Source organism: Podarcis liolepis (assembly GCF_965112155.1).
Source record: "Podarcis liolepis genome assembly, chromosome: 10".
In the NCBI taxonomy this organism is placed as follows: domain Eukaryota; kingdom Metazoa; phylum Chordata; class Lepidosauria; order Squamata; family Lacertidae; genus Podarcis; species Podarcis liolepis.
This window is the reverse complement of record NC_139562.1, coordinates 36,391,530-36,450,460: the sequence shown is the minus strand read 5'-3', so window position 1 is coordinate 36,450,460 and position 58,931 is coordinate 36,391,530. Positions and strand designations below refer to the sequence as shown.

Genomic DNA, 58,931 nt, shown 5'->3' with positions numbered 1-58,931 from the left:
TGCCTGTCTTGTCAGTCTACACGTTAGCCTGCACTTTGAACGTTGGTTTTATGAACAAAGGGGGAAATGTTTCTATCTGCTTATTTTATACTATGCATATTAGCTGCATACGACATTGTACCGTAAAATCCTATGCAAGTTTACTCAGAAGTTCAGTGGTACCCAACATTGCTTTAGGACTGAAGTTGGGGGCTCCTTGTATCTGTATTCTGCTTTCCCCCCTTTCTAGCTGAAGTTTAAATATGTCATGATGAGAAGAAGCAACAAAAACTCTGATCGCCTGAAGATTTCTCAGCCCTGCAACAGATAGTAAGACAAACTTTATTTTTATTTTTTTACCACTGCCCTCCAAAGCTTTGGTTAATCTGCAAGAGTTAGAGTAAGACCACACATTTACTGACTTCACAAGCAGTCTTGGTCTTCCTTGGGTATATATTTGTGGGGATAAATGTAGGTGATCCACAGAGATAATGAACATGGCTGGCAGCAGTTTATGTGATTTGGCCAAATCTGTGCTCACTTGGTTTAAACAATCCTTTGTTTTGGGCAACTTTGTCAAGCAGAACCTTCTGTCCCTTGAATCAAGTAATGAGGGACTTGCTATGTGAGATCATCCCAGAGTCCTCAGGAACAAATTACATGTTAACATGGTGACCTGCCACATCAAGGGACTAATGTGCTTCCTCCAATCCAGCTGCTATCTGAACTATATCCCTGTATCCACTACATGGTTCAAAAGGACTGGGGGAGGGGGACCACTCACTTTCCACAGGGTGCTGAATATACAAGAGAGCAAGATGTTTTGTGTCTATTCTGGCTGAACCTAAGGAAAGTGTAAAGGTCCTGTCTCTTGGTGGGGGGCCTCAATGGAGCTGGCAAATGTTAAAGCCTGATGATTGATGGTGCCGACACAAATGCATGCGTAGAGAGTGCCAGTACCATTTGTTAGTGCAAGAAGTTTTGCTAATGTAACCTGGTTCTTGGATATGTGAAAAGGAGTAAATAACAAGGATCTAGATGGGGAACCTTTAGCCCTGTAGCTGTTATTGGACACTCATCAGCCTGCATAGCCAATAGTGAGGGATGATGGGAATTATAGTACAACAGCACCTAGTGGTTAACTACCCCTAATCTAGACAAAGAATTATCAGTTTAAGAAGAAGAAGAAGAAGTGCAGCCACTAAAATTGGAAGAGGTTGAGCATGTAATTTTTGTTTCAACCTTTAAAAAACCCAAAAAACTTGACTTTTGAGTTGGAGAGTTTTCTTTAAAAAAAAAGTTTGTGTCTTTAGGGCTATGCAGATACATCTGTCAATCTAGAATCACAGCCTGATTTGCATATTTTGGGGAAACGCTTCTGTCATAAACAAGTGTGATGATGTGTAAGCACTCAGTTCATTGGAAACATTGGCTATAAGTCATTTTTTCCCGTTCTTTTACACACACACATTGCCCCTGTGCTGCCTTGTGTGTTCAGAATAAGTGCACTGGTTGGTGCTCATTGACTTCACTGTCCTAAGCAGAGTGGGGATCCTGTGGCTCTCCAGATGCTTCTTGGAGTCCCAACATCTGGATCCCTTCTCATCTCTGCCTTGAAGCTAGCAGCAATGGAAGCAGCACCTTACAGCCACAGGCCCCACATCAACCCTGCTCCTACTCCCAAGCAGATTAAAGGAACCTAGAAGAGGAGAAGCGGAAGGACCATGCTACGATTCACAACAAAACGTCTCTCTCACTGTTCCTTCTCACAAACTGGGATAGGAGGTCTTCCATTCTTTTGGCATTGGTAACTCCAAACCATATCTACGTATGTGGTTTTTTGTTGCTGCTGGTTCAGCTTAGCAAAGGGAAGGGAAGAAACTAGCTTTCACCTTACCCATAAGAGGCACAAGAGACTGCTATAAGAGACTAGGCAAGTTAGATATGTTTCTAATGAACAAATTCAGAGACATTTCACATTTTTTGCCTCCAAACTGCTGCTGCTCAATAGTCAACTGAAAACCAACTTAGCCCTAACAGATTAAATTTGGTGGCACAAGTTTATTTGGTTTTGTTTTCTTAAAAGAAGGGCAGCAACACATTACATGCATGCTTCCTTATTTTATAAAATTAAACACTTTACTGTTTCTTAAACCAGGGATGGGGAAGCGGGTGCCCAGGGACCAAATGTGGCGCTGCAGGCCTCTATGTCTGGACCTCAAGGCCACAGCTCTCCCTGGCCCAATTTGCATCAAGTGTTTTTGCCTGCTTGGAATGTGTCCTTAAGTTCTGATAATGTCTTTTGCTTGACTGTGTGGAAGGTCGAGAGAGGTGTGTGAAAGCATATTGTTGCACCACCCCAATTTCTGAGCGGTGTAAGATTCTAGGGATTCCAGGCACTTACCCTGGGTTTCGTGTTTCCTTTTGGAAATGAAAGACTGTGGTGTCTTTAGGATAGATGGCTTATTTACACATATATACACCCTGAGCCTACGATGAAGGGGTTCACAGTATCAACAGCCCAAAGAGGTCTTGCTTCTCCCAAAGCCACAGCCGTGGATTCAAACAGAAATAAACCATTGTGCTCTGACTACAGCTTTATGCCATTAACCACCTTGCTGAATCCAGGGATTCGATGTCTGGCTTGATTAAATTCTAGCACTTACTGGGTCCAGGAATTTAAGGGAACCTGGCACCCCGAAACTCATAACTATATATAGGAAGTAGCCTGCTGTACAAAGAGAAATTTGGCATTTCTTTTTGCTCCATTCACTTTTTACTCTCTGCCTGCCCACTATTGGCATGTGGTCCCAGATGGTTGCCCAGAAAGTAATGCAGCCGTCAGGCTGAAAAAAGATTCCACATTCCCGTCTTAAATTAACCATGCAATTTATTTATTTATTTGATGCGTCGAACCTCTTGCTATTTTTAGTGGAATTTGAAGACATCGGCGTTCATTCTCTGGCATTAGTCATCTGTGTTCAAAAGATAACAGCATTTTGAGAATACGTTCTTACTTTGTCTCCAGTTTTGGCTGGCAAATCCTGTGCTCCGATCCCAAATATGCAATATACAATTATAAAATTTATTCCAACACAATGTGTTTGGAATCAAAAGTTTATTTTCCCATGGTCATAAGACTTATCCAATAGATATCCTATTTTGTTACCTGCTATATAAAAACAGCACTGATCAGCTTGTTCATGTACATATATTGAAGTAATACAGGTGGTACTTAAAGCATGTTTAATGAACTTTTTAAAAATGGATAATTATTTTAACATGTATACACTTTTTGTGTACGATTTTCTTTATCAAAACTACCATATCATACACACTGATCTGAAGCTTAGGGATTCACTGAGTCCTAAACTGCTTAGGAAGTCAATGGCTAAATCAGAATTTGATGTGATGTCTAATTTTGTTCCTTTCTCCACCAGTTTATGAAAATCCTGTACTGTCAGTTGGTCACCCCATTTCTGAACAGCTGTGGTGAACATTATGTACTTCCTTCTTGGCAGGCTATCAAGCTCTGGGTCATTCAGATGTTAAGAAGTACAATGTATTTGGTTTGGAATCAAAGCTGTTTGTGCTGACATCTACCTACCCTGTTCACAATATTCACCCAAGCCTGGTCAAATGAGAACATGGTAACTACTTTTGGCTAAAAACCTCAGGGGACTCTGCTCCCAATTAAGTTTTTTTGGAAACAATAAATGGATTTCCATGAGGAGTCTTGGGAGCCATTATTTAACTCACCAGATCCTTTTGTTTCCCAGTAATTACTACATATTTGTTTTAAATCATATTTCAGGATACAACTTGAGAGTTTTTAAGAATGATAGGTGGCCAACAAACACTGAGTCCTTAAACGGGGCTTGGCATGAAAGGCAAATCTCAGGTTTAAATGAGGTGGCTTGGCACCAAACGGTGTTGAAGAAAACAGTGTGACTCGATCCACACCAATACATCCAACACACATTTAAAGCACATGACTTCTCCTCAAAGAAGCCTGGGAAAACTGCAGCTCTGAGGGGGGAAACTACAGTTCCCATGATTCTTTGGGGGGAAATCACATGCTCTAAATGCACTTTAAATGTATTGTGTGGATTTGCTATTTGATAATACAAAATTAGGAATTCTATAGCATGAAAACATTTTTGATCATTTCTGCAGTGTTCAAAATGCATGGGAAGCACTGTGGGTTTAAGGGGTTGCAACCTTTGCAAACCAGAACAACTGTCACAGGCACCACACACCACCAATAATTGGGCTTGAAAGAAGTGGTTTTGGGGGGTTCTTTTAGAAGAGGGCAAAACATATGCAGGAAGGTGGACATATTTAGTGATCTACGTATAATGGAAAGACAGTAGTTTTGTTCCAAGCCTTGATACAGTTCCTAGATACCCTAGTTCAAACTAAGCAAGTAAGCATGATCAGGTAGAGCAAGTAATACTGTACCTGCTATGACTCACACACAGGCAACATTTGACATTTTTGACATTTGGTACATTAAGCACGGAAGCAAACACTGACATCCATTATGAAAAGAAATTGCCTTTAATAGCGTTCAACGTACTGTGAGTCACAGATCTGTCATTTATTAAATACAACAATTTCAAATAGAAGGGTGAAGTAAATGGTGAGGGAGAGATGTTAATAATTTTTTTGACCTATTTTTGAGAACCAGAAACTGGCAAGTTAGAGATTGCTGGTATGGTGATGCACATGGTATGTAAGCTGGACAGATTCTGGTTCATCCCCTCATTAGGACCACTGTGTTCAGTTGACTAAGTGGTTAGATGAGTCAGTTTTGACTGATTAAAAATGTATTCCCAATGAAAAAAGACAATATTTAAAAAAGAAAGATATAAATGCTTACAAAAACCACACCATACTCAAAAAGGCACTTTCCCTTTCTAAAGCCTCTACAGAGTTACTGGAGATGGTGAAAGGTTAGAAGATATTTGCAGCAGGAGCTTCATAATAACTTCTTTTGTAAAGAGCTTGAAAGCAAAGCTAGAAGGGTGGAGAATGGCCAAACTGCATGCCTAATTAGGTCCGCCAGGCCTCCCCATTTTGGCCACGCCATGCCCCACAGCCCTAAACCTGACATCGTTTATGACACCAGGTGTAGATTAAGTAGAAAGCTGGTAGAAGCCAAAAAAGCATTTATGCCTGCAAAGCATAGTGCCTAGGGTTTTGAAAGACCCAACAATCAGATCACACCTTCAGGCAGGGACAGGATAAGGTCCCAGTAAGGTGTGGCTTCCGATTGGCTGCAGGAGCTTCCTGCACTCAATTGGAAGCCGTGTCGGATGTTCAGCTTCCAAAAAACGTTCGCAAACTGGAACACTGCGGTGTTCGGGAGCTGATTTGTTCGGGAGCCAAGCTGTTTGACAACCAACGTACCACTGTACAAGCTTTCTTCTGAAATATTATTATTATTATTATTCTTACTCCACCCATCTGGCTGGATTGCCCCAGCCACTCCAGGTGGCTTCCAACACATCTAAAAACATAATAATGGAAAGAAGTACATTTACTGCTACTCCCAGTCTTTTGAACAAGTATCCATACTGTGATGTTGATTGTGACATTGCATTTCACCAATATAACCCTAAGAAGTTGACAGAATTGCTGTGACTTGTCTGTTCCAGGCCTGCATCTGATAATACCAGGTGGATTATGAGGACGCCTTGCCTCCAGACACAACGAGGCAATAACATCACTACATTACAGCCTATGCTATTTTCAGCCTCAGTTTCAGCACCAGACCACAATGGTGATAAAACCATTGGTCCACATTGCAGGAGTGTTGCAAACCACAAAGGCTGCGTTTCACCAGCTAATTTTGAGAAGCTGACAGCTGTGACTACTAGTCTCAGTCCGCATCTGCTCTGTGGAGATTCAAGATCCAGGGTGGGTTTCTTTCACTCACAAACATGAAGTGTGTTGATAACAACACGACTGTGTGCTCAGCCTTAGACGCGCTTCCACCTCAAACGTGCCATATGAACAGCAGGCTGAGCGAGCTTGGAATCTTTCTGCAAATCTTGTGTTTGTGTGTTTTTAAATAAAACCACTGAAATGACTCTCCACTGGACCCCACGCTCACACGAAATAAAAACCCAGGTGGAAGAACCGCGAACTCCTGTCTGCGCTTCCACCTCCTTCTTCCCCTCAGCTGGGCGAGGACGGGGAGAGAACACGCTTCTGCTGCTCCTCAGTAACAGTTTATGCAAAAAGCCTTGACATGAGCCATTATTTCCTACTGGAAACTGTCACGTTTAGGGAAATGGCGTCAAAACTAACCAGGAACTTCCGTCTCCAGACGATGCATTTTATCCTCCGTTTTATGTTTTGCCCTTAAGAAACATGGGCGGACAGCACTTCCTGTTTGGATATTTTGCTCTCAAGAAAGTTAGGGCTTGGAGACCGAGCTGGGAATGCCTGAGCTTGATGATCAATAATCCCTGCGCTTAAATTTGTAAGTATTTTCACCGAAAACATACACCGCTTCCTCTCTCAGGTGGTCCGTCTATACAATTTTTCTCGGCTTTTTCTGCAAAGCTTCTCCTGCGAGCTTCTGCCCTCGTTTCGTTTCGTTTCGTCTTTACGTATTCCTTTACACGCTTCCGGACATTTCTTCGCTTTTTTCTTTTTTTTCTTTTTTGAGGAGTTTAATTAAAAACCCATTATAGACATGTAGGTATGGCTCTCCACTGTGCATAGATCTTTATTTTTGGTTCTACAATTTGTGTTGCAGTTGTGGTGTATCTATTTTGTATCTAGAAAATATGGTGAATCCTGAAACCTTAAGAGCAATGAACAATCTATTGTCGCCTGCCCTGCTCTTATTTAGTTAAAGGGGGTATGATAAAGATTGCTGCCTCCAAGAGCTTTACTACAACGATTCTGCTACAGTCTGGCAGGTATCTAAGAAAAAAAAAACAGATTATTCGTTTCTAGATGGGGCCCCAGGGCATGGTGTGAATGTACTTGGCTGAAATTAAGGAAATCAAGGTTTGCAGGTTCCTGTCAGAGAACCCCATACATACTTTCTTAACAGGAAGAAATGTAGAATATAAACAGAAGATGAGACACATGTAATTTCCCTCGGCTCTTTTATACTTTTCCCTCTGTTTTAATGTTGCTGCTGTGTCTTCCTGGATTTCAGCTTTGAACAGTTGTTGTTTTTTAAATATTGTTTTACTGGTTGATTTTAGTTGTTGTTTGAAAGCTGCCCTGGGAGATGCTGATTCAAATGCTTTTCTCTGACATCTCCCGACTCAAACTGGACATACCTCCAAGGCTGTTAACGCCACACAATGCAGCAGGCAATAGTATATATGCTAATATAAATAAAGCATAACAAAAATGATAATATAAGTGAAAGCAGGGATAAAAATCAGCTTTGTTGACCAGAAGCATGTTAAATTAGAACAGTTTTCACAGTGTGTCAAAGCATCATTACTGATGGAGCTGACCTACAGCAGAGAATTCCAAAGTTTTGATGCCACAGTGGAAAGGGCTGTGGCCAACTGAGCCTTTGCTACTGATAGGATATGTAGCAAGCATTTGCTGAAGATTTTGGATGAATCAAATGGGGAGAAAGTGTTCCAAGTACCCTAGTCCCAAATCATAAGGGTTATAAAGGTGATCACTTGTGCGCTGAATTTTCCTTTGAGACAAACCAGAAACTGGCGAGGCTGGGCCAGCTGTAAAGTCACATGGTCTAAAACCAAACAAACCCCAACCCCTGTCAAAACGCTTGCTGACACCTTTTGCACCACTTTTTGAAGGCAGCCCCATGTTACAATGTGGATGCGATTCTCTTTTCTTGGAGATAGGTTACTGTACCAAAGGGAGTGTCCACCCTATGTTAAAGTGTCGGTGATCTTTGGGTGGGATCCAGTCCTAAATGTAAGAACATCTGATTGTCTGCTTCGTGCAAGATGCCCTGATAACTTAAATCAACAAAAGATGCAGCCTTTCATCAATTTGATGCTCACATACTTGTACTCTTCATTTACTGAAACTGATCCAGCTAAAGTACTCTCAGGCTTTTAAAAAAGGTTCCGACCTTGTCTGGGCATAAAAGGTGCATTTGGAAATCAAAGAACCTGTGGTGGAGTCCACTTCACGAAATAAAAACTTGCAATGCTCAGAAGGCACCCTCCCTAAATAAAACCCCTACACAATCCCTGTAAGTATAGCACAGGCAAATAATAGTAATAATCTAGCACCCAAAAACCTGCCCCTACCTTGGAAAGCATTTCTGGAAAAAAAGAAAAAATTGGAAGGACAAAGAACATTGGTTGGTGCTGCAGTCCCCACAGGTGCAACATATATAGCATTTAAGTTCTCTTTGTTTATTTTCCTGCAGGATGGATGCCAGGGACAAGCAGGTTCTGCGCTCGTTACGCCTGGAGCTTTGTGCAGAACTGCTGGTGGAGGGCCTTGTCATTCAGTACCTTTACCAAGAGGGCATCCTGACAGAAAGCCACGTGCAAGAAATAAGGTCCCAAGTCACCAACCACAGGAAAACCATGATGCTCCTTGACATCTTACCTACAAGAGGGCCCAAGGCTTTTGAGACTTTTCTAGATTCCTTACAGGAGTTTCCATGGGTGAGAGACAAGCTTGAGGCAAAGCGCAATGAAGTTATGCTAGTGGCACTTGATGGTAAGATTTCAAAACTATTACTGTATTGGGTTCATTCTTCCTTTGATCAAAGAGCTGCAACGGTAGAATTTACAGTTGGGAGGAGTGGACTCGGCTTCTGCACCTCTAATAGAGGTGCAGAAGAGGGATTTTTAGAAAGTGCAGCTTGCCACGCAAAGAACACAGGAGCTCTGCCTTCTCTTTCCATTTGGCACTTCAATCCTACATGTCTCTACTTGGAAGTAAATCCGCTTGAGTTCAACAGGACTTGCTCCCAGATAAATGCATATAGGACTGCAACCTTAGTCTGTTAGCTGGTTATTTTCTACATTGTTGTTTTGTTGTCATCTTCTAATTTTTAAAATCTTAACTGGACTTTTTATTGTGTTGCAGTGTGTTTTTGCTTTTCTGACTTTTCATTTTATTTTATGAGCTACAGTTGAAAGACTGGGCAAGAAGTCATCTTATAAAAATAAATATTCAGCCATGTGAGCGCTTCATCCCCTTGGTGAGATCTAGGCTCTTGTCAGCCTAAGTAATTTGTTTGTGATGTGGAGTTAGCTGTTGCAAAATGTGATCCAAAGTTTAGAGTTTTGAGTAGTCAACTTGCTTCAAAACAGATGTCCAGACTGGTGTGTGTGTGTGTGTGTAAAATCCATAATCTACCGTATTTTTCGCTCTATAAGATGCACCAGACCACAAGATGCTCCTAGTTTTCGAGGAGGAAAACAAGAAAAAAAATATTCTGAATCTCAGAAGCCAGAACAGCAAGAGGGATCGCTGCGCAGTGAAAGCAGCAATCCCTCTTGCTGTTCTGGCTTCTGGGATAGCTGCACAGCCTGCATTCGCTCCATAAGACGCACACACATTTCCCCTTACTTTTTAAGTGGGAAAAAGTGAGTCTTATAGAGCAAAAAAATACGGTATTTAAAGGGTTCATTTTTACCTTATAGGAAATTGTATGTGCTTGACTAACTCTCTAAGTAACTTGAGTAACTCTCGTAAGTAACTGCCACCCCAGTTAGGCAACCCAGGGCATAGAGGATAATCTTGCCTTCAGTCTAGTCTATGCAATTTTCTTATGTTGCAAGAGTTGTGGGGGGATGCTTTGAGGAAGTGGCAGCCAAGCAGCTCCAGTAATGCAAATGGGCCTAGAAGCTATTGGTAGTACAGTGGTAACTTCTGAAGATAGCAAGACAAATGTATGTTTAAAAATATTGAGGTAGGGGAGTAGATACTATACCCTTTAGATCAGTATTTCCCAAAGTGTGGTACATATACCCCCGGGATTGCACAAAAGGATTTCGAAGGGTGTATGGTATCTGCTAGATAAAATAGTATCATAATCATGTACCCCTATTGAAAGTTTATTCTTACTGGTGTACACCGACCAACAGATTATCTTCATCTGAGCCCTTCTCAGAAGATAATTTGGTGGTCGGGGCACACCAGTAAGAATAAACACTCAAAAAGTGTACATGATTATTGTAAGTTTGGGAAACATTGCTCTAGACAAATAAGGCTAAAAAGAGATTTAAGGCAGACTTGTGTACATTGTCATTCTAGATTATGTATTACATTTCTATTACACCTTTCCTAAAAGGAACTCAAGATGGTCCTGTCCAATCCCATTTTATCTTCACAACAACCCCATGAGACAGAGACAGGGATTGGCCCCGTGAACTTCATGGCTGAGTGGGGATTTGAACCTTGGTCTTAGTCTAGCCAGGGGTGTAGCTAGTTGCTCCAGCAACCGGAATGGCGGGGGCAAGGCGAGCTACCCACAGGGGCGCCATGGCAATCCACGCACCAGGGGGCGCCGCAGTGATCCGCCCAGGGGAGCTGCCCATGGAGTCCACCTGCCCACTGAGTCCTCCTGAAACGGCAGCGTGGGGCCCCGAGCCACTCCCAGGAGAGACGTGTGGCTCGGGCATGCTGCAAGCCAGGCCCCGCGGTAAGTGCTGCTCCCCCCCCCGCAATGTGCCATTTTGTCACCCCCCTCATGGATGACACCCAGGGCGGACTGCATGCCCCACCCCTTCCTGCACCCCTGAGTCTAGCCCTCTCACAGCTACACCAAACTACAGTGGAACTGATTTTACAGTTGAATTATTGTCTCTATTTGCTTGCAAACTAAAAGGCATCTGTATGAATGAGAGTCATTATAAACTTTTCCTCCTGAAAGATGACTAATTCTCATACAGTAAAATAAAGGGAGAATGGAAAGGGACAACAGTAGGGTAGCACTGTATAATAGAGATGAGACTGTGCAGTGATGGGTTGCTAAACTTGGAATATGTGGGTTTACATCAGATATGTTGCATTCCTTTTTGCAGAGGAAGAATGAGACATGGGGAAGGGGTTCTGAAGTTTTGCTTACAAAACTGGTAATTTTCAGACAACTGCTCATTTCTTATTATCTGATTTATATACACACATCCTTGAAGATGCCCTTGGCTTAGAGTCTTGGGATCTCTCAACTTTAGGTTTTATCTTGGGCTAAGTGATCCAATGGCCTCAGACTCATCACGCTAGTACTATTACTGTGGATTGATGAGCTTGGATGTTCATGGTTACTATGTTTTTGATTCCTGTTGAAGAAGAAAGGGCAACTTATATGTGGATAAATGTTTATGTTGTTTTAAGGAGGATAGTTACCGTACATTTCAGTAAGAGTTCAGGAAGGCCTTTTGTGATAGAGGACAGTGTCCCGTCAACAGCACTGAAATAAGATTTAGGGGCCAGTCCATTTGTCTTGTTTCGGTGCAATTGGGGTGGCCGAAGGGGCAAGCAGCAAAATGTCTTTGGCCAGCTCCACTGGCAGTTTTCTAGCATGGATGTTAAATCAATACAGTACTCCATATTTTGGGATAGATATATGAACAAGGATGACATAATCCTTAAGAAGTTTCTGTTACACAATCCTTGAGGATACGAAGATTGTAACCTTGAATTACTTTCAAGTGATGCTTATGGGAACATTTTTAATAATAATAATAATAATAATTAATAACTAATAATTAATAATAATTTTATTATTTCACTTAGAATAATTTATTTCCCCTCTGTCTCTGTTGATGTGACTCTTCATAATTGTAAAATATGGCTAACAAAGTTTCCAGCTAGGTTTGGAGTGTTCTCAGGCCTGGCTAAGAGTTGGGAGTGGGTGGTTGTGAATAGGCTGGGGCAAATAATACTACAATCCCACAGCCTCTTCCTGGTCCCATAGCCATAGTTAGTGCCCATGCCTGTGTTATTCTTGCACAGTTGTACATTATTTTTTTTTTTTGGAAGAGTGGGAAAAGCCTGGTTTGTTTATATTATTTTCTTTTTCCACTACGTGGGGCACCTTGTGTTTGTGGACAGAAAGTTAAATACGTTATTCAGTAACTAATCTACTTCTAATGATTTGTACAATCCCTGTTGCAACCCAGGGTTAGCCAGCTGGCAGCACAGAGTGGGAATTTACTACCAACGCAGTTTAATCTGGCCTCTGGTAACCCCTATGTATATTAAAGAGATTGTCCAGTTTCACCAAGGTGGAAAAGAACCTCATCAAAATATATGTACATTTTAATATGTTACATCTTTTTTTACTGATGTGATATGTGCAATGCGCAGGGAGCCCAGTGCAGCGTGGATTCCTCTCTTGAGCTCGGCAGGAGTCAGCCATTGAATCGCGCCATCCTGGGCTCCCCGTTTGGCCTCCTCCCAATGATGCGACGTTACACGTGTGTCACGTGTATGGCATCACATACTCCCGACCCATGTCCAATGCATGATGTCACACAAAGATGATGCATACTGCCGCCCCACCCAAATCTTGTACTCAAGACAGCCCCTCTGCTTCCACCTAAATCTCCTTCCTGGACATCTGTTTTCCCAGCCGCCTTACATTTCATCATGGAGGGGGGGCCCCCTGTGTTCTCTGTGCTCTTTGCTCTGCTACATGCAAAGCTCATCCACTACCACACCTGCAGATGGAAAGCAGAACTAGAGCTGTGTGTCATCAGCATATTGCTAACAATGTACTCCAAAATTCTGGGTAATCCCACATAGTGGTTTCATGTAGATGCAGAATCTTGAGGAACTACACATTGAAGTCTCCACAAGGCGGAAGAGCATGCCCCAAGCATCACTCTCAAAGGGCAGAACTGGAAAAAAGCAAATGGGGGGGGGCTGCTTATCAACCATCCAGCGTCCTTTCTCTCTCTCCTCCATCAAGCTTTCATGGTGTAATATGCATTTAGCAGTTGTTGTGCAAGCTTCCGGTGAAGCTCAACTCTTGACTTCCGTTTTTTATTTTTGTAATAATTAAGAAATAATACTTCCTGAGTACCCCAGAGCTGGGAAAAACCTTAGAAAGTAAGGTACATGGTATAATTTCAAATATAAAATAGTTTTTACTTAAATCTCTTTACAAAATTACAGTGTGAATTTTGTATAGTACTATGGAACGCTCCTTACCTGAGTCTTCATGTATCTGAAAGTTCTTGTCTAGATTCAAATCATTCATGTTCCACAGACAGCATTCCTGTTATAATGTACCTTTTGATTATTTATTTGACTTGGATGACCTCCCCAGGCTATTTAGCTAATAACCCCACCTTTTCTGGACTGCAATGTGCAATCTGCTTGTTAGCTTCAGTTAGTAACAAAGCTTGGGCAACTCTTTGTGGATCTTGTATTTTTAAGTATACTGGTAGAGTTACCAGGGTCTGTTCCTATATGTAGGATTTGGAAGAAATAGCTTTCTATCGCAGTCATGGGAGCCAACTCCTAGGGGCTGTGGGGGCTTCGGCTCCCACAATAAAATATTTGAGGGGGCTGGGCCCCCACAGAGTTGATGGGCATTCCCATTCAAATGGTGTGCGCGCACTGCGTCATGTGATTGATTATGCACGGCGGGGCTTACCTGGGCCAGCACAATATTCTATTCGAGTTGGCACCCCTGATCTCAGTTGTTCCCCAGCAACTGGTATTCAGAGGTATGCCTCCACAGTTGGGGTTCAGTTTTGCTATAGTGGCTGTTAGTACTACTAACAACTACTTGTGTAGTTCCCCTCCAAAGCCACCTATTAGAACATATGGTTTGGCTGTCTTGGTTTCTTGATGTATTTTTGCATTTAATGAAAGGTCTGACTCGGCTGGGTGTTGCAGCCTTCTTTTGAGGTTCTGAACAGTCAACAAATGCACGTACGCAGTGTTTTCTATTTTAATTATATTCCTGGAAAAACTCAAGCAGACTGCTGTGTGGTGTTTACAGCGAGAGAGAAATGCTGTATGAAGAACATTATTCCATCCCAAAAGTTTGAAAAGGAAGGAAAGATTCTGATTTTGTGCCTTGCACAGAGTTAGTATAATCAGATTCTATGAGGGGTTCTCAAATGTTGTTGGGCCTGTTTGTTGAAGTGGGACAGATATGGGATTGTTTTATTCAACAGTGTGACATGATTTGTAATTTTATTTTCTTTTCTTATATATTTGTATGTGTTTGTATGATATGTAGTGACCAGGGATCATTTTCTGATGAAGAGCAAGGTATAAATTTGCAACACCCATGTATAGGATCAAGGCATTCTTTAAGAACAACCACATGTAAATTGTATTACATAAGTACAGTCATACCTCGGCTCCCAAATGCCTTGGGAATCAAACATTCCGGCTCTTGAACAATCGAAAACCAGAAATGAGTGTTCCGATTTTTGAACATCTTTTTGGAAGGCAAACATCTGGCGCACCGTGCGCCTGCACAATCTGAAACCAATCAGAAACTGTGCCTTGGTTTCCTAACATTTCGGAAGTGGAACGGACTTCCAGAACAGATTCCATTCGGCTTCCGAGGTATGACTGTAATTGTGCTCTACTTTATCAGGTTATAGAAGACATAATGTTACAAAATAATATGTATATTGTTTCTATAACTTGTAATCTACAAACCGTTTCATACAACTGCATTAAAAACCAGCTTAGTTCCATTACAGTCCCAAGAATTCGGAGCAAAGACTGAGAGGTGAGATGATAGCCATCTTCAGATATCAGATGGGCTGTCACATGGGTGATGGAGCAAGCTGGTTTTCTGCAGTTCTAGTGGCTAGGACCTGAACCAATGGATTCCAGTCACAAGCAGTGAGATTCTGACTAAACATTAGGAAGAACTCTCTGTTGGTTAGAACTATTTGACAGTGGAACAGAGTAGCTCGGAAAGTGGTGGACTCTCCTTTATTGGAGGTTTTTAAACAGAGGTTTGTTGGCCACCTGTCAGGGTGTTTTTTTTATCAGTGATTCCTGCATTACAGGGGGGGTTGGACTAGATGACATTTTGTGTTGCTTCCAGCTGTACAGTTCTATGATTTTAACTTAGCTGGTTTGAAATTAAATGCAGTTAATGTACTTGGCTTTAAGCTGATGTTTGTGAGATCAGGCGGTCCCATGTTCATATGGGCAATTGTAAAGGAGATTTCTCCCCCCCCCCTTTTTAAGGTATGTGTGATTGTTCAAACAAGAAGTAGCAAAAGGAAGTGGGATAGCTGTGCAAATCTTGATTTCAGACTACCTGCGTTTGTGCTGTGCTACACAGTAGGATTTTGATTACAACAAAATTATCTCTAGGGTTGGATGAGAAGGCCCCAAAACTATTTCAATCGTGCTTATGCCATCATAGATGTATTTACCTTGTGAATAATAATAATTTCTGCCAAATCAACCTCACAGCAGGATTACTTCCTTAGAGAATATTTCCAGTGTGGGAATCATGACAAAGAAATATAACCGTCTAAAAAGCCTCTGCATAATATTTATGATTATCAGGAAAAGCCCTGGTTGTTGGCAGGAAAGTGGAGTTCTTTCTAGGAACAGCAGACCGTTACATGATGTGTGTTTCTATAATGCGGAAAATGTGTGCTATGGAATTCTGTTTTCTAGGATTGCTTTCTTAGTTAACTTCTTTCCAGAATCTTTTCCTTTTCTCCTTTCTGAGTTCCACCTCTAAACCCCATTTATATAGACAAAGGTTGGATGCTGAGAAATAGCACATAGTCCCTGTACATGGGAATCTTAGCATTGGTAAAAGGTTCTAACCCACCCTCCTTTCTGACATAAAAGGTTTTTGGGGAATGTGGATGTTAACCGATGAGCATTCAATCTTGTGAATCCGTTGTTGCAGTTAGTAGTGAAGTTAGCTTGCAGCTTTCCTGCCTATTTGTTATTTGTGAATAAAAGTATTGTGGTGTTTGCTATATTTATTTATATGTAAATATTCCTCCCATCAGTTTGCCCTACTTTATCATTTTCAAAAGTTCTCTTTATGCATTTTTCTTTTTAGGGGGTGGGGGGGAGAGGGACTGGGATTTCTGTTAAATTAAAGTTACCAAAATAAGAATTGGAAGTTTAGTAACTGTGAATGCACATTTGTTTCCCACTTCATATTTTATTTTTTTGCTTTTGCCAGTGGCGTATAATTAGATTGTGATTCTAAGACAGCAGTCCTATGTGCATTTACAAGGATCACAGTGAACAAATAAGACTTGCTTCCAACTAGACATGCATAGGATTGCCATGCATGAAAATGATCAGAAATAATTAAAAGCACATTTTCTTCGAACTGTTTCCCAACCAAAGTTAAAAATATGGTCAAGTTCTCTTGAGTTCAGGGGTGATTTAAGTACATACAGAGTTAAGGATTCTATCAGGCTTCTCCAGATATGGAAGATCTCAATCATTTTAGACCAGTGGCAAATCTCTGCTTCCTGAGCAGTCCTCAAGAGAGTGTCCTGCACAATGGCTTGTGTCGGGAGAGAGTCAGGGGAGTGTGACTCTGTTGATTTTCCTTTAGCTTTTTTTGATCCTGTCCCAGCTTGCAATGCTTCTTCTTCTTCTTGGGTGGCCTTCTCCAGAAAGTGGTGTTTTTGGGGGGCGGGGGCAGGATAAGTGCTTAGAGTCGAGATTTGTAGTCTAGTACCATCTGCAGTGCCACAGGTTCCCCATTCCTGCTCTCAAAGCACGCTTCCTGGTTTGGTCATATGGAGGTGATTCTTAGCCTCTGAGGCTATCGGAAGAGTGTCTGTTTACAGTTGTAGAACAAGCAGCTGTATTCGTATTTGCTTTTCAGTTTATACAGCCAGCAGCATAAGAGATGAGTTCTCCGGCTGTTAAGCCAAATAAAAGGAAAGAGCTAATGGTATCTACGAACGCAGGGGAGGAGTAGTGGGTGGTGGTGTTTATAACAGAGTGAGTGTAATGAGGGGAGTATATTTCCTAATAACAAGCATAAACCATCACACGCAACATGCCTCCACTAGCCCTGAACTCTGATCTGAGTGGCCTTCCTGGATCACTGATGACGTAGAAATGCCTCTACAGTTGTTGGAGTCACTAGATGTTGGCTCAGTTCCTCAAGTTTTAATCTGAAGTTTTGTTGTTGTTGGCCAGTTGATTGCACACAAATGTGAGTTTCTATTTCTGTTAATAAGATATTTTATCTTATTTGGGAACCTTTGCTCAAAACATTATTTAGTACATGTTTGTTTCCTTTTCTACCTCCTCCACATTGGATATCTATATCTCAGAATAGACTGTATAACATGTATCTTTCTATTAAAAGCATGTTTTCTTAACATTACCATTTCCGTTCCCTTAATTTCTTGTTCGTTTTTCACTGCTATGGTTGGACATGAGGTAATAAGCTCATGCCCAAATCTGATTTGACTTTACTTGTACAATCATCTTTGATCCTTTTGGGATGGACAGCAGAGAATGGAAAGGATCTAGTTCCTTGTTCTTTTTCTTTCCTCAGATTCATCCATAGAGCAGTTGAATCTGCAGCACACAGATAATATCCCTCGCTTCCAAGAAAAAGAAATCCATTTATGGCAGGCACCTGTTCCAATAGAATTATTAAAGTAGCAGATGAGACTGGAAAGTTTTGACATAGATTTCAAGGTTTTTTTTTATTACTACGTAGCTTACAGACAAGTTCTTGGTGCTAAATTATTCAACAAGTCAAAGTGACCCAGTGGATTTCCTTCCCATCACTGCTTCTATTATTTAGCCTTTCCCTAATGCCAGCAATGCTAGACTATAACTGTCTGGTTTGACTTTCATGTGTCTGAATACTTTCCTTCATTGTGACCAGTATTTATTTCTTGGCTGTTTTTCTATTACCTGTTGGCCCATCTCTACCGGCTGATGAACTTTATTGAAGGAGTGGTATATAAATGCCAGAAGTAAATACTAGGTGGCTGCACCTCACATTCTGAGAGGTGCATCTAAGTTCTTTGCAATACTGGGGTGCAGTTCATAGGTTGCATGTGGATGCACACGATTCTCCATGGTGATGCAAGAAATCTTGTGGTGAACCTTCCGAACTAGAAGTCCCTTCATGGGTGCCACTAAAATAATGACCACTCCTTGGATTGTTTGTGCAGGTGGCAATCTATAGAACTGCAGAGCAAGGGTGCCACCTCATGGGGGCCAAGCTGTTTCCCCCTCCCCAATATCTTTTGTGAGGGGGCCGGCTCCTCCTCCTCCTCCATTGTGGGAGAGGAGCAACTGGGGCCATTGAAGCAGTGCCCTGCTCGGCTCTATGCCCGGCCTCCTCCTGAAGATGCGACGTCATCACACACACGTCGTGCATCACACGGGCCCCCTAAATCTTTGGCACAAGTTGCCGCCTCTGCTGCAGAGTTTGAATATTACTGCAAGAACTATGATACAATATGGGTTTTGATCAAGAACGAGCAACTCCCACTCCCATCATCTTAAGCCAGGGTGGCCAATGGCCAGAGATGATGGGAGATGTAGTCCAAAAAAGCCTTAAGGGCCACATGACTTATTTAGAGCAAACAATGTGTTAAGTACAATATTATTAAAATGAAGGGATGCTTCGTACTTCAAAGCTTATTCTTCATTCTGGAGCGTTATGCATCTCTCTCTCTCTCTCTTTCCCCATATCGCAAATGTCTCAGCATACATGCCTACAGAAAAAGTCCTAGTTTGTGTGGCACCCACTGTGCCAATATGAAGTTTGAATTGTTTTTTGTTTAACTCGGAAAGGGCTGTGCCTGAAACTGTACATATGAAACTGTGAGGCAATATTTGTTTTGCAGCTGCCTTTACTTTCCTCTTGATAAATAGAGGATTCATGTTTCCCCTTGTGCTGTCAGTCTTCTGATCTTTCTGAATAATAGCAACAGTTATGAAAAATTGCCTTGTAGATTAAGTGTAAAATATGTCACAGATCTGAATTAACAAGCAGCAAAAAGTCGATGTCCTCTCAGAAGAGTGCTCTTTTTCATAACTCAGGCAGCCTGGAATTTGTGGGGCAGCTCAGACGGGGTGGTGGGAGCAAAGAGGGAAGAGGGAGGGAAGTTAAGGATGAGTGAAGACAGAAAACACACCTTGCCTTCTCAGCACCCTGAGACCTTCCTCTGCTGTGCTGCAAAGTGCTAAAGGACTGCTAGCCTTAAACAATTTTCATGCTTTTAATACTTGTGAATTTTGGAAGCAAAAGCTCCAGAGGTCAAACATCGGTAAAGGTAAAGGTAAAGGGACCCCTGACCATTAGGTCCAGTCGTGACCGGCTCTGGGGTTGCGGCGCTCATCTCACTTTATTGGCTGAGGGAGCCGGCGTACAGCTTCCGGGTCATGTGGCTAGCATGACTAAGCCGCTTCTGGCGAACCAGAGCAGCGCACGGAAACGCCGTTTACCTTCCTGCCTGAGTGGTACCTATTTATCTACTTGCACTGGCGTGCTTTCGAACTGCTAGGTTGGCAGGAGCTGGGACAGAGCAACGGGAGCTCACCCCGTCACAGGGATTCGAATCGCCGACCTTCTGATCAGCAAGTCCTAGGCTCTGTGGTTTAACCTACAGCATTTCTAGGGAAATAAAACCCTTTCATGCTGAATCACAGAACTGTACTGTTATGGTTTATAGCTTCATATATTGCTATTAACTGTGAATAGTTGAGTTCTTCGTGTTTTGCAATGAAGGCATACAGTCTTATTGCAGTATTTCATTTTAATAGCAGCCTTTCCTCTCTATATCGAAGCGTTATATTCCTCTGTTTGATGAAATTTGGCTTCAGTTTTGCAGAGGTTTCTTCACAGCACTTTATTTTCATTGTTAAATTTCTGCTTTTGATTGCAATTTTTTGTGTCTTTAAAGCATTATATATCTCATAAGTAAAGCATAATATTTTGCAAAAAACTATTTGAAATTTAGAGTACTTCACTGTAGCTAGGCATAATGTTTTTAATCCCTATATACTCCAAAGCAAGTGGAACGTCTCTCTGGCCTGAGGCATCCTGTGGCAAAAGCGCTCTTAAGGATTTGATAATTGCCCAGTTTGTGCTCTCATCATAACATACTGAAGCCCAACAAGTGGCACCAGCTCCACACCAAATCATATTTCACTTGTGTTAAAAGTAAGGCAAGTTTTTATTAGGTTCCTGAGGTGAGAAAATGCCTTCATTTATATGCGTGCTCAGACAGAAGAACATATGCCGCATCTTTTGTATCCCATCATTTTTATTCTTCCTCAGTTCTTTTGATACTGCAAATTAATATATAATCGCTTTCATCCAGGTGACAATGTGCAGGGACGTCTTCTTCCGAGAATAACCTGCCGCCTCACTAGTCTGGCACAACCTTTTCTCTGTCACAAAGAACATTCTTCAAAATAGCTTAAAAGGAGAGGGGTAGTGAGTAAAGAGCTTGGAGGCTTGAGGCCTATCCATACTTCTGCTTGTGCCGTGTCCAGAAGCACAGTCTGAATGGTTTTCTGCTTGACCTGGGCTTTCTAGGCACAGGTCTGAGCGGATTCCCCCTTGCCCTGCTCCTTTCCAAGGAAAACCCACTCTTTAGAGATAGAACGGAACAAATGGCAATCCAAGGGAAACCCAAATTGTCGTTGGCTCCGCTTGAGTGCTAAAGAGTGCTTTTCCATGAATAGGAAAACAGAAAGACAAGAGGAAGTATGAATAAGCCCTTACTTCCCAGAGCGCAATTGCAATGCAATTGGCAGATTAACTATATCAAATATTTGATGTTTTAGATATTCCTCTGAGTTCTTTAGTGCCATCCTCTTGAAAAAAGAGAGCCATTAATACTGGAAACTTCCATAAACCAATACTAACTCCTTCGTGGGAGCAATTGTGCTGTCACAACTGATGGGAGTTGTCTTTTGATTCTAGACTTTGATTTCAGCATTGCTTAAAATAATGTTTTAAGGCGGTACAAGATTTCTCCTCTCTTGTTTCTTCTGTGCTGAATTTTTAAAGAATGCTTTTGCTCTGGATGTTTCTTTGAATTGCTTCCAGAACATAAACACAAGGCACGGCTTAGTACCTAACCTTTCTGGAATGTATTTTACATTACGAAGCTAGGAGTGCCTTTCATTATGGATTTCCAATTAAATTATTCCCTGGTTGTGTCTAAGATAGTAAAATGGCTGTTGCCTTTCTGACTCCGGTCATCTTACCTCAAAAAGGATGTAACACAGCGATTCAGAAAAGGGCAACAAAAATGACCAAGAGGATGAATCAGCTCCCCTATGAAGGAAGATTACAACTGTTGGGATTTTTTTTGTTTAGAGAAAAGGCAAGTAAGAGGCAAAATTATGAATTTTCTGTAGAAAGTGGATAGAAATAGACTTTTTTCTCCCTCCCTCCCTCTCATAACACTAGATTCAAGGCAGATAAAAGAAAGTACTTCTTCCCACAGCACATTGTTAAACTACAGAACTCACTCCCATAAGAGGCTATGTTCTCTGATGGCTATGTTCTCCCTCCACTGTCGGAGGCAGTGATACTTCCAGTTTCTGGAAACTGCAGGAGTGGTGAGTGCTGTTGTGCTATGGTCTTGCTTGTGGGCTTCCCATAGGCTTTTTCAGAAAAATGGAGAGGACCCAAAAAAGCCAGTTTGTCTGGCCTCCAAAACCTCATTCGATGGTGGCGGTGGCAAAAAGAAATAAATCTAAAGTATTGATTGAGCTGCCAGTCCAGTGCCCTGATGGGGATTCAACCCAAGCTGTCTCCAGTCAACAGATTCATAATTTAATGGGTGGGGAGGGGATGATAAGCTCTCCGAGATCAGCTAAGGAGGGAGACTGTGTGCTTGCAAGTGTAGGACGCCCCTCCCCAAACTGCTAGCATGTAGCTCTCCAGGGTAGATGCCCAAGCCAATGGCAAATTCCTCAGCCCAGAAATGGTTAGCCATTCCTACGATAGACAACTTAAGGTCACATGAACAACTCCCACTAAAATTTGCTGCGGGGAATACAGGTATGCTGTTATTAAAGGGCAAGTCATCCTAACCTTAAGCAAGGCATTGTTTACCAGCAAGGAAGACTGTTATGTTAGGTGTGCTTACTAGAGAGAGCAAGACCCACTGAACAAAGTGGGATCATTTCTAAGAAAATGTGTGTAAGTTTGGGATGTTGTTCTATTTCTACTGTAACTGTTAGTTAATTAGTATCAATGAAGACTTCTGCAATTTTGCTCTTGCGATCAACTCAAATGGTAGCAGCATAGTCTTGAAGAGACAGTTTTGTTAATGTGCAATCAGTTTTAGCGTAAAGCCTTGCAGTTGTCACAAAGCATTTCCTTGTATTGAAGAGTTAGTTAAGTATAAAGCTCTCAAGTTCAAGGGGGCAGGAGCTGTCTTAATGAAGAACAGCTTCAAAGGTTTTCAGTAAAGATAAAATTCCAGGAAAGGTGCAACATGTTTCCCTACTAAGAATTTTCTGTTTTGCATTTTCTAAGAAATCTTGATGTCATCAGGAATGGTGAAGTTCCTCTCTCCCTTTTTGGAACAGTTGCATGTAAGAACAAGTGAAAGATTTGGATGCAGTCCAAGACTCATGGAAGTCAATGGCAAAATTCTTGTTAGGGTGTGTGCATGTGGTACTTGCTGTCATCCTTGAGCTGGTTTAATTAAGAACAAGTACCTATTTATTTCTTTGCTTCTAGGTTGAGGCTTTTTGGGATGTCGGGCACACCTCAAAACTACATCAGACAGTAACGACCTCCACACTGATCTAGGTAGTCGGAATGACAAACCAGGAACTGTGAGGATCAGTGCAAGCAGCATAGTTCAAAACAGTCATCTTTGGCACACGAGCACCACACTAAAGGTGTACCTCTGCCAGGGATGGTGCTATATACTGAATGTAAATACCCCACTGTAGTGGTGTCTGTCTGACAGCAAAATACTGTCTTACTAAGAGTTCAAGTGAAATGCTTCATTTGAATCTTTTAGTATTTAGAGGTGAAGGACCAAGGCAGCAAAAATGTAAAAAATAAATAAATTGCTAAATGTGGGAAAATATGGGTTTTAATTATAGAGATAATAATCTTTTGAAGTACTGTTTCAAAACATCTTTGGCTGTGTGTGAGCAATCCAAAGCCAAAACATGTGTGATTGAGTCTTGTTCATATTTCTCTACTGATAGGCATGCTGCTTTCATTTCTGTTCCATCCGTACTATTTACATTTTAGATTGCAAGCCTCTCAGTAGCAGAAACCAATGGGTTGTTTTTGTTTTGCTATATCACTCTTCAAAGTGGTGCTGCATAAATATCCTCTGCCATGTTTACTATCGAACCTCATAACATACTAACATAGAATCATAGAATTGGAAGCTGACCCTGAGAATCACCTAGTCTAATCCCCTGCAATGCAAAAATATGCAGCTATCCCTTATGCCTTCCTTATTCCAGCCATTTTTCTAACTGTCAAATATTGGAGGGTGGGCAAATACAGGCTTTCAGAATCAGGGTAAACATGGATTTTTAAAAGAACACCTTCATGCTTGTTTAATGAAAAATAAAATTCTTCTGCAGCTACTGAACTGCTCGCGTAATCCGATGTGTTCAACAGCGAGAGATTTCCAAGAAGGCAGGAAACTGTAAAAGGGCAAGGCTTTCCAAGCTCTCCTGTTTGGTTTACAAAACCCTTGTGTTTTTAATGCTAGAACTCCCTCCACCCCCCCTCCTCTTTCTCAGAATCTCATCTCTAGGAAATCCAGAGTGCTGCATAACTGTGAAGCACTTAGATTTGCAACAGACGACTCAAAGTCTCATGCGTGAAATAATCTGCTTTTCAAAACTCAAACAAACCCACAAAACAACCCTCTTACGTGTATATAGCCCTTCTTGCTCCCCCAACCCCCCCCCCCGCTTGCTTTGTAGAGTGACTTGATAAAGGCAAGCTTTGGATAAAGGCGAAATAAAACACTGGTTAGAAAAGGATTGTGATCCTGGCATTGTGGGAGTTATCTGAAATTTCTTAAACAAACTAAAATCTAGACAGATGTGAAGCTTTCGGTGACACCTTGAGTCTGATCTCAGGCTATAAAGTGGAGTGTAGTATTAACACACTAATAAACTCGCCCACATCCTCCTCCTCTCTTTCCGCTGCCAATCGATTGTCCTGCTTTGCAGATCTTGCTATCACCTACTTGTAATTATGGACAGTGGTGAGTGGTTTGATCTGGCTGGTATTTGGTTTGCAAATAATATTAAGCCACGGTTTGGTGCTATGGAATTGCCCTTTAGTTCAACAATTTTGGTTGTGGGTCTTTCATGGAGGGAAACGTATAACCTGCCAGGTTATTCTTCCAAATCCAAAATTTGCCCTTCTCTCTGTTTTTTTATTCTGATCATTGGGATTTGGGTCAAAAGAACTAATAACTTATCTGATAACTTTGGCAAGGTGCACAATAACCAAATTCAGGAGAACTTTGGATGCTGACCTTATGGCTGTTTGATATCAACAGCTCTTAAGGCAAGTTGACTAAACAACTTCAAGGCTGTAGGAAAATCCAAGACATGGGCAAATTCTATGTTGTTTTGTCAAGTTTTATTGCATAAGCAGCAACTAAGGAACACTGGTACGGACCTCTGGGTTCTCATGGAAGCCTTTGGGAGGACACTTTTCAAAGATAGATATGATGAGTGTAACTACTTCAGGAGAACTGTGCGATGCACTCCCCATTTCAATAATTATGTGTTGTGCTTCATTGTTTGGTATTTGAAAAATGAATAAAAGTAAGTTGCATTAAAAAGCTGCTTGTAGAACTAGCACAAATCAGCTTTATGTGGTGACAGAGAATTTTATATTTAATGGTCTCCAGAGATTATGCATTGTAAGACAACGTGAATCACTATGGGTTTATATGTATATTGGTCAAAATTTAGTTTGGTCTTGGAAATGTGCAGTCTTCGATCCTCTGCGGCGAATTATTGCCGTGTTAAAACAGCTGTAAAATACAGTATTTCACACAGAAAGAATTAATAGTAAAAATTAATAATCCGTGTAGGCCAGTAACTTTAAAGTCTCAACCAGGAGGTTTCTCTGCTTATAGATTATTTTTCTGATTAGCTTTTTCCTTTATTAAAATTTTCATTGGATGTTTTGTCAGTAAAATTTGTACACTCCGTTTTTAGTATTATTTGTATTATTTAGAGTGTTGCATTTGTTTTTAGTACTATAGGTCCCATATTACATAAAATCTGTTAAACTGACATGAAAGTGGAGCAAGAAAATTATTTGCTGCTTGACAGACATGCATGTATTTGTTTTTTTTTTTATAATAGTTTTTTTATTGCTTTTTTCCAGGGTAAAAAATACATCATCAATAGCACAACAAAAGCGGTTTTACAGAAAAGAAAAGAAATTATAGAAAGAAAAAAGTTCACTTTTTCACATCAATTTTCATATTCAGACTTCCCCACGTCCTCCATCCCCTGTTTTCTTTACAATAAAAATAAACAGCAAATTAATACCTTATTTCAAATGTTTTTGTGTTTTCATTTAGTTATATAGTCCACAATTTATACCTTTCTAAGTCTTAACTTGATTTCCAACGTTTACCAATTTCAATACTGAAGCATGTTTTTCCAGAACACTTAGCAAATTCTCAACATTCATATAACTTATAATGTTTTTGTAAATAGTCCTTAAATTTTTTCCAGTCCTCTTCCACTGCATCTTCTCCCAAATCTCGGATTCTGCCCGTCATCTCAGCTATTTCCATGTAGTCGATCAGCTGCGAATGCCATTCTTCCAGCGTGGGTAGCTCTTGTGCCTTCCAGTATTTGGCTATAAGAATTCTTGCTGCTGTAGTTGCATATAAAAAGAAAGTTCTATCTTTTTTTGACACTCTCTGGCCCACAATGCCCAGGAGGAAGGCCTCTGGTTTCTTGTGAAAGGTGTATTTAAACACCTTTTTCAACTCGTTATAGATCATTTCCCCAAAAGCCTTTGTTAAGCCTGCCTCAACTTGTCGGAAGAAGCTGCTTAATAGTTGTAACTATAGTGGTTGTATAACTATAGTAGTTGTATTAAGTTTGCTTATTTGTGTTTGCAGCCCAATCCTGTACACATTTATTCAGCAGGAAGTTCCTCTGAATTTAAAACAGCTTACTTGTAAGTAGAGGGACGCGGGTGGCGCTGTAGGTTAAACCACAGAGCCTAGGACTTGCTGATCATAAGGTCGGCGGTTCGAATCCCCGTGACGGGGTGAGCTCCCATTGCTGGGTCCCTGCTCCTGCCAACCTAGCAGTTCGAAAGCACGTCAAAGTGCAAGTAGATAAATAGGTACTGCTCCAGTGGGAAGGTAAACGGCGTTTCCGTGCGCTGCTCTGGTTCGCCAGAAGCGGCTTAGTCATGCTGGCCACATGACTCGGAAGCTGTACGCCGGCTCCCTCGGCCAGTAAAGCGAAATGAGTGCCGCAACCCCAGAGTCGGTCACGACTGGACCTAATGGTCAGGGGTCGCTTTACCTTTACTTGTAAGTAGTGTGCAGGACAATAGCCTTCATTTTATTGGTCAACACAAACTCTACAAAGTTCAGGCATAAAATAATATAAAAGATCTTGGTATTGGTTGCTAGAACAGCTCTTGTTTGGTACAATAGCTGTACCAAACTTCTCACAAGTGTTTCTTACTCTCAGGGATACCACGGTCCTTTTATTTGTTTTTGCTTTGCAAAACCCTTCCTTTCCTATGGAACATCCTGTGGAATGCAGGCTATGTTTCTGTGAATTAGCTTACAACAGTACCAAATTGCTGATGATGAGGAACGTAGTCTTAGGTCATGTAGTGCAGACTTTTATTTTCATTTTTGCATTATTCGGGAGATCCAGGCTTTCACCAGCAGTTTTATAGTACATGTGTTGGAGGAGATCATGCACTCAACGCAGGCAATTTGGAGCTTATTAAGAACAGCATGGCCTTCGAGGCAGTGGAGGGACTGAATTGGTATCCTAAAGCTGCTAGACACCCCTGCATTTCTTTTTCTATATCGCCTTTCCTGCATGATTGCTCTTTCTACCTCTTTAGCCAGTGGCAGTAAATTGGACAAAGTACATTGCTGCTGTGTGTTTTACCAATGTATATATTTTTGTTGCTTATGTTGTGCCTCTGTCATGTACAGTTGTACCTCGTTTTGCGGCCGGGTTCTGTTCCGGAGCCCCAGCCACTAGCTGAAAATAATGCAGGCCAAAGCGCCAATCTGCGCATGCGCATGGAGCGGTTTGTGCTTCTGCGCATGCGCTTCTGCACGATTTAGCACTTCTGCACGATTTAGCACTTCTGCACATGCACGAGCGGCAAACCCGAAAGTAACCCATTCCGGTACTTCCGGGTTTGCCGCTGACATCTGCCGGAATGGACGCTAGACAAGGCCAACATTCGCAGAGGTATTAAAGGTAAAGGTAAAGGTACCCCTGCTCATACGGGCCAGTCGTGTCCGACTCTGGGGTTGCGTGCTCATCTCGCTCTAGAGGCCGTGAGCCGGCACCGTCCGAGGACACTTCCAGGTCACGTGGCCAGCGTGACGAAGTTGCAGCTGACGAGCCAGCACCAGCGCAGCACACGGAAACGCTGTTTACCTTCCCGCTATAAAGCGGTGCCTATTTATCTACTTGCACTTAAGGGTGCTTTCGAACTGCTAGGTGGGCAGGAGCTGGGACCAAACGACGGGAGCTCACACCGCCGCAGGGATTCAAACCGCCGACCATACGATCGGCAAGTCCTAGGCACTGAGGTTTTACCCACAGCGCCACCCGCGTCCCCTCACAGAGATATTACTGTACTGCATTTACAGTACTGTACTGTATTGAAATAAGTCTTATTTTTATAATGTGTACACTTGCACCCCATACAGCAGGGCATTGATAATTCTAACAATGATTTAAATAATGCCGTGCCCCTTCTCTCCCACAAGCATGCTGTTCCTTGCACACACCTGCATGTAGCTTCTTGTCTCCTATTGGACAGTGATACACACTGGGCAAGTGTGTAAACGTAATACTTTTCTGTAGAAGGAAGCAACTGCAGGAGGCCCATGAAGGACTTGTGTATCTATTTTTCTTGCTTTCCTTACTATTCTCTCTGAGGTACCTGTGATGTGGCAATTGCTCCCCCATGCATCACAATGGGTTTTTCACCAGCAACTGATAAAACATCTCACTGTTCACACACCTGTCTCTGAATAATGGAGTCTTATTTCTGTCTTGAAAGGCTTGCATTTATAGGCCATAATTTATCTCATTTGTGTGGTCAGGGTGTATCAGCTGTGGAGTCGAGAGTTTCTTAAACTCTATTATTCACTTTGTGGATCTGCAGTTTCTTTTCATGCTTGTGTTTTGAGTCCCTGTGGGAACCCCATCCATGTGCTGGTTAATTATTTATAAGTGGTCAATACTATACTAGGTTTACAGTAGGTTTGTTTTGGACTGTGGTTTGCATTCCCTAGTATTGTTTTGCTTGAGAGCCAGAGCTCCATGAGAGTATTTTCATAGCAGGAACCTGTTTTCATGTGATCGGTGGGTGGGAAGATATGAAGCCGATACACCAGCACTGCATAAACAAAACGGTTGACAAGCCAGATACCCTGAAATGGAACATGGCCTCTGAGATTGCAAGGATCAGTCTGAAAGAAAGTTGTTTGTTTTTTGAAAAAAATAAAAATAAAACCTAAGATTTTCAAGGATGCTGAAATGTACTCTCAGTATCAATGTTTGCCACAGCCTCTGGGTACCTAAAATGCATAAACTAGATTAACTGTGGCGGGGGGTGTGTGTCCTGAGGCACCAGTGCAGCCGTCAGAAAGTCTTATGAAAGTTCTCAGCAAATATTTCCTCAAAAATCCACAATGCCCATAGCATTTTTGTTCCGGTCTGTTTTTTTGCCCTTTTATGTGTGGCAGCCACTTTGTGTTGCCATTTTTTGACTGGCGCCCATCAAAATTCTAAATGTGCCCATTGCCCCCCTAGAAGGTTGCCAGCCCCTGGTATAGAGTAAAATGAATTTTTCTTGAATCCTTCTCTCGTGTTGCTATGTCCATTAAGACCTCTTAAGTGCACTGGGACCAGTTTACCTACAAGATCACCTCCCTTCATATGCGCCCACTCAACTGATTTGGTCAGTGGAATTGGCACAACTACCGGTGCCACACAACACCTATTCTCCATTTGTAAGAACTCAATCGTTTCGTGTGGCAGCCCCTGCACTGTGGAACTCCCTGCCTCTTGAGAACAAGCAGGCGACATCACTTATACACTTTTCAGCTCCTGCTTAAAAACATTCCTGTTTAGACAAACCTACCCAGATACTTACAAAGCTGAGGTAATATAAATCTGTTTTGATATTTTAACTTTTGTATGTTTCAAAGTAGGGTTGCAATTCTATTTTTTCTTGATTTCATTGATTTATCTTTTTATAAACCGCTTTGTCATCTCAATCAGCCTCTGCTTTTAGTTACTACTTTAGCTACTCCTCGGATTCAGTTTTGTAACAAGGCTGGTGCTGACCTCAAAGGTTTATCACTGCACAGTGGTACCTTGGTTCTCAAACTTAATCCGTTCCAGAAGTCAGTTCCAAAACCAAACATTCTAAAACCAAGGCATGCTTACCCATAGAAAGTACCGTGGTGCCTCGCAAGACGAAAATAATCCATTCTGTGATTCTCTTCGTCTAGCGGTTTTTTCGTCTTGCGATGCAAGCCTATTGACGGATTAGCGGATTAGCGCTATTAGCGGCTTTTAGCGGCTTTTGGCAACTTATCAGCTTATCGGATCAGCTGATAAGCGGCTTAGCGACTTAGAAAAAGGGGGGGAAGGGAAAAAAACCCGCAGGAACTCGCAAGACATTTTCGTCTTGCGAAGCAAGCCCATAGGAAATTTGTTTTGCGAAGCACCTCCAAAACGAAAAACCCTTTCGTCTAGCGAGTTTTCCGTCTTGCGAGGCGTTCGTCTTGCGGGGCACCACTGTAATGCAAATGGATTAATCCGTTCCAGACTTCTAAAAACAACCCCTAAAACAGCAATTTAACATGAATTTTACTATCTAACTAGACCATTGATCCATAAAATGAAAGCAATAATCAATGTAACTGTACTGTAAAATAAATAAGACAGTATTCTAGATGATAAAAATAAAAATTATTTTTTTTCCTTACCTGCACTGATGATAGTCATTGGGGGGGCTTTTATCCATTTCCGCAGTCACACAATCAATCAGTAGCTGAACTGGGTTCCACGCAGTCACAAAAACAAATTAACCAAAAAAGCCTCAAAAGCAAAAATGCAAAATAAATAGCAAAAACAAAAGCACCAAATATAATCCGTTCCAGAAGCCCATTTGACTTCCGAAATGTTCGAAAACCCTAGGGGCAGCTTCTGATTTGTGCAGGTGCCCCGGAAACAATAGCCAACAGTCATATCAGATGTTCAGCTTCCAAAAATCGTTTGAAAACCAGAACACTTATTTCCAGGTTTTCAGCATTTGAGAACCAATGTACCACTGTATCTGCCTACAGAATAAGCATACAAAGATTCCAGAACCAGTAAACATTTTTGGAAGGGGTGCTCCATGGACAAGGAATTGCTATAATACTCCTGTGACACATTATCTCCCCCTTGATATGCTGCATGAATTCAGGGAAATCATTGTATTTATTTACTCTCTTATGTTGCCTGGCCTTTGGAGTTTAATTTATGTCTCTTTTCAGGACTCGCCTTTTGATTTTTGATGTTGTTTTTACCCTTGACCTGGAAGTGAATCCCACTTTGATCTTGTGGCATTCTTACCAGCACCCACCCTTCCATACCCTGGCAGAATATTTCACAAGATCCCTATCTGCAGGCCCATCGGAGTGTCCACATCAACTGTTTGCAAATCGCTACAATATAGGCTCAAGTTGAAAACCCATGATTAGTAAGCTGTCTATAGCTCCCAGGTAAGTCTCGTGTGTTTATTCCCTAAACATCCTTTTGGAGTGAAAGGTGGACCAGAAATCTATCAGCCAAGTAGATTAAAAGGGAAGGAAACAGCAAAAGTAATTGAACTTGTCTTGATTGAGAAGCTCCAAATGACTAGGAATATAATTAGCTGTGAGAGTGGAATCACCTTTCAACTGAACTTTCATTTCCGGGGCCAGGTGTGCTGAGCGTGGTTAGATGGTTTTACACTAACTTGATTTCAGTTCTGAAAGAAAGACAGAGGTTCCTTTCAGTGCTAGCTCCAGGTTTTGGCTGTTCTTTGGGCTTGCTACTTTATTTTTAAATTTTTTATTGGGTTACAGACGCTTCAGGTTACAGACTCCGCTAACCCGGAAATAGTACCTCGGGTTAAGAACTTTGCTTCAGGATGAGAACAAAAATTGCGGGGGGGGGGGGGGAGTGGCACGGTGGCAATGGGAGGCCCCATTAGCTAAAGTGGTACCTCAGGTTAAGAACAGTTTCAGGTTAAGAACAGACCTTCAGAACAAATTAAGTTTTTAACCCAAGGTACCACTGTATTATTCTATCCCACCTTTCCTCCAACTAGATTAAGGTATCATACGTGGGTTTCCCCCCTCCTCTCTATATCCTGTGAATGTGAGGTTATGCTGAGAAATGGTGACTGGCCCGAGGTCACCCCGTGTCTTGCATGGCTGAGTGGGGATTTGAACCCTGGTTTCTCAGATCCTTGTCGAACACACCAACCAGTACACCACACTGGCTCTGAGAATCTGAGCATCATTCCTCCTTAAATAGGTCTACTAACCTTTCTACTACAGTGGTACTTCTGGTTACGAACGCTTCTGGTTACAAACGCTTCTGGTTACGAGCTCCGCTAACCCGGAAGTAGCTGCTCCTGGTTGCAAACTTTGCTCCAGGGTGCGAACAGAAATTATGCGCCAGAGGCGCACACGCAGCGGGAGGCCCCATTAGCGAAAGAGAGCCTCAGGATACGAACGGTTTCAGCTTAAGAATGGACTTCCGGAACGAGTTAAGTTCTAAAGCAGAGGCACCACTCTATAGCCACTGCCCCTTCATGCAGTCTCTTCCTCTGAGCCCAGCCTGTATTTGCATGGAGAGAGCGAGATAAGCAGTGGTTGCTTCTTCTCCTTGTTCCCATTGACAGGACTTCATAGGTCTCCAGGGTCCCCCAGCTGGAGGGTGGGTCTTTGCAAGAGCTAACCCTTGACCTTGGCCTCATTGCAAACTTATCCAGGCAACAGCCAGTTTGACAGATATTTGGAACATGTTGTAGTAGAGGGATATCTGTATATATGCCCTGCTGATGAGCCTCCCAGGGACATCTGCCTTGCCACTCATGGATTGGAAAGCTGAACTAGATGTATGCTAAGCTAGATGTTCTGATGAATGTTTTTCTGTAACAAAGCAGCATTGGTTGTAATTGGAACTAAAAATAACTGTAACTGTTTTACTGTAATCTCTGAGCTTAACTGCATTATATAACCGCCTCTCGTAAATGGCAATTATTTTTATGATTGTAAGAGCAAACAGCTGTAGCAGAAATCCCAGCCCCATGACCTCAGTTGTTGTGATGCTGCCTGTGCAAATTTTCTTCTTTAGAAATTGCCGTAATGAGAATTTTGCCCAGTCTAGTTGATTGTTTTGCAAGCATCCTATAGATCAGGGGTCTGCAACCTTTAAGACAAAAAGAGCCACTTGGACTCGTTTCTGAAGGGGAAAAAACTGGGAGCCGCAAAACCATTGCAACATTTAAAACAAATATATCTCCGGAGCCGCGATCTGACAGCGGGCGGGAAGGTGACGTCGGGGCAGTGCGTGACTAACACACGTACCGCCCCCATGCGACATCACAGCCAGTACAGCGCCTGCCACAGTGGAGAGTGTCGGGGCGCACAATGCGCCTCCTCCCCTCACTAGTATCCGCCCCGGAGCTGCGGCAAAGGTGTAAAAGAGCCACATGCGGCTCCGGAGCCACGGGTTGCAGACCCCTGCTATAGATGATACTTGACAGGCTTTGCAAAGAGAGAAAAAGGAGTGAGATTACCATGAGAGCTTCACTGTTTACCATAAAGACTGCATTCAGACTATCATATTTCAGTTTAAGCCAATATTTGAACAAGCCTTATGACCCCACAGTCAGCCACTTTGTTCCTCCCTTCACAAAAACCATGAAACAAACCAGTTAAACTTAATTTCTCCTTATTCATAAACCGTGGAGCTATGGTTAACAACTTCAGAACAGCTTCAAAGCATGGTTTCATAATGTGGCTTGTTTGGAAACCTTGATGTAACAGAAAACTATGGTTAACTGAAGACTTCTTGGTTTGTTTGCCTTCCTACACAAAGGGGGAAGTGAAATGGCTGCATTTAGGGTCCCAAGGCTTGTTCCTGCTTCTTGAAGACGTTGGATACATGGGCGTAGGTTTTTTCTTCGGTTAAGGGTCTCCTGAGATAAATCCTGAAAGGCCAGGATGGGGTTTTCTCCATATCGGGAGGTTGGTTGAGTTTCTGAGGTTGTTCCATAATTCTTCTTTCTTTTTGTAGCAGGCGGAGCACATGATTATGTCTCATGGAGGGGCGTTGGCTTTTGGCATGGGTCTTAGAGCTCGGTGTGCCCTTTCCAGATCGTCTCCTTTGATTTTCAGGTTTGGAATTGTGGTTTTTAGCCAGCATACGATGAGATCAGCTGGGTTTTTGTCCTCCATTTTCTCAGGGAAATTGCAGAGGAGGATATTGCAGCGTCTACTGTGATCTTCAGGGTCTCCTAGTTTAATTCTCGCTTTCATGCTTTCTCTTTCTTGGCAGCTATCCATATCAGCTAATTTATTTTTCAGACATGTGTTTTCCTCTTGGAGTTGCTCTATTTGTTTTAGTTGCATCTGGTTTTCCTTTTCTAGAGTGGTGATGGTAATTTTGACTCACAGGCAGTTTTAATTTCACTGTGGGGACCACGGGACCCGGATGTCGGGTCCATGGGTTAGGGCTAAAGCAGCGGTCTTCAGTGGTTCAGGCCTCTTGCATGGATGCCATTACAGTTCTTCAAAGAAAAAAAATAATAATATAATAATAATATAAATAAATAAATTCCAGCAGGGGAGGGCCTGCGTCGCATTTGTTTTTTCCCGGGCTGGTCTCCGGTGTGCGGTTCCTCCCGGGCCCCAGCCTGCTCTTTGCACTAGCTGCCAGGGAGGTAGGCTCGGGGTCGGGCCTGGGCTAGGCTGAGTGATTCCTTGCGGTATCCCTGGCCCTCCCGGTACCCTCCTACCTCTCTTCCTTGGCAATGGTGGCGGCAGTGGTTGTGGCAGCAGTGGCGGTAAGTTGGTGCTCAGCTGGGGGTAGGGGTGGCTCTGCCTTGCCTCCTGTTTTCCTTGTTTTTTGTGTTTGGCTCCGGAGGCCTCCAGGCCCAGGAGCTCCACTAGGTTGTCAGTGGGGTGCTCTTGGTCCCAGCAGGATTGAAGTGGTTGTGGGGGGGCTGGAGGCCCTGTGTGGCCTCCTCAGTTGTCGTGCTGGACACTCCTGATTCCCCCCAATCATGGCAGCAGCAGTGCAGGGACTAACCAGGTAGCGCAGTTCATGCTAGCTGTCTTCAGGAGCTCTGTGCAGCCGTGTCCCTGCTAATATAGTATTTTCAGCTTCTTGCCTTACCCCTCTGCTTGAATAAAATCTCTAGTTAGATAAATAGGAAAGCATCTACCATCCCTGTGCTTTTAGGAGTTCTTGGTTTCCATGAAGTTGAGTGAATCAGCGCCTTTGGTTATGTGTTTCCTGTTGTGGCTGTTGAAATAGTCAAATTGTACTGAAAATGTGACTGTTTTTACCTGTCTTGGCTTGATGAAACAAGCATCTGTTTCAAAGAGGACAAATTGGAGAATAGTTGTTTTAAAGGCAATTTCAGTATGAATCTGCAAATCTTTACCAGTGTGTTACACAGATTTCGGCCTTGTGCCTTTGTTTGTGCTGCCAAGGGCACCTAGCATTAAATCACCTCATGTCCTAATCTTTCAGCTGTTGTTTACAGCCATAATTTCTCATGGGGTTGACTTGGGGGCACAAAATGTAACCTGTTCTTTGTATTAAAACTGTAACATGGGTGACTTAAAAAATGATGCTCCTTGCCCCATTTGCCAGTCGGTATATACTTACTCTTGTAAGTCATATTATGTGATCCACTCCTAAAGCACCCCTAGTATGGACTCCCTGTTCTTCCTCTCTGCATTTGTTACAAAGCTGGTTTTGCAGTTTTAGCATTTCACACTCCCAGCGGCAGCCACTCTAGCATTCAGGACAGATTTATCACTTAATTCAGTGGGTGATTTTGAATTTCTAGCTGAGGGAGATGAATTCATTTAACCTTTCGTGGCTACACGTATCCATTGCATGTAGGACTTGCGGGCTGTTGAATTCTATTCTCCCTTGGAGGAGTTTATCTCCTTCGTTAGAGAAAAAACTGCATCAGTGACCACACAGTTGTGTTATAAAAATAGAATTAAGTAGACTTTAGCAAATGTGAAGAGAATTATTTTATTTGCATTAGTTATTATTTCTGTTGGGACTGTGGACATGACCATGGAACAATCTTTTGTTTACCTCTCTCTTAAGGCATTGCAGTGTAAAATTATAGATACAGTGGTACCTTGGTTCTCAAACTTAATCCTTTCCGGAAGTCAGTTCCAAAACCAAAGCGTTCCAAAACCAAGGTGTGCTTTCACATAGAAAGCAATGCAAAGTGGATTAATCCATTCCAGACTTTTAAAAACAACCCCTAAAACAGCAATTTAACATGAATGTTACTATCTAACGAGACCATTGATCCATAAAACGAAAGCAATAAACAATATACTGCAGTCACACAAGCAATCAATCTGTAGCTGAACTGGGTTCCACACAGTCACACGCAAAAAGAGCCGCAAAAACAAAAACGCAAAATAAATAGCAAAAACAGACAGACCTCAGCGTAGCACTCAAATCAGAAGCATAACACTCAAAATGGAGCACATTCAGCTTCCGGAAAAAGTTTGCAAACCAGAACACTTACTTCCGGGTTTGCAGTGTTTGGGTTCCAAGATGTTTGAGTACCAAGGCGTTTGAGAACCAAGGTACCTCCCCCCCCCTCTCTCTCATATCTCACTTTACTGAATATATATATAGCATAGAACATAAGACGAGCCTGCTGAACCAGGCCAGGGGTCCAGCATCCTATTCTCACATTGGCCACCCAGATGCCTTTGGGATGCTCACAAGCAGGACCTGAGAGCAACAGTACACTACCCACCTGAAATTCTCAGCAACTGGTATTCAAATACATACTGCCTCTGTTCCTAGAGGTAGCATCTAGCTATGATGACTAGTAGACTTATCCTCCTCTAATTCCATTTTAAAGCCGTTTAATTTGGTGGCTAGTAGCCACGGATAGCCTTATTCACCACCGATTTGTCTAATCCTCTTTTAAAGCCGAAATCCATTTGTTATGTACAGTATGATTAGATACGTGTATTTACCACTCTTGAAATATGCCTTGCATTTTTTACACATCTCTACGTAACATTTTTCTAAATTAATTGCCATTGTATTATTATCTTCATTGTTCCTGAACAAATCACAAAGCACTTTGTTTGCCTAGTTCCCACGATTTTAAAGTGGCACTCGCCATATGGAACTGTAGAAGAAGCAGCTACGGTGATGCCGTAGCAGAGTGTGGAATTCCTATCTGGAGGAGTTTATAATTTAATAAAAAGGCTTGAGCAAAACCAGCGCTGAACAGTGCTTTCCTGGAAACAAAGCAAGTGGCGAGCGGTTGCTATAGCTGCAGTGCTTCGAGGAACATATGGCCTTTTAGGAATCACTGGAGACCTTCCCGCTGTGCTCCATTAACAAATCGTTGCTTCAGTACAAGCATAACCTCTGCAGTGACCTGCTTATTCGCGTATGTCCGCTGTGCATGGAAATCCTGTCTTGATCACAAACAGGGAACTGGAAGAAAATGCTGAGAGATGGGCAAAAGCATTTCCCCCAATCAGAAATAGCTTAACTAAATTTATCGCACTGTTTTCTCTCTCTCAGCTCTGTTCCCATCAATATTCCTTAATGCAGGGCAAACATTTTGGAGCTCCTTAAGGTCATTTATTTCCCATCATACAGCCCTCTGAAAAACCACTTCTCTATTAAAATATGCCAGTTTCTAACAGGGCACATCACTGCTACTTCCATGCCAAGCTACTTCTTGTCTGAATGGTAAAGCTGGGTATAGCTGGGCACTGTTTACCAGTAGCAGGCAGTGTGGTGCGTTGGCAGCACACACCTCTGACCACCTGTTGCCCGTGTCACCTCAACAGACTGAGATGGAGAAGGGGAAGCCGTGAGGAGGTGGTGAGGATGACATGGTGCAAATGCAACAGTGGAGCCAATCCCCTCTCCATCCCAATGTGCAGCAGCAACGCAGAAGGTCAGATGGCCACCACTGACACACCTACTGGCCACTACTAGTGTTTATTCTGCTGCAAGTACTTCTACCTTATTTCTTTTCTCAGGCTAGAAGGCCTGGTCAACTGAACCTTCAGTGCTTTAGTTTGTTTATTTCACTATGACAGTAGTGATGTATGGAAGTGAGAGCTGGACCATAAAGAAGCCTGATCGCTGAAGAATTGATGCTTTTGAATTATGGTGCTAGAGGAGACTCTTGAGAGTCCCATGGACTGCAAGACGATCAAACCTATCCATTCTGAAGGGAATCAGCCCTGAGTGCTCACTGGAAGGACAGATCGTGAAGCTGAGGCTCCAATACTTTGGCCACCTCATGAGAAGAGAAGACTCCCCAGAAAAGACCCTGATGTTGGGAAAGATTGAGGGCACAAGGAGAAGGGGACGACAGAGGACGAGATGGTTGGACAGTGTTCTCAAAGCTACCAGCATGAGTCTGACCAAACTGCGGGAGGCAGTGGAAGACAGGAGTGCCTGGCGTGCTCTGGTCCATGGGGTCATGAAGAGTTGGACACGACTAAACGACTAAACAACAAAGGATGTCTCACTGTTGCCATGAAGTGTGCACCAGGTTTTGGGTGTCAGTGAGGTTAGAACCCAAAAACCAACCTCTCAAATTTGCAGCTGTAGCAGGAAGAGAATTCATACAACCATTTCTCATCTATCTGATGATGATAACCCCTGTATGTAGAATGACCTTTCTTGCATCAGCAGAGTGCTTTAGGATCTTTGCCTCTGACTCGAAGCTGTCATAGCCAAAGCCACCCATTTGAATCCAGAACTCCAAGGTCCAAGCCAAGTACTCTTATTTATGCTAGCTGGGTCTCATGGGAGTTGTAATGTAAAACATCTGGAGGGAAACAGGTTGGGGAAGGCTATGGTAGCGCACACAGGGGTTTGGGGAGTGACTTCACTGAACAGCTGTGTGGTAATGCCTGCTTCATACAATGTGATGATTGCAACCAGTACAAGAAGCTGTAGTTTCTGAATTGGACGTAATATCACACCTCTCAGGCCTTCTACAGTATTGTGTTCCCTTCCTATATAGATTTTCTTTTGTCTGCCTGACAGCTTCATTATATTTCCAGTCAAGTAAAAATGAAAAGAGCTTAGCTATACAATACTTAGCATGGAAAAATAAATTGTTTGGCTTTCTCAGTTATAGTAATGATTGACTACTTAAGGAACACTAGCAAAATGCTAAATTGCTATTCTGGTGGTATCTTGAAGGGAGTAAGAATAAACTGCTTTAAGATAGTTGTGATTATTATTCCTCCATATCTCTCTCTCTCTCTCTCTCTCTCTCTCTCTCTCACACACACACACACACACACACACACACACACACACACACTTGCACTTCTGCATGTGATAGTGAAATATTGCTTGTGGCAAGGGTTTTATCTGTTATATCCACCACAAAGAGATGTTGAGATTTTTGCATGATGTCATCTAGTTCAAAAGGAAGCAGCCAGCAGTAATGCGCCCCTTAATGGGCTATTTACTATTGCAAAAAAGTAGAACACTTATTTTTAACATCCAGTATGTTCACCTTTGAAGCAAGAGCTCATTCCTTTGAAATGTGTACATGTTAGACTTTTAAGACAATCTGAACTGGACCAAAAAGATCTATCTAATCCATCATCTTGTTTGCATCTGCAGCCACCTGCCTCTGAAAAAGCCTCAATCCCTCTTGAGCATGAAGGTTCCATTAGACATTTTATCTCATACCATTAATAGCAAAATGCATGTAGAGTGGTGCTGATCTTTTTAAAAAGACATGTAGGTTAGAAACCAGCACCCCAACTTGTGGGAACAAATTCTATATTAATTATGCACTACATAGCCAATGGTCAGGGATGGTGAGAGTTGTCATCCAGACTGGGGGAGACTGGTCTGCAGCCTTTCTGGAATTCCGTATTCCAAGAAATGAATAAAATAACAAAACAACAATTGGAAGTCAAACCAGAGTTAGCTTTATTAAATATATTTCAATGCAACAATCTTGATTTATATAATAAATAATTAATAAGCCATTTATTACAAGCAGCAAGACGTAATATAACTGTACACTGGAAAGATCTTTCTGGCGCAATGATAGACAGAACAGTTTAGGAAACAGCTCTCTTTCAGACATTAACAAATAAGTTACAGTTGATAGGTGGAAAGATAAAGAAAGATTGCTTTACCCCAGTGTGATTAAATTTTATAACATATGCCAGTACAGTCATACCTTGGCATTCGAATGGAATCCGTTTGACTTCCAAAATGTTCAGAAACCAAAGTGCGGCTTCTGATTGGCTGCAGGAAACTCCTGCAGCCAATCTAAAGCCACGGAAGCCCCATTGGATGTTCAGATTCCAAAGAACATTCGCAAACCGGAACACGCCCAGGTTTGCGGCGTTCAGGAGCCAAAACATCCGAGTATTAAGGCGTTCGGGATCCAAGGTACAACTGTATTCCAGAAAACGAAGAAGCTCCACCACCAGCATTTGGCTCAATCTGGTTGATATAAACAAAAATTACTATCTTCTCTTTCAACCCTTCTCCCGCATTTGTAAATATACCAACACTTTATATTGTTTCACTGGTAATATAAAAGGAAAAAATGACTATTACTAATAATTAATCTAAGCACAACCATAAGGGCTCATGATTAGGCGGTTTAACTATGTGATGTTGAATGTTATATGTTAACTATGTTCTATCCAGTTTCCCCTTTGTTATTGTGATTATTTAAACCGCTCCATGAACCAAGAACTTGTACATGGACCACTAATAATGAATATATGTCATAGATATTACTGCAAATTTATTATGCTATTTTTGTGATGTACAAATGGCATGAGAATCGGTATTATTTATCTCACTTATTATTCCTATGATCCCTGTTTATAAAGCCCATTAAAAAGTCTTTTTTAAAAAATAGAAGATTGAATCCCACAGACTGCCATGTTTTTGTCAGAAGATCTGTTTTCAAGTTCTTACTGTTTGTGTTGGATAGTTCTTGTTATCTGAAAAATTGAATACTGTATTATTATTTTTTAAAAAAATGGTTGTAATATTAGCTGCCTTTTCTATCTAAAAAGAACTTTGTAATATGCTTATACAATCTGTTCTGAACAATCCAAATTACCTGCTAAGCCTTGCATATCTATCTGTACTCTTCCTAAAAAAAAGAAAATGAAAACTTTTGACAATGACGTAGGAGTTGTATTTTTATTATTCCCATTGTGCTGCTTTGATGTGGGGTTGCTGGCATGATCCTGGAGTTCTGAAATATCTTTCAGAATAAGGCTGTTTTGTAAGGAGCTGCCCATATCCCTCCTTCCCACATTCATATCCTACCATTATAATTAGTGCCTATTGAATGGTGTTTATCACCCATTTTGATACAATTTCCAAGGCAACAGAAACGAAGGACCAGTCCTATAATTGGAAAAGGAAGCCAATACTGAGCTAGCCGATCTAATCGGAAGAGTCCGTGACCAGAAGGAGGAGGAACATCACGAAGAATGGAAGAAATTTAATGATTATTTAGTTAAATTTGTTAAGCTAAAATAACTGGAAATAGCGTCCAGATACTTAAAGGGCTTAGGATTGTATCTATGTTAACTGATAAAATAATATGTTTAATACAAGAAGGAGAAGATTTAAAGATGTTAATATTTAATTTAAAGGGTATTAAAATTGGGATTTGGGAAACCGTAATAAGGATATGCAATGAAATTCAACTAAGGGGAAACGAGGAAGTTGTTTTACAAAGTAAATAACTGTTATTTTCAATAAGGTTATGATTTATGTTTGTTATGTTTTGTTTGTTTTATGTTTTTGTTTGTCATTGATATTGTAAAAACTAAAAAAATTTTTGCAAAAAAAAAAGGAAAAGGAAGCCAATACTAACACTTACATTCTGAGCTTTGAGAAGGGTTACTACTTCTAGGTTCAGGTGTAGTGGTAGCAATGGAACTTCAGTTGGTTCTTGGTTCATCCTCTTTAAACAAACTTGGGTGTTCCTTTACTTTGGAACTTTTACCTTTATTTGTCACCACACATGACCAGTGGACCTAATCTGCACAATATACCGTATTTTTCGCCCTATAGGACGCACTTTTCCCCCTCCAAAAATGAAGGGGAAATCTTCTCGCTCTCCAGGCTTCAGGTAGCTATCTGTTTTGGACCCATGGACTCCTGAAGTGCAGATACATAAACAGATATTTGGACTCTATTACTAAATGAGATTTATTTATGATCCCTATCTAATGATTGTTGCTTACTAGCTGATTGTTCCCCAGTAACAATGTGGCATTAAAAGTGGTAACAATTTTTCATAGTGATGTACATTTTCTTTTCTTTTAGATGATGAGATACCTGGAATTCCTCGAGATGCTTTGAAGAGTCCACCAACAGATCAGCAGATCAACAAGCTTGCTAGGAGACTTGGACCTGAATGGGAGTGCATCGTATTGTCCCTGGGATTGACGCAAAATGACATTTATCGCTGTAAAGTCAATCACTCCTACAATATCCAGTCACAGATTGTGAGTGCATTCATTTTATGGAGGCAGCGTTTTGGGAACAAAGCTACCATGGAGAACCTGTGTACTGGTTTGAAATCAGGAGAAGTGGATTCTTCTGTCATCCAGCAGATGTTCCAGTGATCCCCCTAGTGCGACTGGAGGCTCAAAAGCCCTCTCTGTATGAAATTGAATTCAACATGTTCACAGAACTGCAAGGCAGAAAACATTTGGTGTGCTTCAGTCCCTTTTGAAATGGATATAAGCATGCAGTTGAAGTAGCCACTCATGAGGTAGCACTACAGGTAGGAAGAAGCTGCTGCCATTGAACCGCAATTGGGGCAGAGGAGCTCCCATAGCCTTTGCTCCATTTTCATCATCAGTGTCAGTGGTCAGGGATGATTTAGTCCAGCAACCCATGTGTGGGAAACCCAGCCAGATGGGTGGGGTATAAATAGTAAATTATTATTATTATTATTATTATTATGAGCCACAAGTTCCCATCCTTGCATTAGGAAATGCAAAGTGACAGAGGCAGCGCTTCATGAAGTGCTCCCAACCAGTGAGCTGTCATGCACCTGTGTAGTGCCAAGTCTAAGCACTCCCTGCCTTGTTTCCAGCCTCACATCTCCTGTCAGTGACGTCCTGGAGGCTCCTCTTCCACACAGCTGACACCCAGCGGCTGCAACCATTGTACAGTGATACCTCAGGTTACAGACGCTTCAGGTTACACACTTCGCTAACCCAGAAATAGTACCTCAGGTTAAGAACTTTGCTTCAAGATGAGAACAGAAATTGTGCTCCGGCTGCACAGCAGCAGCGGGAGGCCCCATTAGCTAAAGTGGTACCTCAGGTTAAGAACAGTTTCAGGTTGGTTAAGAATGGACCTCCGGAACGAGTTAAGTTCTTAACTAGAGGCATCACTGTACTAACAGCTGCAGCTGTCAACCTTTTGTTTAGAAAGTAAAAGGGCTAACAGAAATAAGCATCCACCTGTAGGAGCTTATGTGCCAAAAGCTACTACAATGGTACCTCGGTTTTCGATCATCTCCGTTGACGAACATTTCAGTTTTCGAACGCCGTAAACCTGGAAGTAAATGCTTCAGTTTTCGAACACGCCTCAGAAGTTGAATATGCCAAGCATCTTCCACTGAGTGCAAGATCCTGAGGCCTAGCTGTCGGCTATTGGGTCTTTGGTTTTCGAACATTTCAGAACTCGGAAAGTTTTCTGGAATGGATTACGTTTGAAAACTGAGGTACCACTGTATACATTACTTAGCCTTTTTCAGGCATTCAATTTACTGATGTAAATACAATCACATGAGGAAAGAGAGTAGGGGCACATTTTGCCTTCCAACGTAATACCCCCTTTTTTATGGCTGTCTACTATAAGGATGAAGGTCTGAAGTGGTATACAGAAGCCTTGCCACTTAAGAACTTCACTTTTGAACTCAAGGAGGGCTATAAAGAAGGGGGAAACAATACCCCAGAGAGAGCAGGATTTGCCAGCATGCCTCTAATGCCCCATCCATGGTTGTCTTCAGATAAGTAATCTGAACCTGTGAGACATTAGGAGAAATGTCCTAGGGTCTGAGCTAGATCATCAATGGGAAAACCTGCTGGCAGGTACTAGGGGTGTGCTAAATGTAAATAGCCGTGTCTTAGGACAGAGACTTGATATCCACTCACACTTGCTGAAGGTCACTTCAAACCCTGTGAAGATTAACACAGGCAAAGAGATCTCTGTTTTGGAAGCAGTCACACAGCTTCTTCTGGAATAGAATTTAGTTCCATCCAGTCAAGCAGACAGCTTCCTGATGATTCATATTGTCAGTATAATAGAATCTGAGTTATATCCCTGTAACAACACTCTGTGGCAAGTTGTCAGTAGATATAAAGTCTCTGTCCTAAGACACAGCCATTTACATTTAGTGGTCCATAAAACTGAATGAAATGAATGGAATGAAACAGCTCTCCAACTTGAAAGGGCCATGCAGTAGGAAGGGCAAATGGAATTGTTGCTTCTCAGGTGACTGTGTTGGAGAGCTGTTTCATTCCATTCATTCCATTCAGTTTTATGGACCACTTTTCTGCTTTAATATCTACAAAAGCTTAAAATGAAATCCTAAAATCCTACTGCAGTGGTACCTCAGGTTATGTTACCTTCAAGTAACGTAATTTTGAGTTATGAACGCGGCAAACCTGGAAGTGTATACTTCCATGTTTTGCCGCGCGTGCACAGAAGCGGTGCCTCCAGATACGGACTTTTCGGGGTACATATGGACCCCCGGGATGTATTAAGTTTGTATCTGGAGGGTCCACTGTAATACATTTATAAAGAGAGCAGCAATATAGAATGGCCAATATTTTTGAAATGTTTTGGACTTGTTGAGGCTCAAAATATCCATTAAAAGGCATGGTTGAAAATAATGGTTTTAGTCTGGTGCCTGATTAATTCTAATGTGGGTGTTTCTCTGTATGGTTGAAGGTAGTTTCTCAAATTCTAAGCGCCCAGATGTGCCCAGTTCGTGTATAATGTGTTTGGGGGGGGGAGCAGGTTTTGGTTTGTGGTTTCTTGGCATTGTTTTTAACATGTTCTTTGTGTTTTTATATTATGAACTGCCCTGAGATCTATAGATGAAGAGTGGTATATTAAATAAATGAAATGAATGTTGCTATGTTCTGTATTTACTTGAATGTTATGAGCACCTACCTTATTTGGCCGAATTCTGTTGCGAAAATTAGGGTGTGCATTAGATTTGATGGTACATTAGATTCAAGTAAATACAGTAGTTCAGTTCCATACACAGATGGAGGAGGTTAACTGGAAAATGTTCTAATGTCCTAGAGCCAGCGGTGGAGAACCTTTGTGGCTCTGGAGGCCAGATCTTTACCTGGCTTCATCTTGCAGGCCAATTTTGGCAGGTGGGTGGGGCAACCCACATGTCAATCAAATAATGCCACATGACTTGACAGGTGGATTGCCCCACCTGTCAAAATCCCTTTCAGTCCCTGTTATAGCATTTAAGCAGGGGAGAGTGAGGACTGTACGTTCTCTCTGCAGCAGTTTCTCCCACCATTTTAAAGATCACTGCTAGAGCAATCTTTGAAAGGGTGGGAGAAACCTGCTTTGAGTCAGTCCCCACTCTCCCATCTGAGGGCAGAGGAATGGGGACTGAGCAGTGAGGCAAGCACATGTTTCTTCATTGCAGTGTGATGGAGCAGCCTCTCTCAGAGCGGAAGCCTAAAACAGACACCAGCAGCTTTAGGCACCCTATTCTGTCATATAGCAATGAAGAGGAAAACCAGGTCTGCTTTCAGGTTTGCTGTACATGCAGCAAGGAAAGCAGACCTGCTCTTTTTTTGGAAAGCCTGTCCCATGCTAATCCTTTTCAGAGGTTGAATGGATCAGCATGAGGTAGGTTTTCCAAGAAGGTTTTGCTTTTCAGTTGATGTCACCAGTGACACCAGCTGATTGGCAGTTGGGCATCATTTGGAGGGAATGGCCTTGCAGGCGAAACTGGACCCCCTGATGGGCCCATATTGGCCATGGGCCAGAGGTTTCCCACCCCTCTCCTAGGGTGTGATCTAATTTTGCATGCTTGCTTTGTCTGTCTCTACTAAACAAAGCTACAGAAACTGCTAAGCTTGTCCAATACTTTATTTGCAGTTGGTCGCCATTCAGTGTTGCTAATAAACTTAAGAAATGCAAAGTTTTCTGTGAAAAACTGAAGATATGGAAAGTGTTCGTCCCCTACATCACAGGCTTTCTATTGTGATAAATAAATCCAGCAATAAAAAATATTATTAGATTGGAAATGCTAGATTTCCATAGAAATGCCTAAACATTTTCTGTAGATTAAAAAAAGTGCTGCAAAAAATGTTTGACTAAATATTTTCAGTCAGAAATATTTTGCAGCCTTGCAGTTGACTCTGTGGGTTATGTCTGTCAGCCCAATTTCCTGCCCGCAGTTCCAAGAAACACACCATCAAGTATTTATTTTTGATTCTCTATAAATCAGTGCAGCACCACTTGAAGTAATTTATGCTCCAGTCAAATTTTAATTTTATCCTGATGATAATTATGTAAGAGTATCTTCTTCCCAAATGTGTAATCAGTAAGCCAGTTTGGCCTTGGGGTCTTGTTTCTCATCTGTCAATCTTGTTTGAACACCATGGGAATGTATATTTGAGCTGTCAACAAATGAAGTGTAATCTGGTAGGGGTGCTATTCTGTAAGTACCAAAGAAATGATGTAGTACAGTGGACACTCGGGTTGCGAACGTGATCCGTGCGGGAAACTCGTTTGCAACCTGCAGCATCCGCAACCCGCAGCGCCACGTCTGCACACGCACGGGTTGCGCTTCGACGTTTCTGCGCATGCGCAAAGCACGATTTAGCACTTCTGCGTATGTGCAAGCACCGAAACCTGGAAGTAACCCGTTCTGGTACTTCCGGGTTCAGCGTGGTGCGCAACCCAAAATCGCACAACCCGTAGCATCTGTAACCTGAGGTATGACTGTATAGTGGTAAAGTGTGAATTTGAGTGGAGTTTGAATCTCAGCTGAGCTCTAGAATGGCCTTGTCAAGCCACTATCTCTCAGCCTGGGCTCCCCCCCCCCCTTGGTACTATGAAGAAAATACTAGCTTACCTTACAACTGGGGACTGAGACCAGTGTACTGGACTAACCTTTTGGGAAATACTTCCACTTCATATATATGTGCGCAGGACAGAGAGTGCAGGGCTGGGGTGGCACAGAAAATATGTGCCTACCCTCTGTTCTGGTCCCATCCACCATTGGCTGTGGCCCCTCAGTTGACCCTGTGTAGGTCAGCTTCATAGGAAAAGGTTTTTCCAGCCTTCCTTACAACACTGTTCTAAATTGCGGTGGCTAACCTGTGGCCCTCCAGATATTGCTGGTCCCCAATTCCCATTAACTCTTGCCATTGGCCATGGTAGCTGGGGTTGGTGGGAGCTGGCCAACAACATCTGCGGAAGCCACAGCTCAGCCATCCCTCTAAGCGATTTTCCTTAACAGTATTAGAAACAACTTGCATTAACTACAGTGGTGCCCCGCAAGACAAAATTAATTCGTTCCGCAAGTTTTGTCGTCTAGCGAATTTTTCGTCTTGCGAATCACGAAATCCCATAGGAATGCATTGAAAATCAATTAATGCGTTCCTATGGTCAAAAAAAGTCCAAACAAAGCCAAATTTGGTACAACAACAGTTTATTAACTGCTCTTTAAAGTCACACATACTGTAAAGAGCAGTTCAAAAATTGAAGGGAAAATAAATTAACTTTATAAACAAAACATGTCTTTGTTTTTAGACAAAGGAAACAAAGTCGCGAGACGTTTTCATCTTGCGAAGCAAGCCCATAGGGAAATTCGTCTTGCGAGGCAAATCGAAAACGGAAAAACCTTTCGTCTAGCGAGTTTTTTGTCTTGCGAGGCATTCGTCTTGCGAGGTACCACTGTACTACACTGAGGGTTTCCACATTTAAATTCACAGGAAACTAATGCTAATCCTCCCAGGAACCTCACCAAAATGCTGGAGAGGATGCATCTCCACAGACACATACTTCCACATGTGGTGGGAATGCCACCAAATCCAACTATTCTGGACAACAATCATACAAGAAATATGCAAAATAACTAAGCAAGTATTAGAAGTCACCCCAGAACTGGCCCTACTAAACATTTTCCAAGAGAGTAATGCCCACTCACATCATAAAGAGCTCATAACCCACCTACTCTCAGCAGCCAGAAATATCATAGCCAGACACTGGAGAGACCTGGAGAGACTATTTGATGGTATCAAATAGTATGGGAAACAGCCTTATTAGAAAAACTAACAAATAAACTGAAACTGATAAGGGGACAAATAGAAGACGCCTTTACCCTGGTATGGCTCCCCTTTATCACATGCACAGCCCAACAAGACGACAAGAATCCACCAGCAGCATACAAATCAATATGGCTAACCTGAATCAAAAACACCCACTCACCCCACTCGCTCATGAAAACAGTTCACTACAGCCAATCACAAACAAACAACCATACCCTAGGCCAACCCCAACCTCTCTCACCACCAAAGGAATACAAGCAAATAGTAAAGAGAACCCACACAAGCGACACTGACACAAAACCCCACACATACACGAAGTAGAATAGAAGCATTGCCCCTCCAACCACCATGCCCCCTTCCACCTCTTTCCCCCCTTTCTTCCTAAGGTAACACTAATGTCTCAACAAATGAAACTGATCTGTAGAAAATGTAGCTTAAAAAAGAGACATTGCACATACTTTTGTAAACCAAGAAATCTTTAATAGAAAATACGTTATAAAAAAAATAAAATGGGCTTTGGACACAGTCAGAGGATTTCTGGATCATTGGAAAAATAGTTTTCTTCTGGCATGAAAGAAAAGGAACAGAAGGTTTAAAAAAACCAGAAAAGAAAAAAGGTACAAATAACATGATTTGCAATTCTGACAGGCATGGAGGTTTGACACCCTTCCTTGCCCAGGACTTAACGGACTCACAACCTGTTTAGAGCAGCCTGTAAATTATTGCTCTCAGGCTTTACAACACTCTTCTGCTACTGTTCTCTCATCACAGTTGAAAAGATTATGCTAAAAGGAAACCAGGACGATATGGATGCAGCAAACTCTGTAACTCTAGCAACAGTTGCTAAAGCACACTGCTTTCATGCTTTGCATGTTAATTACGCTTGAGCAGAGTCAGGTTTCGTACCCATGGGTCCATTATAACCTGGTTTCTTGAAGCACAAGACTAGTCTCCCTTGGAAGAATTGTTCTGGGAGGAAGTTTAGAACTTTGAGAGACATTTTCAGTTGAAATGAGACTTGCCAGGACATTCCTAGATAGTCTAATTTTAAAAAGGTGAATCGGGTCATACAGTCCTGAGACTAAGTCTCATGGAATTCGGTGGGCTCACTTCCGGATAGACATGCATAGAATTGTACACTTATATACTCACAAGCCAAGAGGGCAGCACCAGTTGAAACAGCAAACAAAAAACTTGCTCAGGTAGAGTACTGGTAGGTGTGCAAAAATCAATCACTCAATCTTTATTACAGTGCATAGACCCAACAAATCATTACAAAGCAATGCACAATTCAGACAGCCTACCTCTAGGTTAAACAAGCATTTTGTTCAGACTTAAAGATAGGCATCATTGGTTCTTGCAACCACCGATAAAAACTTCGCCACTGCTAATGTTCTAGCATTTGTCTGGTCTTCTAATAGGAAGCTGACATAGTGAGCCTCTGATTTTCCCGGGAAAGGTACCAGCAAGGGTAATATCAGTTCAGCCCTAGCTTGCTCATATTTTGCACAGTGCAGCAAAATATGTTTTATAGAATCAATGTCTTGAGCACACGAGCAGAGTCTGTCCTGGTAGGGAACTCCTCTCAACCTGCCATCCAACACTGCAGAAGGAAAGACGTTTAGTCTGGCTTTGGTGAATAACCTTTGATAATTTGGTACTGTCAGGTTTTTAATGTAAGGCGTTAACTTAAAGATGTGCCCATATTGTACTCCTACTGCCAATGGACTACAGACTGCGTGTGATCGAGATCGCAAGTCACTGTGTGTATTATCCCATAATCTTTGCTTTAGCATCTTTAGGGCACCTTCATAACGCAGGTAATAAAGTTGGGGGGGGGGTGACAGACCAATAGAGGTGGCTTTTCTAGCCATGGTTTTCTGCCATTTGCTGACAAACTCCTCATTGGTCAGGTGTTGGTACAAACCCTTCCCTAGATCAAATACCGGAATCCTGAGCCAATGATTTATGGCAGCCCACCATGCTTTAGTTGAAATTGGGTATTCACCAGCTTCTAACAGAAGTATGGAGCTGGGGACACAGTTGGGCACATGCAGCAGAGATTGTAGAAATTTTGCCTGAAAGCCATCTAGCTTAGGCAGGTCCCCATTATGTCAGACATTTGCCGTGTACAGGAATTGGGAAATGGATTTTGCGTTGAAAACCCTTAAGGCTGCTGGAACATATTTGCCGCCCTTTGTGAAAAAGAATCTGAGTATGGCTAACTTTGTGATCTCCACCTTTTGAAGGGAGGTTTGCCAGTGGTGCTTCCAAGATCCTATATGATGGAATGTGAGCCCTAGATAACTGAAGTATTTAATCTGTTCAAGGTTATGGCCATCCAGCACCCATTTAGACCAGGAGAAGCTTCTTTTGAATACTAAAATTTTAGATTTTTCATAATTAATGGATAAACAATTTACAAAACAGTAATCAGAAAACTTCCTCAGCAAATATTTCAAACCCAGTCTGGAACGTGAGATGATGGCTGCGTCATCTGCATATAACAACAAGGGGGTCCTTCTCATTCCTATTTTTGGAAGGTGTCCATCTGGATCCATTAAACTCTCTTCTAGCAAAAATATAGGTGTGTATTCTTCACAGTGATCTGGTTTGCACATAACAGGATCTTCTTCGTAACATTCCCACACTTATGGAATGTCCTCCATGGTGAGGTGCATTTGTCTAAACCCTAAAATGCTTCTCTTTGCATCTCAAAGTTTAACAAGACTTTATGTATGACCAAGCAAATTGTGTTTCCATCTTTACGTTTAATAGCTTTGTAGAGGTGTCAAATGGGACACGGGTGGCAATGTGGTCTAAGCCACTGAGCCTAGGGCTTGCTGATCGGAAGGTTGGCAGTTCAAATCCCCGCGACGGAGTGAGCTCCCGTTGCTCGGTCCCAGCTCCTGCCAACCTAGCAGTTCGAAAGCACATCAAAGTGCAAGTAGATAAATAGGTACTGCTCCGGCGGGAAGGTAAACGGTGTTTCTGTGCGCTGCTCTGATTTCGCCAGAAGCGGCTTAGTCGTGCTGGCCTCATGACCCAGAAAAACTGCCGACAAACATCGGCTCCCTCGGCCAGTAAAGCGAGATGAGCACCGCAACCCCAGAGTCGTTCGCGACTGGACTTAACAGTCAGGGGTCCTTTACCTTTTTAGAGTTGTCAAATTGCACAAGACCCTTTATAATGCTCCATCGTCTACCACGATGAAGCATTTCAAAAATCCTTTTAAACATTGCTTTTAGGCTTTTGCTCTTAAATGAGGGGAAGCACAGGAAACACAGTCGGTTCATCTCTGGGTTGCATAATGTTACCACAGCATATCTGTTACATTTCTGGTTTATTTTCCCTTTCAAGTTATAGCATAATTATTTCTTCTTTTTGTGGCAAACCAGCCTTAGTGACTGAAAGTTACAGAAACGATGAGTGTAGCTCTTTCGTTTTCTCTCTACCCATAAACCTGTTTCAAACATAATTTGTCATGCTGATTCAACATCCTTTTTCTCTGTGTTGGGATTTTCTGCGTGTTGGGGTTTTTTACTGCCGGTTACTGCCTTGGAGATCCCATTGGTGGTACCAAGTGAGGAATATAGATATTTCAATAAACAAATATATGGCTGGCGCTATGCATCTTTATTATGGTAACATATAACCACCTTTCCTTTCCTTTTTTTTTACACTGCCAGGGTAGAATAATAGAGTCATAGAGCTGGAAGGGATCTAGTCAATCCCCCAAACACATCATCCTAGGATTAATAGTCTCATGCTCTACCAACTGAGCTGTAAGTTAGGGGCTATCAGCAATATGGTCTCTGAAGCAACATGGATGAAACACACTACTGCCCACCTCCAGAATCCTTGGACCAAGTTTGGTGACAATATCTCAAGAGGTGGCCAAGTCTATAGAGTACAAGCAGAACACTGAAAGAATTTAAACAAGTCTTCTCTTAAATTAACATTAGCTTTTCATTTTCTCAGTACTGTTTTGATAACTTCCTCAAAAGATGTCATTGCATATAACAGGGAAGCAACTGTGCTGGCAGTGTCAGGCATCTGTTCCCTCTTGTTTGTATTCTTAGAATGTCAGGCCATTGCATGAATATTTTGGTGCACTGTGTGCGTCAGTGCTTGTTTCTTTGGGCGCTGCATGCAACGAGCACTGGAATCTCACCCACCAGCTGCACAAACCAAACGGAGATGCAGATAAAGCCTAAATAAGAAGGCTCTTTCCAAACTGCTTCAAGATGCCAGCTGCTGCAGCATATAATGCACCAACACTGGTGGTTAAACATCAGGTGATGCTAAGACAGAAGGAAAGGAAAGGGAGGAAACGTACAAGGAATTATCGACCCAGCCTTGTATATTCAACTTTATTCTGGTCAACTGCAAAACAGCAACAAATTTTCACAAGTCACAACCAGCATATACCCAACCACGTCAATGCTAATAGTAGCAACGGTGTTAGTGTCTGCTGGAAATTTTCTCCTTGCTTTTTGTTATTCTCCCAGTCTAAATTATACTTTTAACATAAGCAACAATACAAATCCTTGCCCTAAGGTGCTTACCATTTACATTTTGTCAGTAAAGGGACAGCAATGGGAGAAAAGATGCTTATAAACAAAGCCATTGCAAGTGGTGTTATTGTTGTTGTTTAGTCATTTAGTCATGTCCGAATCTTCGTGACCCCATGGACCAGAGCACGCCAGGCACTTCTGTCTTCCACTGCCTCCTAGAGTTTCATCAAACTCATGTTGGTAGCTTTGAGAACACTGTCCAACCCTCTCTTCCTCTGTCGTCCCCTTCTCCTTGTGCCTTCAATCTTTCCCAACATCAGGGTCTTTTCCAGGAAGTCTTCTCTTCTCATGAGGTGGCCAAAGTATTGGAGCCTAAGCTTCAGGATCTGTCCTTCCAGTGAGCACTCAGGGCTGATTGCCTTGAGAATGGATAGGTTTGATCTTCTTGCAGTCCATGGGACTCTCAAGAGTCTCCTCCAGCACCATAATTCAAAAGCATCAATTCTTCAGCAATCAGGCTTTTTTATGGTCCAGCTCTCACTTCCATATATCACTACTGGGGAAACCATTGCAAGTACTTGGCCTTTAAATCAGACCTTGATTTAAAAGGGTGGAGAACCTCCAGTCCATGCAGTTTTGTTCCTGCACTAGTCTCAGTTTGGCCCATGAGGCTGTTTTCTCTGAACTATGCCTACCTGCCCCCATACCTGAAGTTGCAGAGCCAGTGTGGTGTAGTGGTTAAGAGCAGTAGTCTCGTAATCTGGTGAACCGGGTTCGCGTCTCCGCTCCTCCACATGCAGCTGCTGGGTGACCTTGGGCCAGTCACACTTCTTTGAAGTCTCTCAGCCCCATTCACCTCACAGAGTGTTTGTTGTGGGGGAGGAAAGGAAAGGAGAATGTTAGCCTCTTTGAGAATCCTTCGGGTAGTGATAAAGCGGGATATCAGATCCAAACTCTTCTTCCTCTTCCTCACAAGAGATGTCAGGGGCAGGTAGAGACACAGCTAGATCAGCAGTGTAACATAGTTGCCCACAGGCAGCTCAGCTGTAAGACCAATCATTGCAGAGGACAAGGCGAAAGTGGGCAGCGAATTAAACCCTGCCACAGCTGCTCCACAACCAAGTTCCCCACAGTTTGTAATAGTTTGTCAGTCCCCTGTTGTTGTTTTCACTGCACTAATTGTTTACTGTTTATCCTGTTTGAAGGATTTGGCTGTTCTGGTTGAATTTTATGATGATGCAGCCTCGTGCCCTGGAATCCATTGAAATGAAGGGTGAGTTATAAATACATCTAACATAACAAAGAGCCAGTTGAGTCTCTTAGGAGCAGAACACATGTGCTGTTTAATACATGAATGCATTTAACATGCCTCTCCCCCATACCTGTAATAATAACAGCCATGGAGGGTCAGTGCCACAGCCCACAGGGAGGGGGAGTTTGCCCTTTCCTCCATGGGATGCGTCCTGGGAGACGGGGGCAATTGGCAGCCCCCAGCTGGCTACAGCTGGCAGCCGGGCAAGCTCCGGTTCTTGGAACAGCATCAAAACTGCGACTCAAGCCTCAGAAACCTTTAGAGACTGAGCACGCAAGCCAGCAGAGATAAGAACCCTTTGCAATGGAAGAGTGGACAGAGGCATATGTAAGCATATTTACAAGCATTTTATTCAGCATCAGGGCAAAGGAAAAACATGTCTGCTCCCCTTAGTGTCCAAGCAGCAGAAAGAACAAAGCAAAAACAATACACAAACGAATGTTCCCAGCAAGTTGTGCTGGAATGTAAACAGACATGTGACATGCAACAGCTCCACACATCTGTTTAGATGGAACGGAACATCAATACCCTAACAACATTCCCCCCATCAATCCCCCCCTAAAGCTCCTATTGCGCTCACATCATAAAACCACACATAGGTACTCTTGACCCATGCTAACAAATACAGAGTTTTACCCATGTGACCCCTAGGGCAGTGTTTCCCAACCTTGGGCCTCCAGATGTTTTTGAACTACAATTCCCATCATCCCTGACCACTGGTCTTGCTAGCTAGGGATGATGGGAGTTGTAGTCCAAAAACAGCTGGAGGTCCAAGGTTGGGAAACACTGCCCTAGGGTACCATTTTTTAAATCTGTAATTAATGTATTCTATCATAGAATCATATAATTGGAAGGGACCCTGAGGATCTAGTCCAACCCCCTGCAAGGCAGGAATATGCAGTTGTCCTTTACAAGGATCAAACCTGCAACCTTGGCATCATCAGCACCACACTCTAACCAAATGAGCTGTCCAAGCTTGATCAACCTCACTCAGTGGAGGTAGGTCCGTTAGAGTAGATGCCTACTTTCACCAGTCCAGGGGGTGAGCTACTGTCAGGGGGTTGAGCTCCTTGTGTTGCCCTGGTAGAACTCAGCAGAGGGAAACTAGAATTAGTTGGCTCTGGCTCCACCTTCTGTTGGTCTCCCTGACTTCCACCCCACCAGTTCCAACAAGCATCAGCTGCAACTGATGCCACTGATTATCACTTTTAAAATCACTAGTACTTTTTAAATTTCACTCTTTAGAAGACTCTTTTGCAAAATCAAAACATTTAGTCAATAGTATTATTTGGTGTGCATGGAGGGTGCATTTCTGCAGAAGGCGGTTCTCCTGTAAATCTGGATGCAGAGAGAGCATGGAAGGCCATTTTGTTTTGTTTCTTCAGCTCTTTGATAATTCCCATGTCATTTAGTGCTGCTTGCATAAGAGACATTCCTGCTGTATACAACACAGGATATAATAATTCTGATTTATAATAATGCTGGTGGTTGTAAGGAATACAAGAAGATAATTTACGTGAAACACTCTGAACACTTGAAGGTGCTATGCAAATGTTAAAATAATGACGATGGTGTTACTGTTTCGCAAATGCAAGCCATCATTCAGAGTGCAATCCTATGCATGAAAAGTAATCTGTCTCACAGATGTGACCAACTAAGATACAAAGCTTATTTATCTACTTATTCATTCTGATATACAAGCTGTTGCCTTTAATGGCAGAAAAAAATCCTCTCATGGTTTCTGAGAAATGGCACCTATATCTATCTATCTATCTATCTATCTATCTATCTATCTATCTATCTCCTTCAGAATCAGTGTGAAGAATGTCAGAAGTATATGCTCGAACATAACATTTACAGTCCTTTGGGAGTGGAGGAGACAGTGACACATGCATTCCACATGGGAAGGAACAGAGAACCTGCCACTGGTTAATAAACTGAATCATCATTGTTGCTCTGAAGTATTATCGTTTATGAGTGCTTGCAGTTTTCTTTCTTTCTTTCGTCTTTCTTTCTTCACAGTAATTTACACTCTAGCAACTAACCTTAACGTTGTTGATAGAACCTAACTGCAGATTGATGTGTTTATGAGGTATTATTCACCTAAATGTCTGAGTATTGATGGCAGCAATGCAGTTGTAGTTCTGCTGCCAGAAGGGAAATAGGACTTAAGAAATGCTGATTGGCACAGGCCAAATTCTGCTGGTCGTCATTTGTTGTGAGGTTGTGATATGGCAGAATCTAAGGAAATGAGCTGTACTGGAGGTTGTGCATATTGTACAGAACAAGGAACAAGATCTGTTCAGCTCTATCAGTCAACACTCTTTTCCAGAAGATGACCTATTGAACATTTCCAGGAATAGCCCTGCCAAGCTTCTCAACTGCTTTCTTGGCAATGCACTCAAGAAAAATGGCTTCAGGCCAACAGAGATGTACAGAAATCCTGGACTGGATCGAGCCGAGCACTATACTTAGATGGAGAGAAGTCTGCCTTTGATAGCTGCTGTTTCAGGATTCAGAAATTTCATACTTCCATGTATATTTGCTATGCTGCAATTATTTATTGTTTATTATGGAGGGGGGGTTGTCATGGGGAGAGGACAAAAGAAGGAAATGTTTCCTTTACCAAGGTCTGGAGGACAAGGGTGCTGCTTTCTCATTCTAAATGAATTTAGAGAAGTAGGGTATTTTAGAAAAGGTAGTAGATTTTAGTTAAACTATTTTTGCAGTGCAAACTGATGCATTCAGCTGAGTTCAATGCAAATGATTTTGAGGTAACTGAGTCTAGGCTGCCTTTCTGTGGAATTCTTAGAGCTGCTTAGAGCAGAACACCACACACACACACACACACACACACACACACACACACTATAGAAGTAAAGCAAAACACTAAACACTAAACAGAAAACTTGCTAAACAGATGGCTGCATCATGCCCAAATGTGCATATTCACATACAGTACTTGCAAATACAGTAATACATGCTCACAATAACTCAGACACTTAAAAATAGAATTTTAAATATGAAATGTTAAGAGAGGTTCAGTCAGCAGGGTTGCAAATGATCAATGCACTGGATACAAACATCAGGTTCTGTTAAACTCCTCACTACGATTTAGTACCACTGTCATTGTGTGGTCTGGGCTGAGACCAAACGTACAACCTTACCATCTGGGGAAACTAAACTTGTGGAAGTAATTAGAAACCAATTAATTGCTGGCATTGGACAGCAGACATTTATTTGGCAGTAGATGGCAGATAAATGTCCCTGCAGCTCACTATCAGCTCCTCCTCAGTTCACTATCATCTTCCTACTCCATCCATTTTTTTTATTTTATTGATTTGGTTTCTCTTCAGAAAAATAATGTAGTTGGCAAGTGTAGACACCTGCAGATTTGGTGGGTGCTTTGGTGTGCTTGTGAGTTTTGTAGACTTTTGGAGAAGATGGCAGCTTTACAAACATATTCAGCTGACGTAAACAGGAAAGTCCTTGTGGGATTTTTCATTGTGCTTTTGAGCTTCTTGCCCATTAAAAAAAAAATCACAACCTGAGAATCTGAAGACAGATACAATGTACACAAAAAAGAACTTAATAAATATGTCAAGCTGATCAGATTTGAACGATGGGTTTGACACCTTTTGTTGATTGCTAGCTTTTCTGCTGCAGGTTCTTAGGATGTCTGCTTAGATAGGTGGCATCTACAGCCTACAGCATGAACCCTGCAGCTCTGGTTGGGTGCCGGCACCTGGATAAGTGTAAGCCAGAAAAAAGCGGGGGGGGGGGACGACGACTTTGTTGGACTTCATTCAGGGAATGAATGAACTAAAGGCACATTAAATAAAAATGATTTGTCTGCTGGCTCTCACCCTTAGCAAGGGATGCAGGCCCACGATCTCACAAGATTTGCAATCTCCAACAAAGACTTATTCCAGTCTTAATTGAATAATTGAAAAGTCATGTGGACATGTTTGTCATATAATATTACTTCCCAGTAAGCATTCCAAAGTTGGAGGAAGATGCTCAGATATTTGGAAGGGTAGGGTTGTGAGCTTTCCATTTCCCAGAGGCTTATCATTGAGCGTTTCGGGTTTCATTTATCAAAATAATTTTACACTGACAGACAACAGACAATATGGAGCTGGTGAGTATTTTTAACAGTGGTCTTTTAATAGAAAATTTGGCTCCTGTTACAGACAAATGATAACTGGATAGGAGTTTATCACAGTAATTATTCATTTTCTACACCTGAATTTTTCATTCAACTTTTTTTTAAAGCCATAATATGAGTTTTAAATAAAAACTACACTGACTTCCAGAACAATTATACCATCATGGATGGCCATCTGTTATGGATGCTCTAGCTGATATTCCTGCGTTGCAGGGGGTTGGACTAGATGACCCTCACGGCCCCTTCCAACTCTATGATCATACACAGCTTTTGAAATATTTCACAAGCAGCTGCCTGGATGAGTGGTAAAAGTGGTGATTTTCAGATTGCATATGGAACAGGAGAGCAGCATGTTGAACAACCAAATAGGCAAAACACTTCAGGCTTTGGGCTTATTTTATAATGCACTCCATCTCTTTGAATCTTTTTACCTCTTTCTCCCATCTTGCTTTTCACATGTAACTGGCAGCCCCGATCAAATAATACCTAGTACATTTGACACTGGGGCAGTCTCTTACTGACAGTGCTGTGCAAATGGCTCTCCTGATCATAACATTGCAGCCATCTCTGTCCTTGGCTCTCGCTTGATTCAAGTTCCTATTATATATTCATGATAAAATATTGTTACCAGAAGTGCACTTAGTAAATTTAGACTCTTGGGGAGGGGAGGGTGGAATAATCTGTATCACTTCAAATGGCCTTAAGTGTTGCCTGCCTCCTGAACACACAGTAATGTGTATGTGCATTTGACTTCTTCCAAAAAAAGAAGCCAGTCCTGCTGCGTTTGGGTTCTCTCCTGCTCCTTCTTCTGCATGGGACCCTGGACTTCTGACCCAAAGGCCTGCCCTGATTGTTACACTCTCTCCACTTCTCAAATAGCCTGGCACATTATAAGGCAGCTTCACTTGTTCATTGATGTGTGTAGGCGGCTCCCACACGCGACTATGCTCCATGCCATAGGACAAATGGGTGGGGCTTCTCCCTCTTCACCTCCCTGACATGTAGGAGAACAATATTCTCGAATTTGATGTGGGACAATGGATTTGGTTGTCTGGAGGAGTGTTTAAGCTAGCTCTCCACTTATGTTTGTTCAGCTTGCATATTTATAGCTAAATCAAATATTATTAAACACCGTTAGTCTCCAGTGACTTATTCCAAAGGAAGCGAAACCTAGC

At 42.1% G+C, this 58,931-nt stretch overlaps 1 protein-coding gene across 1 annotated transcript; it reads left to right on the top strand.

Moving 5' to 3' along the window:
- The first annotated feature begins 5,952 nt into the window (after positions 1 to 5,952).
- CRADD (CARD and death domain containing adaptor protein) lies at positions 5,953 to 44,583 on the top strand. The gene is made up of 3 exons (XM_083463043.1): positions 5,953 to 6,469; positions 8,369 to 8,667; positions 41,752 to 44,583. Exons 2-3 carry the CDS (start codon positions 8,370 to 8,372, stop codon positions 42,051 to 42,053), a joined length of 600 nt encoding a protein of 199 aa, XP_083319169.1. The 5' UTR covers positions 5,953 to 6,469; position 8,369; the 3' UTR covers positions 42,054 to 44,583.
- The last annotated feature ends 14,348 nt before the right edge of the window (positions 44,584 to 58,931 follow it).

Excerpts from the sequence above, each read along its gene's own strand:
- CRADD (XM_083463043.1), top strand. The coding sequence starts at position 8,370 with ATGGATGCCAGGGACAAGCAGGTTCTGCGCTCGTTACGCCTGGAGCTT. Across the intron at positions 8,668-41,751 it reads TATGCTAGTGGCACTTGATG|ATGATGAGATACCTGGAATT; the intron begins GTAAGATTTCAA and ends CTTTTCTTTTAG.